We start from the raw sequence: 60,948 nt of genomic DNA on the forward strand, positions 1-60,948 counted from the left end.
AGAACCGACCTCCCTCCTCTCCTGCACACCTGCCATCCTGCTTCCCCCGTCATAGACTGAGCATCTTGAGAGAGGTTCCCACTGTTGGTGGGCAGAGTAAAAAGTATGCAAAAGCCACAAACAGAGCTTATTCTACGAACCAAGGTGCTGTTTTTGTCCTCATTTCCTGGCGCCCCTGGCTCTCTGTCGGCCAGCAGTGCCCTGTGAAACCCCATCCTTCAAACCCAAAGCCGCTGTTCGCTGACCAAACTCCCTCTGGTGAAACTCTTCTAGAACCAACCTCCCCGCTCCCTGGATGTTCGTGGGAGGAGGCAGGCATCCTTCCTTTTTCTGATGAGAAAATTCTGAGTCTGCCAGGAATAGCATGTGGCCTCAGGGTCACCCTGGAAAAACAGAAATATTTGTCCCCGTGTCCTGTCCCTGATGGGCTCCCTTCCTGACAGTGATACTCCCAGAGCCTGCTCACTCCAGAGGAAAGATAGCTTCGGTTTATTTTTTGAGGCAATGGAGTGGCAAATCCATTTATGACAGAATGTTTGAACATGTGTTCATTAAATCTTTAGCTGACTTCGTATAATTGAGAAAAATAGTGGGTGTTTACGCGTTGGGCGTATGGATCAGCCCGCCTCTGCGGGTGGGAGGCCGGCCCAGATCCCAGCCCAGATCCCGGCCCCACCTCTGCCGCTCAGTGGGCCCTGAACCGAGGCTGGAGTCTAAGGCCTTACAGGGGTCCGTGTGTGCTCAGCAGCCCCAAAGGGCAGGAACTGGTCCACCGTCCTTCCTCCTTCCTGCCAGCTTTCTGGGAACGGCCTCCACCACCAGGGAAGCCATGAGCCTGGGGCCTCAGCCTCCAGCTCTGCCCAGAGGCCATCCTGGCTCTTCCCTCAACGGCCTGCCATCTGAGTTTGAGAAGAGCTGTGAACACAAACTAGAAACTCGCAAGCAGAAGGCAGAGATGAGCGGTTACAGCTGACCGGCATGGTGGTTGAGATGCTGGTCCTGAAACGTGTGGCTTGAAATCACGGCCCGGCTGCGTCCTAACTGCTTTGTCCTGTGTGGAGGTGTCGCACTGCTCCGAGCCTCCGTTCCCTCTTCTCAAAATGGGGGTGATGACGACGTGACGACAGTGATGCTGATGACGGGGGTACCGACCTCACGGAGCTGGCGGGAGGGTTACGTGAACCAGGGCACATCAAGCGCTCAGTACGCTGCACGCAGCCAGGGGCATTTGAGTGTTTGCTCCCCTCAACATCAACCCTGATACTGAGTTCAGGCTGAGGATAGAAGCCAGTTCACTTTTACAACTATGATTTCACTTTCTGAGGAATGAACCTTGACAGCGTTGCTCGGGGTCCTATGGAAGCATTTGAGGGCGACAAGGCAGCACACACACCTGGGTTCAGTTCCTCTGCTATAGCCTTAGGGCATCTCCCCATCCCTCTGAGCCTCAGTCTTCTTATCTGTCAAGTGGGGATAAATAATTCCTATCTGCTAAGGTTAGAATATGCTTCAATGAGCTTATTATGTGAAGGGCCCCACTCATCTCTCATCGTCTTCCTCCTCCTGCTGTTGGCTAACAGCCAAATGTATTCTGTCAATGGCACCCTCAGACTCTTCTGCCAAGGTCTGTTTCCACGTCTGACTCCACCTCCAGGCTTCAGGGAGTGACTGTGTGTCGTTCATGGCTGAATGCCCCGTGCCCAGCACAGCCTGGCCCCCAGTAGGTGCCCAGCAGATACTCATGGGATGAAGGATGTTGGGATGCAAGACAAATAGCCAGGTGCCTCTTTTGGTCCTTTCCTCTGACCTCAGCATCATTTCAGACCCCACTGGCTGAGGATGGAGGTTCCCCCACAGTCCAGTACCAGCCCCAGCCTAACAGGACACTCTGCCCCCAGCGCTCACCCTGTCTTCGGGGAACACCACTGTCCAGCATCTCCCCCCTCCCACCCAAGCTCATTAAGCAGAAGATAAGAGAAAATTGCAAGGGAGGGTCAAGGCTCTCAGACACATCTATCTTTATTTGTTTCCTGTCAGAAAAGTTCAAGAATTACACCAAAAAATATTTCAGCCTCTGCTACCTACTGACAAAAATACACCACGAAATTAGAAAGCGCTCAGCAGTTTTGCTAGGGACAATTTGTTATTCCGCTTGGGATGACAAATGAATTTACAGGTGACTCGAGGTGACTGGAGGGTGGGGCGGGGGAGGGAGGAAAAGTCAGATGATTGCTTTTAGCAGAACAGTTTGAGCTATGCTAGCCTTATTACCCAGCTGCTGTGTGCGATGATGTCAGCAACATAGCAAGCCACGGAAAAAATGTCCTTTGAATGGCCTGTTCCAGCTTCACGAGGAAGCAGTACCATATCTCAAATAGTCAGTCAACTCTTCCAGCCAGCTCTGGCCCTGCTGAGCCTGGGGCCGACGCTCCATGGGGTGGGCCTCCCCAAAATGTTTTCGGGAGGACGGCATGGGAGTGCCTGATGTGGGTCCAGGCCAGTGGGAGGCCTGGACAATGCCCGATGCCACCTCCTGGTCAAGTGCTCCTAGAACCAGACTGGGGTGTCCCCTGTCAACACGATGCAGTGGGCAGAGGACGGCCACAGTCCTCAGTTTCCTTTAGAAATGACTCGCATTGTTGCGGCCCCGATCTAAAGCCCTCCCTGGCTGTCACCAGAGGTTCCCGGTCATGGCCTTACTCTCCATCCTGGTGTCATCAGCGCTCTGGGAAACAGCAAATAGATGAAATTTTTAAAGTTGGGTGCCCCTGCTTATAGCTGGGCCAAACGTCACAGGCCTGTGCTGTGACCCCCTTCTTCCTGCAGCCTTTCCTTCCTTCCCTTTCTACCCCTGCCGTCTCCTAACCATGGGCAGTTCCCAGGCGTAGGGCAAGAAGCACACGGAAAAGAAAGCAAGCCTGCCCGTTGCGCGATGTTTGCTAAGAGTGCACATCCCCGGGCCCTGTGCGTCGGCCCCGGCCCCAGCTCTGACGCCCAGGCGGACAGGTGTGGGCTAACCTTGCACGACACACCGTGGTGGGGGCTCTTCACTCTGGGTGGTTTGCATCCTGGGGTGACAGACGCCAAAACCAGTCCTCTCCGACTCGGCAGCGCCCACCTTCCGGTGCTCCTCCCCTGCAGACCCGGGGCCAGGCGAGCAGCCCGGCCCGCATCACTCACCAGGTCTGTCCCGTCCGAAGCCCACACTGCGGCTACCGTTTCTCATCCGAGAAGCCAAGCCCAGAGAGCGTCTGTGGCCTTAACCTCCCTTCAACATCTTCCAGATACGGCCAGTCTAACCCTTTGTTTCCTTCCTTTTCTGTTTTTAGATTTTCCTAACAAATGAAAAGCAGTGGCTTTGAAAATATCTTACATGGGAACAGTCAACACGAAACATGCCTTTGTACATGAGCCTGACTCGGGGACGGATCAACAATACCGAAGGACGAAAAGAAATACCGATTCGGACAACTCCAGTGCGCGATATTTTCGGTGAGCTCCCCCCCAACCCACCCCCGGCCCCCGCCCCCGCCCCCAAATCCCAGGAGTACAGTGTTGTCTTGTAACTGGAGCTTGGCTTAGCCAGCGGGGGTCCCTCTCTCCGCCCCCCCCACTTCTGGCTGGGGGTGAGCCTCTAATGGCCCTGGGTCTTGGGCGGCTTGGGCTCGTGGATGACAGCAGCGGCTGACAGCCACGGCCCAATGGCCCTGGCAGTGCTCTGCTTGGCCACACTGTAGTGGCTGATGACTGTGTAGAAGCGGCTTCTGGAGCTAGGGTCCTGAGATGAGTAGTAAGCATCCAGGGAGGCCGGGATACAGCGCTTGTGCTGGGGAAGGAAGAGACAAGGGTCAGCCGGAGCTCAGTGGATAGCTTCCAATCAGCCCTGCAACCCAGCCACCCCACCTGGGGGGACCTAGCCACATGGGGCTGTCACCCAGAGGGCAGGTGATGGCACCTGGCGCTCAGCAGGCTTTCCCCAACACCACCGCCATCCCCACCATCAAAGCTGCCACCTCCTTGAAGCCAGGAGAAATAAACTTGATGTGACTAGAATGACGGTTCCCAGGGGCGGGGAGTGAGGGTGGGAGAAATGAGTGAAGGGGATGTCAAAAGGTACAGACTTCCAGTTACAAAATAAGCAAGTCAGGGGGTGGAATGTACAGCAGGGTGACTAGAGTGACTAAAACTGAGTTGCATATTTGAAAGCTGCCAATAGAGTAGATCTTAAAAGTTCTCATCACAAGAAAAAAAATTTGTTAACTATGTAGGGTGATGGATGTTAACTAGACTTACGGTGGTGGTCATTCTGCAATATATACAAATAGCAAATCATTACATTGTACACCTGAAACTAATATAAGGTTATATGTCAGCTATACCTCAATAGAAAGGAAAGGTAGGAAGGGAGGGAGGGAGGAAGGAGGGAAGGAACGAACGAACGAACGAAGGAAAGAGAGAGAGAGAAAGAGAAAGAAAGAAAGAAAGAAAGAAAGAAAGAAAGAAAGAAAGAAAGAAAGAAAGGAAGGAAGGAAGGAAGGAAGGAAGGAAGGAAGGAAGGAAGGAAGGAAGGAAGGAAAAGAAAGAAAGGAAAGAAGGACGACAGAAAGAGAAAAAAAGAGAAAGAGAAAGAAAGAAAAAGGAAGGGAGGGAGGGAGAAAGAAAGAAAGAGAAAAAAGAAAGAAAGAGAAAGAAAAAGAAAGAGAAAAAGAAACTGGTGCTAATTCTAATTCAAAATGGACAGCTTCTGCTCACTGATGGTGCAGCTACAGCGGACACAGCATTGTGAGGGATTTAGCTGGCTGCTTCACTCATCTCCCAGTTGCTTCTCTGTGCTTGGAGACAATTTCTATTTTATTCCCTTAATTTTCTACTTGTAACTCTTTTATATCAAAAGCCTTGGTTCCTAACAACATTGATATAATTGTACAGTATCTATCAATTATCAAAATAACAGCAGTATCATAAGTAACAGTCAGAGGAAATGAACACAATTTCTCCGCAGCTCTCTGTGCCCTAAGAATATATTGCAGTTTGCTTGTGCAGTTAATACCCTGTGTTCTCTAGTCTTTTGGAATATTTACTTTTTTGGTAAGTTTATGTCCCCAACTTGACATACAGCTAGATTTGAGCTTGTTTTTAGTTTCAGGAATTACTTTTTATTTATCTATTTAAAAAAAAATATGTCACACAGTGGCATACATCCAGGACAGATGTATAGCAAGCTATACCAGGAGGAGCCCTTCTCCTCATCCTTGTCCCCTCCTTTCCTCCCTGATGCTCCCCCGACCCAAGTCACTATTTTTCTTAGTTTTTAAATTTATCCTTCCAGAATATCTTTCTGAAAATATAAGCAAATATCCTTCACCACCCCTCTTCACACACAAAGGTCGCACTTTTGCTTCTTCCTTATTATCCGGGAGGGGATTCTGCATCCATGTCTGGAGACCATCCCCCTTCACTCATTTTCACAGTTGCTGGGAATTCCACCGTATGGATACATCATAGTTTATTCCACTGTCCCCTGTTGATAGCTGTTGACAAGTTTTCAGAACCTCAACGTCTAACAATGAAGAATGTCGTCTTAGGAAGTCGTGTGGCAGAACCAAAAGACATGTGGTTTTAAGGCAGAACATCCCCTATTTGAGTCCCTCACTTTGAAAGGTAACAGCTTGTGATGTCTTGGAAAAAGTCTCTTAAGAAAACACTCTTAATCTCTGTTTCCTCAGATATAAAATGGGGGCAATAAAAACTATTTTTCAGGGGGTGGACAGCTCAACTGAGGTACTGTTTATGCAAATGTCTAGGAAAGAGCATGACATACAACGGGTGCTCAGTAAATGGTCACGTGTAAGTGTTCGCATCAGCTGTGCTGGCTCTGAACCAGAGTCTGTCTTTATTACCACTAACACTGACAGCCCTGAGCTAGAGGCCCTTGGCTGGCTGATTTTACTTAAATTCTCTCCTTAAGGCTTCACAAGAATCCTGTGTGCAGACATTATTAGCATCCATTACAGGCGAGAAACTGAGGTTCAGAGGTGCGAGGGGATGCCCAGGGGGCATGCAGCCAGTTCAGGGGGAGGAGCCCAGTCAGGGAGTCGGGAAGGGGCTGGCTGCAGGTCCGGGGGTGGGGGGACCTCAGAAGCACCACACCCTGTCTTCACGTGTCTGCAGGGATGAGGAACCAGCCATCAAACCAGGGAGACCCACACCAAGGCAGAGCGCTCTGATCATGGGACAGTCTATCTGGAGCGGGAGCGAGCGCTCCCTGACTGTGGATGTGTGGTCCAAAGCCAGCCCACCCCCTGACGCCAGCACTCTGGTGGGCGCTGTCTGGGAGGAGACCCTCGACAGCCTACTGGAGACCAAGTTCTTCATGCAAGCCTGAAAACTCCTTGCCAGACACATTTGACTTTTTTTATTGTAAATTTTTAAACTGCATATCAAAATTTATTTTGAGTATACAACTTTTTAGAAAGAACGAAAATAATTTTAGACCGCCACCATCAATTTCTTTTTGGTGTTACTTACACATTTCTTTATACTGATTTTTTTACATCATTCAATGCCTTTATTGAGTGCATAAAGTATTTTTAATTGAGGTATAGTTGACTTACCATATTATGTAAGTTTTAGGTATGTAACCGTAATTCACAATTTCTAAAGGTTATACTCCACGTATAGTTATTATAAAATGTTGGCTATGTTCCATGTGTTGTACAATATATCATTGTAGCTTATTTATTTTATATATAGTAATTTGTACCTCTTAATCCCCTACCCCTGCCTTCCCACCCCCTTTCCTCTTCCCACTGGGAACCACGTCTGTTCTCCATATCTGTGGTTTTTTCTCTTCTGTTATGTTCATTAGTTTGCTGTATTTTTTAGATTCCACATATAAGTGATATCATACAGAATTTGTCTTTCTCTGTCTGACTTATTTCATTTAGCATAATACCCTCTAAGTCCATCCATGCTGCTGCAAATGGCAAAATTTCATTCTTTTTTATGGCCGAGTGGTATTCCATTGGATACGTATACCACATCACCTTTGTCCACTCATCATCGGTGGACACTTAGTTTGCTCCCATATCTTGGCTATTGTAAATAATACTGCTATGAATATTGGGGCACACGTGTCTTTCTGAGTTAGTGTTTTTACTTTCTCCAGACATCTATTACATTTTAAACAGTCTGTAAGGGAGCTTGCCATACCTAGAATTTGAATGCCAATGACAAGAAGACATGGGTAAACCCTCTAGTTGAAGTTGACAGTCACCCAGAGCCAGTCCCCTGCCAGAAGCCCCTTACCTTATAGACAAACCCTTCTGGGCAGCTGTGGTCATAGGTGAAGGCTTTATAAACCACCAGGAACACGATGCAGGCGAGGAAGGCTAGGGCCAGGCTGACGAGGATGGTGACCTGGAGGAAAACAAAACTGAGAATCACCCAGCCTCAGCTGGCCTGCCTTCGGTCCGTACGTGCAGTCTCTGAAACCCGGATGGATATGGGAGATGTCTGTCTGAATCCTATGGACAGATGCTGTCCGTGAGAAAAGTCCTGTGCACGTGCGTGTGTGTGAAGCTTTAGGATGGTGTGCTATCGTGATATAAGGAATATATAAATATATATTTAGTCTGGTTCCTGGTCCCTGGCACAGAGCTAAAACCCTTGTAATTTCCTCAGTGGTAAGAGCCCTTCCCTGTGCTAATAAAGGACTGTGGCTGGTGCTGAGGATGCAATTCAGGGAGAGATGAGCCTGGGGCAATGGGTAGGTGGGAGGAGGATAGTTAAGGAAGGACCAGGCTAAAACTTGGGTTTTACCTCCAGGGTGACAGAGAGCCCTTGAAGTTTTAAGCAGAAGGTTAAAGGTTAAGGTTTTATTTTATTATTATTTTTTTTAATGAAGGTACTGGGGATTGAACCCAGGACCTCAAACATGCTAAGCATGTGCTGTGTCACTGAGCTCTACCCATCCCCAAATGTTAAGGTTTTAAGTGACAGGATCAAAATTGTTTGGAAAGATGTCTCTGGGGGCAGCAGGGATGCAGGTTTGCAGGGGCAAGGCTGGAGGCAGGGAGGCCAGTGGGGAGGTTGATGCACTAGGGCATGCCCCAGACGCCAAGGTCAGACCTGGGGCAGTGGGGGTGGAAGGGGTCGATGGCTTAAGGAGGCCTGGGAGGTGAGCAGAGTGACATGAAAGGGAAGGAGAAAAAAGCTGTCTCTGGGGAGGAAGGGCGACGTTTGAGCTGGGTCTGGACTCCTATTCTTAATGACTGAGTCAGTATTGGCTATTGGGTGGGTGGGATGGGGAGACTGAGGCTTCTGATTGGTTCCAGGGTGAGATTTTTCTTGACGGCGGATCTCCAGGGGCATCCTGCAGCTAGCCTCCTCCCTTTCTGACAGATTAGATTTCGTGGAAGTCAGAAGTCCTAGTGCTTGGTCACAGCCCCAAAGCTCCCAGTGTGGTGGGGCAGCCTCAGAGGACCCGGGAGAGAGCCCTCACTTCCGCACTGAGCACCCCTGAACGTGAGAGCCGGCCGCACATCAAGGCTGATTGACGGGGTTTATGTAACCTGGTTGCTTGGAGACGTTCTAAAGCTCTTGGCTCTGCCTCCTGAATGTAACAGCCCGGGACTAGAAATAAACCAGCTCTCGGCGCTGGATTTGAGTGTTTCCTTAGAGATGTGGTTCTCCCTGCTGCCTGCCTCCCTGCTCATCCGTTCATTCACTCAGCACGTTTATTAAAGGGCCCACTGTGAGCCAGACGCCACCACACAGCCATCGCCTGGGGAGCTTACAGCAGGGTGAGGGTCAGACGCCGAACAAGCAGATCACCAAATAAATATTACAAAATGAGACCTGAGCGGGATCTGGAACAGCGCATGTGAGGGGAGCCTCAGATCGGGTGAGTGGTGGGGGGACAAGGAGCCCCACAGAAGCAGCTATACCCTAGACTGAGGTGCAGCCCCAAAGACCCTAAAAAGAAAGGAGCTCGGGGTCCCAGTGGGCCAGGAAGGAGCAGTCTGCCTGAGATGAATGGGACAAGGGGGAGAGAGCACTGGGGCAAGGCCCTGTAGGACTTTAGAGACCAAGATCACCCTTGTCCTGCCCAGGAGAGGGGCTTCCTCCAGCGAACAGCCCAGTGCTTTCCGGGGAACGTCCAGCTCGGCCTGACCTCCACCGCCACCCTCTAGCCTCTCAGGCCAGTGCTCCCCAGCTCACAGGTTCCCCTCCTCCCACCCCAGCTCTCTGAGAGCTCCTGCTGTCATGCTTCTCTGGGCCTTGGCCCAGGCCTGGGACACCTCCCCGCCTTCCTCATCAGCCTCCTGGTCCAGCCCAGAGGCCCGTTCCCCAAACACCTGATCCCGCCCTGCTCTGTACCCAGGCCTGCTTGCGCCTCCCCGATGCCTCTTCACATCCCTGATCCCTGCCTGCACTGGGAGCGCCTCAGGCAGCCCCCAGTCTCATCCTCTCCTCTGTGCCCGGCTCCGTACCTCCCCCAGGGGGGGCCCGTAAACACTTCCTGAACTGAAGTGCTGAAGTGAATTAAGACTGGGGCACATTCACATACACACACACACACTTTCTTCCCAGACACACAGACAGACATGCAACATGGCCCAAACCACGCTGCGTTCATGAGGGATGGGCCACTGAAGCCTCTGTTCTTTTCCACCCCTAGTCTCTCTCTCTTTTTTTTTTTTTTTTTTTTGGTTAATTTATTTTTTAATGGAGGTACTGGGGATTGAACCCAGGACCTCGTGCATGCTAAGCACACACTCTACCACTGAGCTGTACCCTCCCCCACCACCCTTAGTCTCTTATCCCCATTTTATTGATGGAGAAACTGAGGCTCTGAGAGGTTAACTGACTTGCCTAAGGTCCCTCATTTAGTAAAAGATAAATGTAGACAATGCGTCGAGATGCCTCCAGGCCACCTTGGATTCACCAAGCCAGAACCAGCCTGGTGTCTTCCCCTCAGCCGTGGTGGGAGGCAGTTCTGCCCACCCATCTTTGTAGCTTGATCTCCCGCAGACATCCCTACCATCCCTCGCTTCTCCCCCCAAGCCCCACCCCAGTCAGCCCCTAGCGCCTGGAGCTTCTGCCTCTAGCGTGGTTTGTTGATCTCTCTCCACCATCCTCATCATAATTCCCTGGGTCAGACCAGCATCACCCACCCCTGCCTGCAGTGGCCTCCTCGTTGCTCCCCTGAGCTCCAGTCTCCCAGCTTCCAGACCACTCCAGACTTTCTAACAAGCCACCCTGGTCACGCTGCTTCCCAGGTGAATGAGCTGTCACACCTACGGGGTCAAGTCTGAACTCCTTCCAGAGCAGACAAGGTTCTTCCCGATGGAACCTCGATTTGCCCCTTCCGTCCAACCCCATCTCTCCGCTGTCTGACTGCACCCTCGTCTCCCCCACCTCCAAGTTCTTGCACCCGCTGGTCCCTCTGCCCGGAAGGCCAGCTTCCCCTTCCCAGTCCATCAAGTCCCTGCTCATCCCAGATCCAGTACAAGCTCTTCTCTTCCCCAGCATCTTCAGGTGATATTTGGCCACTGCCCTGTCTGCTCACAGCTCCCAGAGACACTTGTCCCAGAGTGTCTCGTTATTATCCCCACTTCACAGCTGTGCACACTAAGGCACACAGGCGCAGCGTAACTTATCTGAGGCCAAGTGGTTATTGAAGTAACAGGGCCTGATCAGAACTCTGGAATACCTGATTCTGAAGCCCTCAGTCCCAAAAACTACCTTAACCAGCCTTTTGATAAGTGTTTCTCAGCCCTGCATCTGCATTTGCTTGCAAAAATGCAACGAAGCAAAGCGAAGTGTGCTGTAAACTTCTTCTGGGAGGACATGTCACCATGGACATGAAACCCCGGGAGTTAGAAAGAGGGAAGAGAAAAACAAAAACCCTCCCACCATCTGCCAAGTCAGGACGCTGATCTAGGACCCTCCTTACGCCAGGAAACATCAACTCCATTAACATCCATGCACTGTAGCATCTCGGCCCCACAACACCCAATAAACCACCCTTCTTTAGGAAGAATGCAAACCCTGGAAACCTCAAAGCAATAGAACCACTCACATCGGGGAAATTAAACTTTGTGGGGAGAGAAAAACAGAGCCGCCCGACAGACATTCGTCTTTTGTATGTGACAGCTGGAACCTCCAGAGACAGAATGAGGCCGCCTGGCGCCTGGCGCCTGGCTCGGCCCCAGAGATCCTGACAATGGGGCTTGAGCGGAAAGTGCGAGGGGTCTCGGAATCCATAAATTCTGCCCACATGACACCCGGGTTCCCTGGGCCTCTCCCCAGGACCGGGCAGTGAAGGGAGCGGAGTTTTTGGAACCTGACTGTCTACCCTGGAAGCCCAGCTCTGTCACTTATTTGCTGTGTCCCTGGACAAGCTGCTCGCCCTTCAGAATCCTCCGCTTACTTCTCTCCAAAATGGAGGTGACCGTGGCCACCTCACACCAGCTGTTGTTAAAGCAGAATGTGGTAGCGCCCGGGGATCCTCAAGGAGAGGCCCGGCCCGAGGTAAGGACCTTAGTCAGCATCCAGGGGCAGCACCCACGCAGTGCATCACTTTGTGTCCTCACAATTCTGTGGGGAAGGTACTATCACTGGGCCCATTTTACAGATGCCTCTACCAGAGGCAGGTGGAATGACCTTACCTATATGAGGCAAGTGCGAGGATTTGAACTCAGGTCTGTCTGAGTCAGAAGTCTGCCCACTAACCATGTGTTCTACTGCCAATAAATCTATTACCACATTAGAGTTTATTTTTATTAAAAATGTACTGAACCATTCTGTGAACAAATCCATGAGAATCCAGCCACCATCTCGAGTCCATTTTCACACTCTTGCTCCTTGCACGGCCACGTGCATCCCTGCCTAAACCTGGGGCCCTCTGTCCCTCCCCATTTCAGCCATTGGTGGCCCATCCAACTTTCTCTGATCACGTGGAACGTCGTCACACGCCTCGTCCAGACCACCCCAGAGCAAGGCAGGTTTTAGCAACACGATGCAAAATGGCCCCAAGTCATTACGCTAATCCACACAAAACTGTCAGGAGGTACAACCAAGATGAGTAACGCAAATGGCAAACTGCCGTGTAAATGCAAAAGTGATAAACTGACACTTCTCACTGCTGCCACTGTCATCCTCACAACGGCGCATCATTAGAGCTGAACTGGGTTGTTATTTCCTCAGCACGAGGACCATCAGGTGTCACGCTGTGTTACCATCATCTGCAACCTGTCCTCCCCGACCCACTAATAGTCCCTCGGGGACAGGGCAATGGCTTCTGTCTTTGGGCTTCCGAGGGCCTGAGGGTCCTACTATTTAAAGCATTTGCTGGTGACTCATGTCGATGGGGCAGAAAACCACCTCAGCCGTGGGCCACCTGCCTCCCCCTTCCAAGCCATCATCCCCATCGGCCACCAGCGGGACCTTCCTAAATTATTCCTCTGAACCTTTCATCGTGCGGCTGAAGATCCCTTGTGAGCCCGCTGGGTCCGGGACCTTACTGAGCATCAGAGCCACCTAAGGAGACTGATCAGATGCAGAGCCCCGCGCCCGCCACTCAGAGAGCCAAGTCCCCTTGGTTTGCACGGCTCCCACAAGTCAGCATTTGCACCCACGTCCAGGAGGTTCGGATGCAAGTGACCTGGAGCTTGCAGTTAGATCAAGACAAGAGCCAAAATCCTATTCTGGCTTCTGAAGAGAAGACAGCAAGGAATTCCCGTCTTTGATGGTGGGACACTCAGCGCTTTACAGAGATGACGTCACTCCGTCCTACCCGGTGTCCCATAAAGTTGGTACTGTCCGTATTCCTGTTTCTCAGACGATGAAACTGAGGATCGCAGGGGTTGGGGAGTTGTCAGGATTTCCCACGCCATCAGTGGTCGAGCCAGACCTAGAAACCAGGCCTGTCTGGATCCAACACACATCTTCTCCCCTCGGTGCTTCCCTGTCCTCATGCTCTGCCCCTGCTTACCTGTCCCACAGTACCAGCTGCTACAGCCCTGGGCAGCCTCACACAGACACAGAGACACACGCAGATGCACAGAGACACAGGGAGACACACACCCATGAGCAGATACACACACACAGACTCACACACAGACATACATAGACATACACACATACACTTGCACACAGATGCATACAACACAACGGACATATGTAGACACAAACACACACAGATTCACAGAGACACACACAAAGACATACAGACACACAATCACACAGACATACACACACATAGACACACACACACGGTTAGAGTCCCAGTTCCGGAAAGTTCTAGGCTCTCTGCTACTGGCATGACTTTCCACGTCCTCCCCCTGGAGGGCGTGTCCCACACACACCAGGAAGCCTTCCCAGATCTTTCCCTCAGGAGTGAGGACTGCCTCGGTTCCCCTGCACTCCATCCTGGCCACAGTCCCCTCTTGCTCTGTGTTATCATGACATCTTGACCCATCAGCCCACCCCACCCCACCCTGGGCTCCTCCAGGGCAGGGACTGGACATCACCAATCCTCCTGCCCAGCTCTTGGCCGGGGCTCAGCCCTAAGAGTACATGAGTGGGCTTTAAAGGGCTCACACCCATTTCTGCCCTCCCGGAGCCAGGCCCCAGAGCAGGGCCGGTGGTGTCCGCCACCTGGGGGGTCATCCACACTCGTGCCGCCACAGTCCAAGACGCAGTGCTGCCTCACTGCATCCCAGCCCAGCCTTGTTTAGACGCAGCCTGCATCCGCATCTCCATGGAGACGCCAGCCCTGCGGCCCAAACAGCCCGTTCCATTAAGCTACTTTCATTCCTCAATCCCCTTTCTTGGCAGAAGAGTTGATCAAAAAAAAAAAAGAATCAGGTCAGCAAAATTGGTTTGGAAAATTAGAAATCATCTCCAAGTTCCAATGTGTGGCACTGCTAGGCGTGCCGGCGGGGGGCTTCTGAGCCAGATAAGCCACTCGGCGTCTGCCTGTAATTCCTGCAAGGGCGAGAAGCAACGGCTGCCGATAATACAGCCGCGCGCTCAGCGGGGTCCCCCCGGACAGAAGGGGCCGCGCTGGGAGGCGGCAGCATTTCTGCTCCTACTCAATCTGCTGCTTTTGTCCGTGAGGAGGAAGGGCTCTCTCTCCCCAGCCTCCTACCTCCGCATCCGTCCCACCCTCCACACACACACACACACACACACACACACACCCTACCTGAAAGGAGTCTGGGGGCAGTTTTCACAGGATGGAGTGTTAGCACGGTGGACCTGAGTCTGCGGCTCCTGGAAAGGCCTGCTCGCCACGCTGGCCCTCGGCTGGCACCTGCGAACTCGGGTATCAGGAGGGCCCCCACCATTCCCAGAACTAACAAGGGGGCCTGACTGTGCCTTAACTACACAAACAATATGCTTTATGCTGAACACCTGCCCCTTCCTTCCGGAGTCGGGGACCCGGGCACCTGCTAGGCTAGGGGTGCCGATGTGACCAGCCCTCCAGCTGAAACCCCGGGCACTGAGACTCTTACGAGTTCCTCTCCATAAGTGTGCCCCCAGCTCACCACCGGGGGAAGTGAGTGTGCCCCACGCGACTCCACTAGGAGCGGCCCCCGGAAGCTCCTGCCTGGTGTCCTCTGGACTCGACCCCCTGCACCTTTTCCCTTTGCTGTCTATGCTTTGTGTCCCTTCCCCGTAATGAAATATTGTCACGACTACAGCTGTGTGCTGAGCGCTGCGAGCCCTTCCAGTGATGCACCGACCCAGGGTGGCCTCAGCGCCCCACACTCCCCCTTTTGGGTTCCCCTGAAAGGAGAGGATCTTATTTTTCAGAACTGACAGCAATGGCTATGCTTTACCACGAACGCTGTGCCTTAGAGGCAGGTGCCGGGTTCCCATCATTAACCCGTCCCTTCCTGCCCCTGAGCCCTGGCCCCAGGAACATGACTTCTCTGACCCCTCGCCTCCGGGGTCAGGACACGGGTAAAGGTCTCGCTTCTCCCGCACAGGAGGAGCCTGGGCCATCGCTTTCCCGTCCCTGGATGTGAGTGGAGCCTATCACTTGGTCCTAACCAACAGAGCCGAGCAAAGGTGAAAGGATGTCACTTCAATGATTATGTTCCACCACCTAAGACTGCTTTGCCAGCAGACTCGCCCTGGAGACTCCTGTCCACCCCTCCCGTCTCCCTGAGGCATCCTGACCAAGGTTATCCCTGGCTGAGCCCCGCACTGGGAACTGGGAACAGACACTCTCTCCCCTACCTTCCACCTCAATTTGCCCTCCAGGGATGGTGAGAATCCATCACATGAGATTCCTGGGGTGTGTAGGGTGAGAAGCTAGGGAATCACTTAGGCGTCCCATCCTGAGCCTCAGGCTCCCCTGTGCTCTTCTCAGGTTACTGGCCGCCAGGTGAACAGAGCAGCTCTTCATCTGCCATGTGGGGCCCGTCCTTAAGCACAGATCTCCTTGGTTGGCAGGGAGCCTCGGAAGGAGAGAGTGGAAGGATTCTGGCACCAAAACTTCCCCCCGGCTCTTGTCCGTCTACGGGTGCTGGTGTGCAGGCCGATCCCTCAGCCACTTGGCACGGTCAAGGGCTCACCATTCTCACCCTGAATCGCACCCAGCAGCCGAATCTACCCTCCAATTGCGAATGTCCTCAGGTCAGCTGTGTATGTTTCAGGCGGAATAGCTTTCCATCAGTCTGTTCTGTCTCAATAAAGAAACAAAAATGAGGTGGCAGCCAGAGCCTTGGCTTGGAAGCCAGAAACCCGCATGTCTAGATTCTAACCCCACCACCTTCTGGTCCTCTTACTACGTTTCCTGGACCTCGGCTTTCCGAGGATGAAATGAGATCGCTGTGTGAAAACTCTGAGGGCAACACCTGTCTCAGAGCCGGTGCTCAGAGATGCTTGTCCCAAGATCTAGAAAGAATAAACACACCTCAGGATCTAAAATCGTGTGCCCTCTGCCTGCCTCATGGGTCCACATTTTCAATGATTTTTTTTTTTCATACCAAACAGACTGCGTTCACTTAATTCTAATGAGTTCATTCTCTCGTTTGGGGTTCATCAGACTCACGCACATAGCTGTGAATGGCAGTAATCAGACGGACGGAAACAAAGACCCGTGGGGTTAGTGTTGGCTTGTTTGAACTGATTAGAAGAAAAGAAATTGGATTTTTTGGGGGGTGGTGATTTATGAAATATTGGGGTGAAGCTGAAGACAGACGGCCATCACGTGTCCACACGCAGCTCCTCCCCCACGGCCTGTGTGACCTCAGACAAGTTCTGTGACATCGCTGAGGCTCAGATTCTCCATCTGTGAGATGGGAGTTACGATGATCCCTAGCTCCCAAGGCACTGAAAGGCAACACGAGATCGCTCAGATCACCTGCCTGGCTGTGGCCGGAAGCAGTGCGCGTGCTCAGTAAGTAGCTCCTAAGTGAATGTGTCAGAATGATTTCCGCCATGTTATTGTCTCTTGGGTAGAAATGCCAACCCTAAAACGGCAGGACAGGTCTGGAGGCTGAGCATCTGTTCTGTTTACTGCCTGTACCCTGTTTAATTCCTCGGGTAAGGTCAGTTCCAAGGGCAGGAGTTGGCTTTGCTGACGGACTGCGCTCCCATATCCTGGATGGTTTCACTGGAAAGGCTTAAAATGGACTTCAAGAATTATTAAACCTGGGGTAGATGATTTAACTTTATTTCTTATTAACAACTCTTAAGAGCAACCCTATAAGGCATGTCTTATTTTTCCTGTTGTATAAATGAAGAACATAAGACCTGAAGAAGCTAAATCACTTGCCTAAGTAAACTAAAATAACAAATAGAGAAGCAGCATTTGAACCCAGATGTGAGCCCCAAGGCTGCGTGTCCCTTCCACCCGCTCCACTTCCTCCGGAGTGGCTGCTCCCAGAGTGGCTGTTTGGAATACAAAGGTTCGCTCCATCCCAAACCACAAAGATTGTGCATCACACTGTTTGGCCAGCTCCCCGTGGAAGCTCCCCCCAAACCCATTAAAGAAGTCCATCCTCTAGGGCCCCAGTGAATCCCACTGAGTAAAATGCCTTTTGAAAGGGAAGGGAAAATGAAACATCTGTGGCCTCAAACTTTATGTGAGCAATAATTCAAGAGTCTCTCACAACCCAGAAAGGGCACCTCCCCACGGAGGGAGGAACCGAATAGAAGCGTGGTCCCGGCTACAGCCAGCAATTCATTCATATTAGTGGAACCCTTGAAAGAGAAAAAGCACAATTTAAATTGGAACATTCTAAATAAATAAATAAATAAATAAGTAAATAAATAAATAAATAAATAAATAAATAAATTGGAACATTCCAAAGCAATAACTCATTTCCCAATTTAATTTGCTATTGGCATAATCATTAGAAGGAAGAAACGAGGGTCCGCTTATGTAGGAGATAAATCTCTGGCCTCCTGAAGTATTTTTCATTTTGAAAGTGCAAACTGGTGTTCAACTTGGACCAGAGGATGTGAAGACCTTTGAGAGTAAGCCTCTCAGAGGCTGGAGAGGCTGAGAACTTCCTTCACAAGGTTGTGTCTCTATCAGGCGATCAATCAAAGGCAAATGCAGGACTGAGATCTTAACCAGTGTGCTTAGATCTCAACAACCTATCGAAGGGAGGAGCCAACCTTTCTTGATCACCTACTATGTGCAAGCAAGGAGCCAACAAACCACAACCCTGAGGGTGAAGGGCCAGGTGTGGGGACTGGAGGGACCTGGCGGGAACAGGTCCCATCCCCCAGGGACAGCAGCTGCTCAGCTCCAGACAGCTGTTGTCAAGGCGGGGAATGAGGCCCTCCTATGGCTTCTCTTCTGCATTTTCAAGAAAAGACAGAGATTCTGCACATAAGTGAAACTTTCCAGTTCTTAAATTGGAGGCAGAAGAGACAAGGCTATGCTTTCTTTCATCATTCATTCCAAATCTTTCAATGACCCTGTAAAGTCAGTCTTTTTAACCCTCTTTTATAGGAAATAAGGCTCCAAAAAGGGATTGGTCCAGCATCCCAAAGCCAGTAAAGGCCAAAACGAGGACTTGCTCCCAATCTGTTCTGGGAGGGAGGGGACGCAGTCCAGCGTGAGGAGGAGAGTGTGACTGGTCTGGGGCTAAGTGGAGAGCCAGCCCCAGGGGGCACCAAGAGCACTGTGACACTTACTGTCCAGGGCAGCGTGGGGGATTCCAGGCGGGAGCACGTGTCTGCAACACAGCTGCAGAGAGGCCCAGCTCTGTCCTCCCCGGAGCGGGGACATGGGCCTGGAGGAGGAGGACCTAGCATTCACTGAGCACCCGCTACAAGCCAGGCCCAGGACTCTACACGCATTCCTTTACCCCGTCCACACAGCAGCTATCTGATGAAGACGTCATTATCCCTGCCTTACTGAGGGGACTTTTCCCATGGCCACCTTCCCAGTCAGGCCAGGTGGAGCCTTCTCATTCTGGAATTTGCTCGAAACACCCGCACCTTCCTCCCGCCTGGGCTGTCAGGCAAGGAGAGGCCTGGAGCTTCCACTGCGATGTTGTCAGTCACCAGCGTTTTGTAAAAATGGTCCAGACTAGAAGGCCTCACAAATCTTACCAGGGTTATTTTGCGCAAAGTGGAACCCAGTAAATTAAGATGTCACACGAGCCTTGCTGTTTGCACAGGGAGGGACCGCAGCTACAAATCTGTCCCAACGTGCAGGCACCTGGGCTTTGAGCAGATAGGTCATGAAATTTGTTTACTGCTGCTGTGATTATGATTTTTATTATTAAGAAAAGGAGAGGCGTCCAAGGCTTGAGGGCCCAGGCAGTGGGGCATCCACTCTCAGCTACGCAGAGACTGGGACGCAGGCATCTAAAAAGGAGGCAGTGTCAGGTGATGCACGAGGGAGTCAGGCTTTAGCATCGGCCTGGCCTGGGATCCTGTCTCTGCTCCACCACTTACTGGCTGTGTGGCCTTAAGCAGGTGGCGCTACCTCTCTGAGCCTCAGTCTCCTTACCTGCAAAAACGAGATAAAGCATAACACCCAGTACCAGGCATATCGGTAGGACTCCCAGAGACACTGGATTAAAGCTCCCAGCAACGTTGGATATTATCGCTGTCACTGTTATTGAAATGCATTCCTTAAGAAGTTGCCTGTAGAGCCACCTGCTTGATGCCCTGTCACTAAAATAGCAGGACGCCTGGCTGGACCTCTTAATTTCATCAAAACGGTTTGTTGAGTCACAGCCTTAATTAACTTTCCCATGGCTTCACTGGGAAACCATGTTTCAGGCCCTTGCCTTTCGCCCCCGCTCCCTGGCTCCAGATAATGGAAGTTCCCATCTCACAAACTGTTCTGACTCGACCAAGATGAGCAAATCACCCCCAGACACACAAGGATGCACCCACGGCCAGCCCACGACACTGCAGGGACCTCTCCACATGGCATTAAGACCAGGGCTCGGAACCTAGTGAAATCACCTTCCCTCAACCGAGCTCCCTACAGCGGCTGCAATCTGGGTCCCCGCTTTGTGAGCTTATCCAACTGTGACCTCCGGCTGTGTCTTCCCAGCAGCTCTGGCAGAAAGAGCTGGGCATCGTGACCCCGAGTGAAGGGTCAGCGTGTTTCCTATATTCAAAGCTGCTCTTGGCAGGGTTGCGGGAAACCGTGGGGCTGGGGGTGAGGTTCAGGTCAGGGCTGCTTCCTGGGTACAGAAAATAAAGCGGCACAGAAGATACGGAGTGCAGAATGTTCTCAGCTGCAGGCTCCATGGTGGGAAACAGCATGGCAGCTGAGAAAGCCTGGTGGGACTTGAATTTTGACTGAGCTGTTTCCTTCTTGGGGGGCCCTGCTCTTAAGGATTTCTCTTGGTAGCCCCTGCATCTGCCAGGGCTTGACTGCAGTAGGTGCTGGATAAATCTGTGCTAAGTACATAAATGCCATCTAACTAGTTTCATTCATCTTATTTTCATCACACCCCTACCTTTTTTCCAGAAGTGACTTAAGGCAGCTTACAGACTGCGTGATTTAGTAATCACCAACATTCATTAAGCGTTCCCAGTGTGCCGAGTTCTGCCCTGAGCACTTTATATGGTTTGCCTTTTACGTCTTCACGACGATCTTCTGATGTAGGGGTTATTATTATTATTGCCCCCATTTTACAGATGAGGAAAGTAGAAACGGAGTCAATGCAAGGGACAAGGATGGGCGTAGGTCAGAGCAGGTGTTATAACAGTGCCTATACCTGCAGCAGGAGTGGGGGTGATAAATTGGCTCAAGGTTTTCTAGAAGCCTAACCAAAGGCAGGAACAGAATCTGTTATAACATTCAGAGTCCAGGAGAGTTCAGAGCCCAGAAGAGAAAAACAAACTGATTGCTCAGAAGATGCACAAATGGTTTCTATCCAACCATTTGTCCTGGGCGAGCCACTTCTATCTCATCCTCTGTTTTCTTGGCTTTTTTTGGTATTTTTCTGTACAAAGGGAGTGATTGCAGCAATGTTTCCATCACAGAGCAATCACGAAGGTCAAAGGAGACAATAAATGCAGCAAGCCCCGTGCCTGGAACCCACAAGGCGCTCCATCAATAGTCACCCTGTCTTATTTCTGGCCTTTCCTCCACCTCCACTTATTGAAGGAGGCATCTTGGAGCGTGGGTGTTTAACTGTAAAATCATTGGCAAGGCTGCCCAGCCAGCTCATTAATGCCTAAAAAGAAGAAAGGAGCTATGGAGGGCTATTCAAGCATGCCTGCTCCTGAATTTCACGAGCAGTGGGCGGCTGAATGTTTCAGAGAGTTCCAGCCTGGGCCCCGCTTAAATCCACGTTAAAATGAGAAGTGCCTCTAACTTCCCATCACAGTGCCCTGCCCTGGGAGGCGCAGGAAAGTCACTCTTTTCTGTCATCTCCTGCAGCTGAGAAACGCAATTGATTTTTCTGGCCTTATTTTCATATTTTAAAGAACGGTTTCCCTAGGGCTCCTCAAAGAACTGAAATGGAGAAAATCTCATTCATATTTTACCATGTAACCCAGAGACTGATCATGCACTGACAACAGATACTGGTGGAACACCTGGTCCACAGCAGGCTCAGGGCTAGCCACAGGGGAGGCAGAGGTGACATGTACGTGGTCTCTGCCCTTAGGAGAGCCTTTAGGAAGCCTGCACTGTGATGAAGAAAGCACTTGGGTAAGGGTGCCAAGGAGACGGTGGGGAGGGGTGATGCAGGCAGAGAGAACAGTCTGTGCAAAGATACAGAGGGAGGGGTGGTACATGATGGTGAAAGATGAAGCTTGAAAGGTAAAAACAGAGGGCAGCTCAAGAAGGAGCATGGGCGTGACTAAAAGAGTGTATGGTACTGGAGAGCCAACAGGTGTTTAACATCTGGTATTCGCTGGCATGGAAATTGGATGGGTGGAAACTGAATTGGAGGAGATAAAATTGGGACGTAAGAGAACCAGCCAAGGGATCTAAAAATAGTCCAGACCTATATAAGCATTCCATGAGTGTCTTCTTCTCAACCTAGTACTGAGCTAGGTGCTTTGGGAGATACCAAAAAAAAGGAGATAAACTTATGTTCACGGGGTGCCAACTGGATTTTGATGCCTTACATATGTCGTCTCATTTAAATATCAGTAAACAAGATTAGTATCTCCATCTTACAGATTAAGAAGACTAAAGTTCTGGGGGGGTAAAAAGAAGTGAGTCACATGGAGAAAGCCCATGAGTAAGGCAAGGGGCTGATGGGCTCCACGCCCTGCTGGCCAGTGTGGCCCCACCCTGCAGACTAGCGTCAGAAGTGGAGCAGGAAAGGAAAGACACTTTGCTGCATCACTGTGTGCAGCCTGGAGAGAGATGCTGTCCTCTAGATCAAAGGATGACTAATGTGTGCCTAAAGATTTATCTGTAAATACAGGGCCCCGAGCTCTATTAATATTCAATGATAAATGATGTTGCTTTCAAATCACATTCAAATCGTAGCTGTACGCCAGCATCCTGGGAACACTAGATCGTGCGCCATGTGTGGTACTTCCGTGAATCACCTACACCACCTACCTCAGGGCCTGGGACGTGGTGGCTACTCTGTAAATATTTATTAACTGAATGGAGCACTTCAAGAAAAAAAAATCACTGAAGGGAGTCACAATTAAGAGAATGACAACAGGTGCATTCCAAAATGTCATCTTTTAAAGCTTTGGAGAGGTAGCTGGGTATACACGGAATTTGTTTATTAATTCTTCACATATTTACTGAAAACTACCCACACTCTCCTCAAAACACTAAGCCAGATGCTTTTTGGGTTACTTCTGTTTTGTAAAAAACTCAAAGAAACATTTCTCTACTCCTTCAACTTTTCTAGAGCATGGAGAAAGAAAAAAGCATGTACATTCTCTTTACAAATGCAGCATAACACTAATAACCTGACAAAGCACAGAAAACTCAACATAACCTCACAATATTATTAAAGCAACAATTTTAAATAATATATTAGCAAACAGAACTCAGTGGTATACCAAACGAGGGTATGTAAGAATGAATTAACATTTAAAAATCTCTCGGTGTAATTTACCATAATGCTAGGTCAAAGAAGATGAACTATATAATCATCTCCACAAATGCAGAAAGGGCATTTAGAGAGGAAAAGCCATCAAAATCTAAATGGTGAAATGCTAGAAGCAGTAGATCTGAAAGTAACAACCAACGCAATTAGACAAGAAAATGACATTAAGAGTCCAAGAATTTCAAAGAGGAAATAATGTAAGAAGACTAAATATCAGGAAAAAGATGCAATATTAGTATTGATACACACATAGAAAACCCAAAGAACCAAAATTTTAAACAAATTACTAGAAACAACAAGAGAAGTTGGTAACTGCCTGGTGGCAAACAAACTGTACATAATACAAAGGCATTTGTATTAAGTATAAATAATAACTTAAAAATTAAATTAGAAAATATAATAGAAGAAAAGGGCCCTTTTACAATACCAACCAAACATAAGTAAAACACTCTGGAATAAATCTAACAAGAACTGTAAAGGTGATTTTAAAGGTCCATGGAGAACCTCAAAAGAAGACTTCGACAAATGCAAAGTTAAATCTTATTTCTAAACAGACTCAATGCTTTAAAGATGTTGCTTCTCTTCAAGTTAATCTATGAATTCATGTAACCCAAATTAAAAAGTTGACAGGAGTTTTTTGGACCTAAAATATATTAAGATTTATCTGGAAAAGCAAATGTGCAAGAATGGGATAGGAGTTTCTGGAAAGTAAAAGAAATAAGGGAAGAGTGGTCTGCAGATTTTAAGATGTATTATAAAACTATGTAATTGAGACAATTTGGCATTATCTCAGTTTTTAATAGCAAATAATTTTCAGATCCATGGATGAAAAAAGAGCAGAGAAGTAAACTCAAATACATGTGGGAATGCAGTGCCTAAAAAAGGTGGTTTGTCAAGTCAAAGAGAGGAAGGATTAACAAATAATCACAGATCAACCGGCAAGCTGCCATTCAAAGAGAAGTGCAGTTGGACTCCCACCCTACTCTTCACAAATTCCAGATGGATCCAAATTTTAAAATAAAAAAATAAAATCATAAAAGTAGCAGAAGAAAACATGTGTTTAAGGTGGGAGAAAGCCTTGATTTTTATAGAGACGAGTGTACTCATATTTTCCTTCACGCCTTCCGGAGTTTGTGATTAATTTGAGTTAAAGCAAAATTAAGAAATACTGCAGGCTTAAGAAAGAAGTTACGCCATAAACAAAACGAAAAGGCAAAGGACAACTGAGAAAATACCAGATAAATGAGAATGACTAAGTCCTCAGCTTTTGGAAGAGGCCGCGCAAATCAGTAGGAAGGAACAGCAAGGGGTCCAGCCAAGTAGGACGTTTTCCAGGGAGGACTCAGTCAACGGTCAACTGGTACATGGAAAACGGCTGGAGCTCACCAATAATGAAAGACATACAAACTTAAACAAAGCTGAAGCACCGTTTCCTACCTCTCAGAATGGTGACGCTCTTCAAGTTTGCTAAAACAGGTGCTGGCAACGTGGGGAGGAAGGCATTGGTAGGCACGGTGGAGGATATATAGATTGGTGGGAAATTTTTAGAAGATAACTTGGCAAAATCTATCAAAATTGAATATTCACATTCTCTCTCAAGAGGCTTTTTAGACAAAGGTTCTCATATCTTACAAATATACTTGTAAAATACATGAAAGGTGTGTGTGTGTGTGTGTTCACTAAAGCAGAGTTCTTAGCAGCGAAAGACTGAAAGCTAAAACAACAATAGGGCACTGATTGAGAAAGATTTTGAAAATCCTCAGTCTACAGTCATTAACAAGAACAAAAAAATCTCAGTGTGCTGAGTGGAAAGATCTCTGAGGTATATTATTAAGAGAAAAAAAGCAAGATTTAGAAGAATGTATATAAAGTGGCCCTATTTGAGAAAATGAAAAAGAATATCAAATGTGTACACGAATATTATATATACATATGTATACACACACACACACACATATGTGCTGACATGAAGAAGATATCTCTGGATAGAAACATGAGAAGCCATTCCTGTTCTGTTCAACAGAGCTTTCTGCAACATGGAAATGTCCTGTAAATCTGAGCTGCCCAGTACGTAGCCACTAGGCTCACATGGCTATTGAGTACTTGAAATGTGGCTTGTGTGACTGAGGAATTAATACTCTGAATTTTTTTTCTTCATTTTGAGTCATTTAAATGTACATAGCCACGTGTGGCTAAGAACTTCCAATCTGGATGGCACAGACATAGACAATGGATAGTTTGGGTGAGAAGGATTATGAAAGGAGAGGAAGGGAGATTTTTAAGTTTTTGCCTTTCTATCCTGTTGTAGTAACACGTGTTACTCCTTTTTCCTAGTTTAAAGCAGATTTTATTTATCTTCAACCTATTATCTGTATAGAATATACTCTATACAGCAATCTGAATGCTCTTCGAAGGGTATTTGATTAAGCAGTGTCTCCAAAACTTACTTTATTTTTTTTTCCTTCTAGTTTTATTGAGATATAGTTGACATACAACACCGTTTATGCTTCAGGTGTACAGCATAATGACTTGACTTGCAAACATTATCAAATGACTTCCACAGTAAGTTTAGCATACATCCATCATCCCATATAAGTACAAAAGAAAAAGAAAAGGAAAAGAATGTTTTTCCCTGTGATGAATACTCTTAGGATTTTCTGTCTTACCAGCTGTCATATATAATGTGCAGCAGTGTTAATTTCATCGATCATATTGTGCATCACACCCTTAGTAAAACTTACTTATCTGATAAATGGAAGTTCATACCATCTGACTATTTTCATCTAATTCTTACTCTTATTTTAAAAGTTACTGACCACCTCTTGTTTTCAGGGTCCCAGAATAGGATTTAGCCTCTTCTACAATCAAGGGTGGTGTCTGTCCTTGAGAGGCCAGGCTTTCACAGGCCATGGAATAAATACATCTAAGGAAATGACTGCACTGAGGAGGTCAAGTTGACAAACTCTCCCTAACGAGTAAGGTCCCAGAGGAAGCAAGGGTCAGTTTTACATCTGACAGCTGGAAAGAGAGGAGTGGCTACTGGGACAAGCTTCACCCAGGAGGTGTTGGCTGAGCCAGGCTTGCAGTGAAAAGGTGATCACTAGACCACGGGGGAGATAGAAGCATTCAGGGTGGAGGAAACTGTTACGCGGAGGAGTGGAGGCAAGAAAGGGCAGAGTGTGTCCAGGATTCCAGGAGTGATTTAGGTTGGTGAGAGGGGAGTGAAGGCAGGAAGGAGGGGGGGTTCTGAGGACCAGACACAGTAGACCAGGGAGTCCAGATGTCACCCTGAAAGACGGGGGAAGCCCCGGAATGGTTTTAAGCAGGAGAAAGAAGTGATCACATATTTCCAACTATCTCATATTTTATTAAGTCCTTTAGGACCGTGAGAGGTCCTCTGTCTTCACCTTTACTAATTCTTCTAGGGCTCCAAATCTCCGGGAGACAGCTAGGATAAGAAACTGAATACTCGACAGATCTGACATGTCGTGGGGGGCAACAGTGGCATAATTCCTGTTTTCAGAACCAATAAACATGGTGGAAAACCCAAAGCCAAGGTGTCTCAGCCTCGGCACCGCTGACATTTTAGGCAGGATAATTCTTCGTCGTGGGGGGCTGTCCTGTGCCTCACAGGACATTCAACAGCATCCTGGCCCTCAGCCCACTAGGTACCAGTAGCGTAGATACACACGTCCACAGAATGGTGACAATCGTAAATGTCTCCAGACATTGCCAACTGTCCCTTGGGAGCAAAATCATCCCTAGTTGAGAGCCACTGTCTTAGAACATCTCAGACAGAAGAGCCTTTGGGGGGACCATCCCACCCAACTTCCTCATTTTACAGATGAGAAATGTGAGGCCCAGAGACTAAGGCCAGAAACCAGGTTTCCTTACTCAGTTTAGAAACCTTTTTTTAGAGTTTAGATCTCTTTTTCTTAGCCTCAGAGAAATGCAGTTAAAAAAAAAAAAAAAGTTGGAGGAATTTTAAATCAAGTCCGTTTCCTCTAGCTGAATATTCATTTATTTTCTCTCTCTCTTCTCTTTCCATCTCTCTTCTCTCCCTGATACACACGATTCAGTCTAGAATTCTATTTACTAAGTTGTTTTTCTAGTTACAAATGCTACCAAAATTAATAATAATAATAATAATAATAATAATAATAATAATAAAAGATTATTAAAACATCCGTCCTTCTCTAATTCAGCATTTTTTTTTCATTTCTTCACAGTGAAAAAGCAAAAGGGAAGATGGCTAACATATATCAGGGGCTCCCATGTACCGGGCACTCTGCCAGTCACATCCTGAACACAGTCGTTACAACCCCGCTCTGAAGGGGGCGCTGGCATTCCCGTTTTACTAAGGAGGAAACTGAGGCTCATGGAAGTGGGGGGACTTGCCGGAGATCATACATCCAGGGGGTTCTAGAACCAGCATTCGAACCCAGGTCTGTCCGAGCGCGTAGTAAAACTGAGTTCGGGTGGTGGAGACTTGGAACGGGCTTCACGATTGTCGCCCAGGTGAGAGCCGACTGCCCTCGGAGAACCGAATGCCCTCACAAGGGCTGGGATCGCAGGGCTGAGCTGCTTGCCAGCATCTCCAGGAGGAAGCCGGGCCTGTGCGGCAGTTGCTATGACGACTAGCATTCTTACAATTATAGAACATGGTGGTGACATGAGAAGCCGCACAGACAGTCACTTTGTTGGGACCTGTCTTCCTCTGACAGTTTCAGAAGCTTAAACATCATAAAAATTTTTTTTTCTCTTAAATCCCATTTGAAATAATCACATACTGCAGCAGCAGAGGCCCAGAGAGCAAGAAAGTCAGGCGATTAACCCTCCCGCCGACGGTCGGGACCATGAGGCCAGCCACACAGCAAGCCAGAGGAAAATGGCATTTCCCCCTTGGGCAATTCTTGCTTCTCTTCTTCCTTTTGGATCAGTGCATTCAGGACTTGGCCAAACAGTGTATTTAAAGAGGAGAAAGAAGACAAGAGCCAAAGGAAAGCTGGCCAAAGCTGGCCTAATGTTTGGCAAATAGCAGGGAGAGGAGGCAACAATCTTGTATTCTAGCAACCGCTTTGCAGTTCCGTTTAATGTAGCCAGTTGCCCATATGTGCAGGGTTTCCTGCTGTCACCTAATCAAGCTACCATGGGATGGTGTTAACTTACCCCATTTTGTCCTCACGCCAGGCCTATGATGTAGATCGCATTAGCCCATTTTACAGATTGAGAAACACAGATTCAGAGGGATGAAATGACTTGCTTTAATTCACACAAACCCACGGTGTCAAATCCCCACCCCATGTATTACCCCTCTTCTGTATTGCCCTTCACTCGGAAGTGTGCTGGTCAACCGCCGCAGGCCAGGATGGGGGCGATGCACACTTTGTAGCATTTGCTCAGGACTCTGGTGTAAATTCTACCGCCATGGTTGCATACAGACTTCCCACAGTTTAACAACTGCTGTGTAAACTTTGAGTCGGCCAACGCCTACTGGAGACCCATACGAAATAATAATATTCACTAAACTCTAGAAATCTTCTGCACTAAACCTAATAACAAGTGACTTGCTTTATTGCAGCATTCATTTTTTGAATCCATGAGTGTTGATCAGTGTTTGAATCAATGACAATGAGAAGCCGGCCATAAAACAGCCCAGTCATCAGGCCCTTCAGTGACTGGAGTGGACACTGTGACCCAGCCCCCCATCCAAACCCTGAGCACTTCCCTCCTGAGACAGATGTTTTGTTTTCTCTCCCAGGGAAATGTTTTGTTTAAAAAAAAATGAAAAACAAAAACAATGTTTTGTTAAAAAAATTGCTTTTCAATTCTCAATAACAATATATGTTTTTGAAGGTCACTGTAATAGTATAATTCCATCAGGGCAGGAGAAAGCACACAGCCATAAACATAAATTCGCACGTTAATCTGATTTTCAATAAAACTCTAGCTAGGAGTGCAATAATGAACATCAAATACCATTGCAGCCTTTCTCCACCAAACACTCACATGCAAATTTTTTCCACACCAGATAATGACTCTGCTCCTAACCCAGCAGGCAGTGTTTTTAATAACTTACCTAAAATGTTCCTCAAAATTAAAAAAAAAAAAAGGAGAGCAATAAAAACCAAGACAACAGATAATAAAGTAAAATTTCTTATCTCCATTTGCGGCTGTCAGCAAATATTAGAGTCCCACCAATGGGAGGCAGCCCCTGGGGTTTTGATGAAAAATTGGTAGGAGCAAATGGCAAAGCTGTAAATGAGGTCTCCCCTCCTGGGGAATGTGACATCAGGAAGGAGACATTTATGAGAGTATGTCATTGCAAGAAGACAGGGCCCCGATTTTAAATAAAGATACTGAAAATGAGGCAGCCAGGGTTTTGGTGTTGATCAATGTGGAGTTTCTCCATCAGCCAAGAGGGTTATTTTGTTTGCTCATTCACCTGTTTAATTTATTTATTAAAGACATCATTTGGTGCCTCAGGCGGCCAGGCACTGGCTAGGCTCTTGGGGTGCAAAGATGCAAAAGACGCCATCCCACCCCAAGTCAGTGCGAGACACAGCAGGTAAGTTGCCGCTGCCAGCACTGGAACTGGAGGGTTGTGCAGCAGGGGTGGGAATCCCGAGGAGGAAGGACAGGCTGCACTCGGGCGGACAGACAAGACCACACAGACCAGAGATATTTGAGTTGGGTGCAGAGGGATGAATAGGGAACTTGCCCAGGGGTGAAGGTGGAAGAGACATTCCAGCTGGAAGGGACAGTGTGAACAAAGACAGGGAGGCAGGCAATGTATGGTGTGGAGAGGGGAGGACCAGGGCTTTGGGCAGGTCAGGGCATCTGTGGGAGGAGGCAGGTGAGCAGCAGAAGCCGTGGCAGGGTGAGAAGGTTGGCACTGCCTTGCAGGGACATGCGCATCAGGGAGGGTCCTCCTTCGGGGAGATGAGAAGGCGGGGCAGGAGGGGAAAGGAGAAAAGGGACAGACAGACCCAGAAGGAGGCTGGACCCGGAGAAGATGAGTGAAAACAGAGATGAGGGAGGAAAGCACAGTTACCAGAGACTTTCAGGAGGGAGAGGGGCCTGGACGCTGCCGGCTGTTATCTGTGGCCACCCACCCTGGGGAGACGGGTTCTGGCGTTTCACCGCGTCCCTTCCGTGTTGTTGCCAAGTGCAAGGGAGCAGAGTGCAGGCCTGAGACAGAGTGCCAACACTCCCACCCTTGGCCGGGTGAAGAGGAAGAGGAGAAGGAAAAGAAACAGCTGTCAGGTAGGCTGGCTCAGGGCATCCCCCGGGAGCTGCTCACGTGCAGCCGGACACCCCCTCCCCCTGCGGCAGCTTCCCTAACACCTTACACCCAGCCACAGCACCCTGCTTAGGGGCTGGGGGTACACCTTGGCCCCACAGCCTTCTGGGCGAGGAACTTAGGAAAATCCTCAGCCTCCCTGAGCCTGTTTGCCTCACCTGCAAGCGGGGTGACAGTCTCTCCAGCCCGCTTTTCTGGAATCATTCAGTGGGATAACTTACAGAAGGTCCCAATCACAGGTCAGATCAGGAGCAGAGCAGAAGCCCAAAGAGTTGAGTGGATCAGCGAATGGATGAAACAGTGAAAAGTCAACACCCCATGCTAGTAGGCCTGGCAGCTTCAGCTGGGTTTTCATTTTTGTTTTGTGGGTTTGCTGTTGTTGCCTGTTTTGGGTAATAGCCCACAGACTCCAGTCCTTTGAAAATTCCTAGCTTCTGACTTCCAATTCTCCCCCACCTGCTTTATTTTCTGGTGTCCGTTTGCTTGACGGGAATGGTGAGTTTCAGTCCCTTTGCACTAATGCATCCCTTCCATTCTGGACTCTCTTCCCTGGCTGCTGTCAGGGTCTAGTCTGCAGGTACCCCCAGGATCTTTCCCCATGCGCCTCTGTACCCTCCCACCTGAGCTTGCCCAAGCCATAGCCACTAGAGTCAGATTTTCTGAACCCTGACTCAGGATGAACACTGAGGCGGTGCCAAAAGATGGGGGCCCTCTGCTCTATGCCAGGCACTCTGCTGAGAACTGGGAACATGTAGGTGGGCCAGTGTGACCATACCCTCCAGGGACCAGTGGCTGGAGGGGGCTGAAGATGCAGGAGTAGCCAGTGACAGCAGCATTCAAGAACCCGTATGAGCTGCAGAGCCCCGAGGAGGCACCAAACCCAGCTCAGGAGATCAGGGGCAGCGTCCCAGGGGAGGTGACCCTGCGGGGACAGTATAGCCAAGAAACTGGCTGGGAATTCCTTGTCTAACCCACACTTTTTCAAGCGCCTCCAGAACAAGGATTTTGTCTTATGCATCTGTGTGTCTCCCAGCAACAGGCATTCAGCCCAGCCCAGAGCCAATCTGATAAAGATGAAGAAGAAAGGGCACAAAGAGCAGGAAGGGACGAAGTCAGGCAGGCCACAGCCTGGCAAGGACCACAGCAGGGTGGTATCGAGGTGTGGCAGAGGGAGTGATGTGGGGCCGCAGGGCTGGGTTCTTGTTTGGTTCTGACATATCCTCGCTGCGTGGCCTCAGCAGACAGCTCACTTCTTTGAGCATCCGTAAAATGGGATAATAGTACTGAGTACACAAGCTTGCTGTTAGCCCGAAAAGTGGATATAAAGGCGTTTTTTAACAGGTACTAGGATTACTTATGTTAAAACTGATGTGTTGAGAGGTAGCCTGCCAGAAAAACATTGCGTGCACTCCCCAGGAGGCAAAGAGATGGTTCCCACCATGACTGCAGAGGCCACCCGTGGACCGTGACATCGAACTGGCTACACTTTGCACAGTTCCTCCCGGTTTTCCCAGTCACATTCCAGGGGGAGGAAAGCCAGAAAAGGGAGGACCAAGTCTTTCTCAACCAACAGACAAAATACAGCTAATTAGGCAGGAAGCTAAGAACCCAGGACTAAGAACAGGAAGAGAAAAAAATGCTTGTTCACTGAGACCTACAGTGCGCCGTGGGGCGCTATGTGTCATCTCAAGACTATGTCCCGGTTCATCGATGAGGAATCAGGAGGTCAGAGGGGTGACAGGCTGTGACCTGAGCTGCCCAGGCGCCTCTAGCCCCAAAGTCCAGCTGTTCCCTGGAACACCTTTCATCAGCGTGGCCCAAACCACCTCCAAATGCGAGACTCAGTTCCTTCTCACAGGTGAGCCTGGGGACATCCCGGTGTGACAGCATGGCCGGACGCACCAGCAGCTTCCAAAACACCTGTGCCCTCTGTGGCGCCACCACCTTCCACAGCAAATCAGCTTTGGGAGAACCTCCAGCTCCCGGCACTAAGAGAGAAGGAGGAGGCATCTGTCTTCGTGCTCCCATCTTCTCAGAGAAGCCTAAGGGATGGTCTCTCAATTCTGAGGCCCTTGGCAATGACTGCAGGAGCTTTCATGGTTGAAAACAACAAAAACAAAAATTCCACGCAATTCTCTCATTCTTTCTCAGTTCATCTCTCCTGGCCCTGCTCTCTCCTCTCATTCTCCCTCACAGTATAATTGTTATGAGCCGATCTCCCCGGGTCAGATTTGAGACGCGAGGTCACAAGCTGTTCCTCCCCCCGCGAAGGTGTGGGAATGAGGGAGGGAGCCCGGGGTGACTTCTGCCGTGGGCAGGATCCCGGAGGGGCAGCCCGGCCACTGTTGACCGGCGTCAGGCTCTGTAAGATGAGCTGGGAGTCCTCTGACTTCTAGTTCTGATTCTCTAGCCCAAATTTCCATCCTTTGCTCCAGAACACTTACATCCAAAGGTGACCAGACTGCCTTCTCCCCTATCTGCCCCCATGGTCCCCAGGCACCTAGCACTCAATGCGTCTCCTGCAGCCCAGTCCCCCTGCCCCCTACCTCAGTGAACGGCATCCCCGTGGCTCAGTCAGCCAAGCCGAACACCGAGGAGCCCCCTGACGCCACCTCCTCCAACCAGGAACCAGTCCTGTAAATTCCACCTTGGTGCCAGCCCACCTGGACCACTGAGTCCAGCTGCAGCTGACGGCTCAGACCCTCGGGCTCGTCTTAATCGCCATCGCCGCCTCTTGCCTACGCGGCTACATCCACCTTCTCCCCCGTGCATCCTCCACGCGGCCCAGGGGGAGCTCTCTTTAAGGAAATGAAAAGCCAGGCTAATGAACGCTCACAGCTCTACAAAAGCAAACACATTTGCTGCATTCCTCCCTTTCTGCTCCAAGTAGCAGGGCCCTCCGCCCACACCTGACAGTCAGGGCTGACAGACGGCTGCCCCCGAACCCCAAGACCCTTTCTTCCCAACACCCAGAACTGAGTCAGCCTGTGTGGGGGCGGGAGGGTTCCACAGTCCCCGCACCCTGACTCACTTCTGTTCTAACCGCTAGTTACCTACTGCAGGCAGCGTGGATGAACAGAAAGGCGGGGGCCGCCTCTCAGCCTGGCTCTGCCACTTGCTAGCTGGGTGAGCAGGTCACATCACTGCTCTGGGCCATAATTGCCCCTGAAAAAATTAGGGGATTAGCTTAGCTTCTCAGGGGCTCATTAAATATGATAAAATAGCCATGTCACCAAAAGTTGCCAAAGAAGAGAGAGAGGAAAAAAAAAAAACAAACATAAGCCAACACCACCGCTGATAGCACAGCCACAGATGACATTCTGAGACATTTCTTTCCATATCCTTTTTCCCCTGTAAACCTGTGGCTTTTTTCCATAGTTCCAGTCACACAAAACATACAATTTTCAGCTCTGCTTTTTTCACTCAACCTCCTCTGTGAAGCATTTGCCCAAATTATTGCATGTCTTTCATAACCATCATTTAAAATGACTGCCAACTATGCAATAATACTGTCAAAAACCGTAACACTCTATTTGATAAATAAAAAGAGCAAATTTTTAAAATAGTTCTCATTGTTTTCCGATTATTGGAACAATTCATGCTCGTGTAAAATTGGGAAAGTAATAAGGAAGATGCAAATACCTCTTAAACCCAAAATTTGAAGTAAACTAAATACTCTTCCCCAATAAGTGCTTCTTAAAAAAACTGTTAAATGCATGTGGTCTGATTTGTGGAATCATGAGAAAGTTGTTGAAAATCTAGCACTGTTTCCAATACTTTGATCTTATAAACCACACTGCAATAGACATTCTTGTGTGTGAATTTGGGCATATTTCTGACGGTCTCTGCTGGCAGGAGGGCAGGTCAGCTTTACTCCCTGGCCTGGAGCCCATCCACACCTTATGCACCAAGATACTCCCGCCCTCCCCTCGCAGCTCCCTGCTGGTCCTTGCAGATCTCTGCATCCAGTTCAGCCCAGGTCCACGCTCACAGGGCCCATGCTGTGTGTCAGACACTGAAGCTATGGCCAAAAATAAAAGCCATCCTTGCCCTCAAAGAGAGGGTCAGCATCCAGGGAAATCCCACGTTCTGGGGGATGTACACAGAGATGCCGTATTCCGTCCCAGGCTCACACAGCCAGCTGCTCTAACACAGATTTAGCAGAGAGAAACATAGAGACAGAAACAGACCAATATATTTATCCATGTACATACTCTGTTTCTCAGTAACCAGCCAAGGGCTGTTTTCACTTCCAAAGCCCCCAGCCGCAGCTGACACAAAATAGCTACACGATCTAAGTCATGCACTTATCATGTACAGATCCAAGTGCGTTGCATGTACTCTGCACTTCATCCTGACAGTAACCTTCTATTATCTCCACTTGATACATGAGGTTTACTGACTTGCTTGTGGTCACATGGCTGGTTCAAGATGGAAACAGGACTCAAACCCAGCCAGACTGCTCCCCCAGTATTCATCCACAGAACCACTGCCTCCCTGGTTGATTTTGCCTCCTAAATATCTTTCAGGTTGCTATCCACTCACCATCCTCCTCTAAGCCACTACTGTCGTTTGTTTGTTTTTAACTTGGATAATTGCAATAGCCCAACAGTCTCCCCATACCCCTCTTGCCGACTACACTCAGTCATGTAAAAACAAGTGTGCTGTTTTCAAAAACCAAATTTAATCGTGTCCTTCCTCTTCTTGAAGCCCTTAGCGGTTTCTTTCATGCTTCTAACATAAAACCCAATTACCCCAAAAAGCCTACAGGGCCTGGAACTGTCTGCCCTCTGCCCACTTCTCTTGCTTCATCTCTGCCTGCTCCCCACGCCCCTCCTAGAGCTCAGCCTCACTGCCCTTATACTTATTCCATGTTGAGTCCAAGCTCCCTCCAGCCCCAGGGCCTTTGCACAAGCTGTGCTCACCTCATCCACCTAAAGTCCCAAGTGACCTCCCCCAGGTACCTCCCTGAGGTTCCTCCTTACTTCCTCACAGAGCAGGCTTCATGGCTCCTCATGCAGCTTACACAGTGATATACATTCACCAGTTCTCCTAGTGACCCCTCCGGCAAGAAACAGAAAGCCAACCGTCTGGTTTTTACTACTAAAAAGTCGACCTCTCTTTCCTTTTGTCTTTTTTGTATTTGTTGCAACATCTGCTGTCTAAAATGTGAGTTTGTTTATACACTTCCATCCCTTTTCCTGGAGCTGGTGATGGAAAGGCAGAGAGACAGGGACAGGAGGAAAAAGGAGACAGGAGAGACACTTATCAACGATCAAATTGTCCAAACATCTCGGAGCAGGAGAGAGAGCAATACTCAACCTCAAGAGGCAGAGCTGTTGTTATTGGATTAGACTCAGGGACCCAGACCCAGTCTTCCTGTTACATCATCAAGACACTGACCGTGAACTCGGCGATTTTCGGCACGCGGAACTTCCCTTTGTTCTTCTGCTCGGGCTGATACTCCGTTCTTGTCTTCACAATCACCTGAAAAGTTCAACCAGCACTGTTAGCACAGGCAGAGGCTTGAAACGCTTCTCTGTTCCTTCTTTCTTCTGTAGAAACTAAAAGTTACTATGCATCGCATAAAAGATCAGAAAATAAAGAGCCTCATATTTAAACACACACAAGAAAACAGAAAATTCAGATTACCCGTAATACTTCCCTATTCTAACAGAGACAACCACCATAGGTGATGGTTTTGATCACACCTTTCCAGATGTTTTTATATGCATGTATTATGTATATATATATTTGCTATTTATGCAAATACAGATTTTTATGAAAGGGATTCGTATTTCATTCTTCCTTTATCACACAACACTACACTAACATTTTTTCCATGTAGACAAATATATGATTTCATCTTGCCTTTTGATGTAGCATATTTCATTTTGTGCACACACCACAGTTAATCTAACCAGTCTCAACTGCTGAACGTTTAGTTGGGGTTATATAAACGGGTTATAATGAACATCTTGTTCATGCTTAATTCCAATTTGCTTTAGGGACTTCTGCAAAGAAAAACCTAAAGATCTATTGAAACTACTGTATCATCTTATTTTTCTGAAGTCTGAATATTTTGCAGAGGTGGTTAATATCTTTTCAAGATAAGCTGTCAACCTGCCAAGACATTTATGGAACTCCATCCCACTGTGTAGGCAAAGTGGAAGAAAGAAGAAACTTGACAGACAACAACTGCTTCTGAGTGCAAAGTGTCACGGGGAACACAGAGGCTGTCTGAGCCTCAGGGCCTCACCTGTAAAACACGGACAGTAATCATAACCCCTATTCAACAAGGTTGTTTTGAGAGTTAAATGAGATGATAATGGGTAATATTTGGGGAATAATTTTTTATGTGTCAGAGCTAGATCAAGCTCTCCATGCACTTCATCTACATACCACTACTATTTCCATTCTCCTGAAAGGGAAACTGAAGCACAGAGATGCCAAGTTACTTGTCCAACGTCACACAGCTAAAAGAAAGCAAACTTCTAACCATGATCATCCGTCTCATTAGAGCTCACATTAACCAAATTTTCACTGAAAAACTCATCATGTTTTCCTAGAGACAATAGTCAAGTATATTGACTCCTGTAAGAATTCTTCTATGAAGAATGTTCTTTAAAGTCTGTGAGGCACGCCATTGACAAAATACAGCTCAAAAAAGGGAAGGGTAGGGAAGGAACTACTACTGTTGAAAATCTACTGTGTGCCACTTCCATATGCTGGCCAGGGAGGCCCAGCCCACATAGAACACCTCTCCCCCTCTGACATCTAAACTCAGCTGCAGGTGTAAATTCGCTGTTGCGCTCCACCCACCTTTGTAGTCTGCTCCCCTAAACAGCAAAAAGTGAGCCAAACAAAGAAATGATACAGCCAAACGAGGATGAGGGCTTTTGGGAGGAGTGCAGTAGGAGAATGTTCTGGTCTTCTTACTTTTTTCCTACCTCCTGTCCCAAAGAATAGGAAAGCAGATGTCCCTTTGCCACAAGAAATCAAAATGACCCTCATGCTTTGAAAATTTGCTATACAGCAGACACTGAGCACTCGACATGCATTATCTCACTTAATTCTGTGCTGTGGGGCAGATACCAATACTGTCCGTATCGTAGGGAGATAAAGGAATGTGCTCCAGCACTAAGCCTTCCGTGTCTCGGTTTTCTCATCTATTAAATGGGTAAATAACTATAACTCCCTGGTTGGGTTGTTGGCAGGCTTAAACGCGTTAATTCAAGTTAAGCACTCAAGATTCATTCAATAGCAACTGCTTTTTTGAACGTTGCCTCTGGGTGCTGCCAGATGTTCCTGCATAGATGTCTGAGCAGATGTGGAACTGGGCCTGGCTTGCACCTGTCAGCCTGCGGGTTCTCCCTACCCAGCCCTTCAAGAGCAACACATGGACTTCTCAAGAATAAAGCTGTTCAAGCTTGGTCTGAAAAAAGTGGGGAAGGGATTTGAAGAGTGAATAGAAGTTTCCTGGGTGAACAAGCCAAGGTAAGACACTTTCTATAAAGTGAACCACATGGTTAAAGAAACAAAAGTGTGAAACAGCATATAGTCTACGTGCTTTGCTGTTTTGGTGTCACATGAACTTCAATGTGTAAGTGAGAAATGAAAGCATATAAATATAAGAGCAAAGGCTAAAAAAAGCACAGCTCGTAGGCTAGGTGTTCCTATTATTAGGAACTCACAATGTTCTCGGAAGGGCCAAATGAAATAACATATGTGCAGGTGCTTTGTGAACTCAAAATACATTCTGCAACTTCTAATGATTAAGAATATTTGGAAGAAGAAATTTTTTAAAATCTATTTTTATATATAGCAGCTAACATTTGTAAATCTCAAACCCCCAAATTTATCCCTTCCTACCAAAAAACAAAAGTTCCTTCTGAATAGCACAGGGAACTATGTTTAGTGTATTGCAATAACCTTTAATAAAAAAAAATATGAAAACAAATATATGTATGTATATGCATGACTGGGACATTGGGCTGCACACCAGAAATTGACACACTGTAACTGACTGTACTTCAATTAAAAAAAAATTGGGGATATTACTAGATCAACTGGCAGGTTATGAAGCATATAGAAAACTTCAATGTCTGATCATTTCCCTGAATCCATATTTTTAGAAATATTCACAAACTGGAAATTATAATTTCTTCTCCTAATTCCCCGTGTTGTATGTGCGCATATATCTGATGTGTATGTGTAAATGTAAGTACATTATAATATATCTCAGAATCTATTTCTAATCTAAGTAGTGAATTCCCTGATCATGGGCCTTGTGACCCATAAGCCTTGGGGCAATAATTCCCTTTGCCTTTTATGGCAGACAGCATTCTATGATGGTCCCCAAGCTTCCCACACCATCCCCACCCCCCTGTACATGCACTGTGTCATCTCCTCCATCAAGGCTGTGAACAGGACCTGTGACTATGAAGGCACAGTCACTCCCCTGAGTACATTACGCTATATAACACTCCATCACAGCAGACGGGAGAGAGATTCTCCTGCTAGCCTTGAAGAAGTAAGTCAACATATTGTGGGAGGGCCATGAAGCTGAGGGTGGCCTCTGGGAGCTGAAAATGACCCTGGTCAACAACCCCGATCACTCCAAAAAACAAAAAAGGTGGGGGGGGACGGGACTTCAGTCCTACAACCACAAGGAACTGAATTCTGCCAAGAACATGAACGCGCTTGGAGAAGGACCCCAAGCACCAGATGAGAATACAGCCCAGCTGACACCTTGATTTCAGACCCGTGAGACCCTGAGCCGAGAACCCATTTAAACTGCGCTTGGACTTCTGACCTATAAAACTGTGAGATAATAAAATTGTGCTGTTTTGAGCCACTAAAATTTTGGTAATTTGTTACAAAGCAACAGAAAACGAATGTGCCTTCCACCACGCCACGTCCTTCTCAACCACCTCTTAGCCTGATCGCCTCGTTTCTAGGTCCTTAGCCATCAGACTGGTCTCAGGCATTCCCACATTGAATGTTAAGAAACATTTGCTTCTTAGCCTTTCCCTCTGCCCCTCTATGTTTACAAACATCTTTCCCAAAGCTTCTCAAAGAGCTCTAAACTATGAACACCACTCCACGTAGATTTAAAAGGCCCCACGCAGTAGCCAACATGCTGAGGCAGGAGACAGAACTAAGCAAACGTTACTGTTGGGACGAGACAATGAATGACCACTACAGGTAATAGCATTCTCATTGTCATAATAAATATTTTGTTGTTGCTTCTCTAGCAGCTACTTCCTTTTTCAATCAAAAGCCCCCCAGTATTCCTTTCAGGAACTCGCCCCTGTCCCAGGTGGCAGCCGCGTCGTTTGGCAGAAGTGATGCCTCCCTGGATGGCAGGGCTGGTCCCTAATTAGGTGCGAGCCCATCAGAGCGTGCTCTTCTATTGGTCACAGAACTTGACTGGCTCTGAGATGGGCAAGTTACCCAATTTGGATCAATGAGATATGAGGCAATACTGACCGGGGACTTTGGGGAAGAAGCCTCTTTGCTCTTTCTGAGGGTTCCCCAAAGAGCGTGCCCGTCCTCTGGATGGGGTGGTGAGGACTTAGTTCTGAAACTGCTGGAGAGATTGCTGCTACTATGAGGAGGAGCCAGGATGAGGTCAGAGGTGGTGTACAAAAGGGGGCAGAGCCAGGAGGAACTCAGAGAAACGGAGATGAGACATCTTGATGACATCCTACCCTCTGGATCACGCCTTGCCTGAAGCCAGGCCCACGCTGGACCCTGCAGTCATGGGGGCAAATATATACTCTTTGGGCCTTAATCCAATTTGGGTTGGGTTTTCTGGTACTTGAGGTGAAAAGCTTTCTATCTGATACAAATGTGTTCCAAAAAAATGAACTGAAAAGCTCTTAGAATTTAGCAAGATGGCCAAAAACTAAATAACAAAACCAATAGCTTTTCTTGGCATCGGCAAAAAAATCACCTCAAAAAGTGATGGGTCCACCAAAAGACACACACAAAAATGTTCAAGGCCACTTTTTCCATAATAGCCCCAAACTGAGAACAATCTGAATATCCGTTACCAGGAGAACGGACAAACTGTGATTTATTCGCAAAATGGAACGCTACATAGCAACACCACACGGGCATGGGTGAGTCCCACAGACTTCACACTGAACTAAAGAAATCTGACTCAAAAAAGATTTCTTTTAATATCTTGTGTGACTTCACTTGTGTCAACATATGACGTATATGTAATTTATACGTTATAGATACATCTCTTTTTTAACATCCCATTTACCGTTCACAGTAACAGAAGGGGCACTGAGTTCAGGCAGAGCTGTGGTCAGAGCCCTTCTTCAGATCCATGTCCTGCTTCGCCCTGAACCCCTCTGAGATGTCACTTACGCCCTGAGTGACTTTCTAATGAAAACCCTTCTTTGGGCTTCCGCACACACCCCCAACCACCGAGTTCTAACACAGGCCAGCAGACAGGTGGGTACCTGACCCCTTGTCCGTCCTCTGTCCTCTGCTTCCCTCTTTAGCTAAGTGACATTTTCTCCCAAGGCAACCCGGGTAACAGTTTACCTTTGCCCCTAAGGAAGTATTAGCTTGTTAGAACCCCATCTCCACGTCAAAAGCAGGTCTCTGCCCATCTGCCTTGTCTCCTTTGACCTCTGAGTAGCATCTGACAGGTGTGCTCCTCACTCACTCCTCCTTAAAGGTCCTCCTCCCGGGTCCACGGTCCTCTCCCTGCTCACTGACCAGGCGGCCTCCGTTTCCTCTTCCTCCCCCTCTGCCTGACCTCTCGGTGTTAGAATCCCTCAGGGCTAGGTCATGGGCACTCTTCCTTCCTACAGGTCCCACCTGAGTGTTCTCAGCCCCATCACTTCCAATTTTTATTCTCATAGCTCTCAAGTTTACATCTCCCATTTTGGACCCCGCTCTGCACTCAGATTACCTCCCTGGACTTTTGCCCTTGGATGGACACACCTAAATTTACCATGGCCACAGCGAAGCTCTTGGGTTTTCCAACCACCTTTCCCATGTAATCCCCAGCTAAGAAAACGTTAGCATGATCCATGCCATGGCTCATGTCAAGTCATACACAGGAATCTCCCATGATCCCTCCCTTCCCTTCTGTCTCCAAATCCATTCCATCACCAGTTCCTGTTTCCTCAAAAATGTATCTCAAATAAACCCATTTGTTACACTACCACCAGCCTAATCCACAGCACTGTGTGCACTTTGGCTCTGACCAGCTTCCTTGTCTCCACTCTTGCCTCCCCAAATACACAGACAAGAGCCTTCTGGACTGAGAGAGCTTCATATAAAAGCAAACATTCAGAAGACACCCAGGAGGCTGGACCTGGGAGAACCACAGAGAGGTGGTTTTCAGCAACCAGAGAAGAGAGCAGGTGAAGTGAGGGGCAGACAGAAGCTCTGAATGCCACAGCTAGCATCCTGAAGGTGAACTTGAGGGCAGTGAGGAGCTGAGGAAGGATTATAAGCCAGAGAATGGCTTTCCAGGCATGCATTACAGGCAGAGGAGAAGCCTCTGCCACCGTGACGATACAAGGCAGAGATGGGAGAGAGCAGGAAAGATCCAGCCCTCCAGTTACTGGAATCTACCAGCTATTGGGCATGCCATGACGAATGGTGTGCTGTTCCTGAGGACTGGAGCCAGAAACAGTTCCCTTCTATAAAGGGAGATAGAGTAACAGTCACTTTTTTCAGTATTATGAATGGGAAAGCATAAGAAATGTTAGCCAATCATTATTAACTGTACCTTGGAGGAATCAAGTCTAATCAAGCTTGCATAAGCAAAGCAAGAGAGAGAAGAGAAAACACATTTGCAAAGAAAGGCTTTATTTTCTACAGTTGAAAAAAAAAAAAGGAGCCCTGAGCAACTTGATTAATAACAGAAATGGGAGGACAAGGAGGAGAGAGGGGAGGAAAAATTCTTTCTACTCTTGTCATTATTAAAAGTGGGGTTTCAGAGGTACTTAGAAGGATGAAATTCCAGGCTTTCAAATATCATTGTAGATTTGGGCAAAGAAATTAATTTGTTTTCTTTTCATATTTATATGTCAGTCCCCATTGTCCTGCTGGCCGCTGATATGAAGAACACAATTTAACATAATTGGCATTGTGAAAATGAGATAAATTATTCATCCTGAAAGGACCCCTCGTCTGGATATATTTCCCCCTTCGCCGGCAAGGCCAGATAATACATGGTGGTTCAGATGGCGCAAAGTACAGATCATAAAAATTTAAAATACTACTTCCCAGGATTATCAATAATGAAGAGGTTCCCACATGGAGAGGCCCCAGGATTGGCAGAAACAATAAATAAAAGTCCAGAAGCGCTGACGGGGAGCATGACTGTATTTTTATGAGCTGGACCTACACAGGCCGAAAATAGATAGAAGCTGCACCCTCCAGCTCACGCCTGCAGCAGAGAGAGAATTTCCGAGCAGGAATAATGAACAGCAAACCACTGAGCACCTACTGTGTGCCAGACACTGTGCTATGGGCCCTACTGAGGCGCACTCAGTTGATTCTCATAACCCCCCTGGCAGCATTCTCACCAACCTTCACATCTCTCTTGTAAAATCTTTATTTTTCCCACTTTTCAGACAAGGAAATTTCGCCCCAGAGAGTTCAGTCACTTGCCGATGATCACGTGACTAGTAGGTGGTCAAGCTGGTTATCAAACTCAAGAACAACATGCTCTTTTCCATCCATCACATTTTTTTTTACAAGTACCCTCTGTGGGCCTGGCACTGTGCTGAAAGCTTTACATCCTCTATCTCAGCAAATCCTCTCAGCACTCTGAGGGAGGGCTGATTGTCCCCATTTTACAGATGAGGAACCTGAGTCTCGGGGAGCAGAAATGCCCTTCGCAACCTCATATAACCACTAAGAGGCAGAGGCAAGGCTTGGACCTGGGCTTCCGGCTCAGATCCAGGTGCCACTGGAAAGGTTGTCATCATTCAAGGACTGCAGGGCTCAAGCTCTGATCCTGTGGCACCTGAGGCTGCGTAAATGTGACTGGATGAACAAACGGGTGAATCCCACGTCTAAAGTGACCAGGTGAGGCTGGCCTGAGAACCCAGCTGGGAGCCTTCTCCCATTTTCTCCCTCACTCCTCAACCCATGCACCAACTCTTTGAGTCTGAGTCTTTCCCTGGGCCCTCAAAGTTTAAAACAGGGCCCAGAACACAAGGTAAAATGTCGGTGCTCAAAGCACGTTAGTGGCAGTGTTGTCCAATCGCAGCAGTTCATAGATGGGGGCGGGGAACCCCAGAAAGGGGAAGGGGTTTGCTGCGGGCCACACAGCAAGGCTGCATCAGAAGCAGGACTGTAGTGTAGACCTGCTGACTCCGAGTGCGGGGCTCTGCCTGTGGGATCAAGTCTCTTTTCCTTGCTGGGCCTCTGTTTTCTCGGGGCAGAACAGAAGGTTGGCCAGTATGGCCTTAAATGACCAGCCAGCCCACTAAGTCTGTGCCTCTCCAACTCTGCGGCAAGGCACAGACCTGGGCAAGATGAGGGGCTCTCCACAGGGTTCTTCAGGGACTTCCCGGGCCTTCCACTCCCAGCAGAGGCTAGCTGCCCCGGCTGGAGTCACCACAGTGAGGCCCACAGCTCGGCCACTCAGCCCTGTCCTCTCCAGTGCAGGGACCCAGGCCAGCGCACTGCCCAACCCTTCTTGCGGCCTGGGGCCAGCCCCTGTGCATCCCACAGGAAAAAAAATCCTGATTCTGGGACTGAATTGATAATGATAACAACCACCACCATAATAACAACCTCACATTAAACATCTCTGTGCCGGGCGCGGTGATAAACAGTCGGCGTGTATTTTCTCATATCATCCCTGAAACAATTCTTAGAGGAAGATGTTATTGTCCTCTTAACAACAAGAAGACAAAGGGACAGAGTGGTTAATAAACTGGCCCAGGATCACACAGCAAGTAGGTGGCAGAGTTAGGATTCGAAGTCAAACTGCATTGCTCCAATGCATGTGCGTCTCCCCAGGCCCCCCTCCACCTGCAGGGGCACTGGCTCGCTCCACAGCGGTCCCTCCGCATGTGAACGTGAGCCAGTAAGTCATTTCAGCTCCCCGAGGCTGTTTTACCATCGGGGAAATGGAGGTGATTTTTTTTAAAAAATAGGAAATTTGATTCATGCTCATGTGAAAAAAAAAAAAAAGTATGAAAACTTTAGAGTAAAAGTCTTCAAACGGGCCCCAACCACCCCATCTATACTCCCTAACCATTGAACCGTTTCTTGTGTGTCTTTTCAAACCTGTCTTATGAATTATAGTGAAGCATACACACGTTTCCACACGTGGGGTCACTCCATATCATGCTCTTTAAAGCTGTTTTAACGGAGTAATGTGTCTGTTGCTTTTCCCACATTAGCACAGGCACAAAGAAGTCTGCCCCGTCCTCGTAATAATCACTTACTGTTCCACAACCATGCACCAGCGTTTACTTAACCACTCCAATCTCACGGAATATTCCAGTTGTTCCCACTATATACCTGTATATACACATATATACATATGTATATGCCTTTGCATACTTGAAAAAAATATACTCAGAGGATAAACTCCTGCCAGTAGCAAGCATACCAATCAAATGGGATACACAGCTTAAATTTTATAAACCATGTCCAAATGCCCTCTTAAAAAACAAATCAAATCATGTAACCAACCAGAGTGTAATGAGATCTGCTTTTTCCTCAGTATTAGCAACACTAGGCATTATCAAAAAAAATTTTTGCCAATCCGATAGGTAAAAAATTATGTTTCATTTAAAATTATATTTTTAAACTATAAAGAAATTGTAATATGCTTATTGGTAATTTTCTGTCTATTTTGCTGGAATCACCTAGAGCCTTTGCCCCAGTTCAGGGTGATTTATAATCTGTCTCTCGAGAGTTTCTGGAGAGCAGAACAAGGGGGCCCTGAGAGCCTGGAATCCGCAGAGATGTGCATTGTGTCCTCCCCGGGGAAAGGCTGACGGCTCTCTGATCTTGGGTATCCGGGAGAAAGAGAAACCCTCTGGCGAAGCCACAAGAAAAACCAAGAAGGCAACAGGACTCAGTGACAGGAGAAGCATCTCCTTTGCCCAGCATCCTTCGAGGTCCTTCCTGGTGGACCCCTACACCCCCACCCTTGAAACCCCATCCTTCTCAGTATGTTTCACATTTACAGTCATCCTCCAAAAACATCACCTTTGGGAGAAATATTCTGAATGTCCTTTGAAAGAAAGGAAACTCTATCAGTGAGCATTGTCTTGGTGCTGTTAGACAATTCTCATTTTTTCCTCACAGTAACCCTGTTAGGTAGATATTATGCACACATTACAAAAAAAAAAAAGCTCAGTGATGCCAAGCAACTTGCCTAAAGCCACACAGTAAGTAAATAGCCGCAATTTGAACCCAAGTCTCTAGGACTACAAAGTGCATGTAGTCTATTACAAAAAAATTCAAAGTGTGCCAATCATCAATAATTGATCTCTTAGTGTCTGCATTCCTTTCCTCCCACGAGCAGGTGAGCCAACCTCCCCTAGGACGTGCAAAGACTTAGTCATCAGTAGGGAGGGAAAGAACGGTTGCCCAGGACCTGGCAGCTGGCTCGCTGAATACGTGATTCGTCTGGGGCTTTGCCAAGGTGGGGCCGTGCCTGTCTGTGGCTTGTTTTCTGCGGGCCGGCCGTCCCTTAGCTGGCACTTCCCAGCACATGTACATGCAGATCTCGGCTGCACTGTTCTCTTTTGGTGTGTCCCAGGACAGCACTTCACTTCTCTGAGCCTGTTTCTGCATGGAGATAGTGCCAGCACCCTCACAGAGGGTTGTGGGGACATCTGGGTTATCATGGTTACTTAGATAAACCAAAGGCACATGCTGGAATTTGGTATCTATAGACTAATGTTCCAGCTTCTCAAGAGCTTGTTCCCATGGCCTGGAGAGAGCTACCAGACTGCTCAGGTTCAAGTATATCTCCCTGCCCGTCAGGCAGAGAGACTAAGCCCAGCTTTGTGCCAGGCAAGGGACAGGGTGGCTCGTTCAGCCAGCGTTTCCTGCTGCCCGCTGTGTGCCGGGACTAAGGCTACAAAGATGAGACGGAGCCAGGACTCTCAGGCCTGGTGGGAAAAGCTCCCAGCCCCACCCCAGCACCGAGCCCACATCAGTCCAGCCGCCTCCCCATTTCTGCTGCCACCGCCCCGGTGCCCACCACCCCGTCCCCTTCATGAGTGTGGCAGTGGCCTGCTAGCTCATCTCCTGCCCTGCACTCTCCTCTTTCACCACTCACAGGGGGAGGGTGGTGCTGCAGGAGACTCAGTAGCCTCTGTTTGGGGGAAACCTAATCTGGAAGATGCACTGGAAGGAAAGAGGAAGAAGGGACCAGGAGACCAAGCATGAATCTCTTGTCCCTAGGGTGGCCCACAGCAGCCAGAAGGATCTTCTGAAAATAGATCTGCTCCTGGCACTCAACCTTCTCTAAACCCCTTTTGAAAAAATGCACCAGGCCCCACATGAACTGGTGCCCATCACCCCTCATCTCCCAAGTCTCTCCCGCTCACCCCATGTGCCCAGCCAGCCTGACCTTCTGACTGTTCCTCCAGCTCCCTCAATGCCTGTCCACACGCTGGGCCCGCTGCCCCACTCTCCTTACCAACCTATCCTCCGGCTCCCAGCCAGGGCTCCTTCCTCAGAAGGACCTCCCCTGGCCACCCTTCCACGGTAGGTCCCTTTGAGTCTTACCCTCTGTTACAATGTAGCATCTTAGTTTCTCCTTAATAGCCCTTCTTGCAACTTGCATCTCTGAACCCCTACACCTGCGCTGGCTTGTTTGAAGTCCCTCTTCCCCATTGCTCCATGAAAGCAGTGGCCACGCCTGACTCTTCATGGCTGCACACGCACAGCCTCACGCAGCGCCTGGCACACAGAAGGTGCCCAACGAGACACGCTGGATGAGTGAGTGAGTGATTGAGGGAGGGAGTCCCTTCCCAGGGGAATAAGTGTAAACTTAGCTGTAATTACAGATGGTCAGGGAAGGAGTCCAGGAGAGCAGCCAGCTGAGTTGGGTTGAGGAAGATGGGCACTGGCTTATCAAGCAGGCAAAGGAGCAGGAAGGGCATTTGGGGCGGAAAGAATGGCGTGGGCGAGGAGGAAGAGCACGAAACAGCCTGGGGAGCGGGGAAAACACCAGGGCAGAGCTTCTCAGCCTCAGCACTGCTGACATTTTGGGAGAGATAATTCTCTTTTTGAGGGGGGGGGCAACTTTTGTGTATTGTAGGGTATTTAGCAGTGTTCCTGGCCAATAACAGCTAATTGTCACACTTGTCACAGCCAAAACACGTCTCCAGACATTGCCAAGCATCCCTCTGGGGGAGAAAAATCACCCCTGGTTGAGAACCACGGCTCTAGGTAGTCCTGACATGCTGGAGTTCAAGGTGCAAAGTGGGGAGTGGTAGGAATGGAAGCCAGTGGGGCAGGTAACAGAGGGCCTGGAATGCCAAGGTCAGGACTTGAGGATTGCACCCGGTGGGGATGACGGGAAAGACCAGTCATCCGCGGGAGAAGGACCTGGTCGCGACTTTGGGGGCGCTACACAGGTGCAGTGCAGAGGACTGCTCAGAGTGACAGGAGATGGGGGAGGACAGGCAGGAGGCCGGCCAGCCTCCCCTCCTGAGGCAGGCGCCAGGCCCTCTAAGCCCCGGGGAGGGAGGCAGCCCTGCGGGCCGTGACATTCTCTCTGGGGGGGTCGCCCCAGGCCCCAGCTGCAGATCCAGGAGCGCTGGAGGAGGAGAAGCAGCCATGGATGGATGAGGGAATGCAGTTTGAGGAAGCACTGCCTGGGGGAGGGAGGCTCATGATTGAAGCCAGCACCATGTAGAGGGAAAAGCTGGGGTGTTGGGTGCACCAGGGTTCCAACCCCAGCTCTTCCTCTCTGTCTGTGAGGCTTGGGCAAATCACCCCATTGATCTGAGCCTCAGTTTCCCTATCAGTGAAATGGGTACCTCACACCCACCTCACAGGGCTGTTGGGAAGATTAACTGAAACCACAGCTGTGAATGCCCTGCCTGGCCCAGTGCTACCCCAGAGCAAGGACTTCAGACAGGCTCATCCTCTCCACTCCACTAGCCTCCGAAAGCTTTCCCCCAGAAACTCGTATTCCATTCCAAATCATCTTTAGTGAACAGATCTAAAGATGATTGTCAGTATTACACACGAAGCACACTCTGTATTTTACATTTTCAAGAAGAAAACCCATGATGTAACACTGGGGTCAAATACACTTCTTTCTGACAATGGTTTTAGCTTCAAGCCCTCACCGCCGGGCTGGACCTAATCAGAGAGCTGCCAGCTGTGTGAGGACCGGCTGCGCCTCCCCCACAGCGCTGTGAGCCCGGGTCCCCTCATTCTCCTCCCCCTCTACCCACGAGGGGGCTGAGGCTGAGGCAGTCTGAGAACCTCGCTCAAGCCGTCAGCAAGGTCAGCCAATAGAAGGTGGAGCGGTGAGCGCCCCAAGAGAGGTGGCTTCAGAGTCGGTGCTGGCAGCCACAGCACGGTTCTCAGCATTTGGCCTCTTGAGTGGAATTCACTGTTAACACATCTGTTCTAATGTCAGGGGGACGAAAACTTGTTGACGCTTGTAAATATTATGAAATCTACATCCTAGTACAGAAAACTGCTAATACAATTTTCCACCCAGAGAAGAGAAGACAGACAGAGGTCTAAGGGAGGAGAGACAACTCACGGGGGTTCAAGCTGTGGTTGATGACTGAGCTCATGCTAGACCCCAAATCTGGGGACTCCCAGGCCAGCTGGTTCCTTGTTCCTGCTGAGATGGGAGGTTCTAGAACAGCGCTGCCTGGGCTCTGGGTTCTCCAGACACTGCCAGGAGGCTCCCCAACTCTGGGCTTTAGGAAGTTACTTTACCACACCATGCCTGGGTTTTATCATCTTTAAAAATTGTATTAAAGTAGCAACTCCCTTATTAAGTCCTATTAACTATTGAAAGGATGAAAGAAAACTCTGTGTGTGTGTGTGTGTGTGTGTGTATACTTTGACTTACAACAGCATCTAACATTTAGGAAGCACATGACAATGATAATTATTCTCTCACGGCTAGTTTTGTGCCAGGCACTTTACATGTAAGACTACAACTAACTTTTTTCTGACCATTGTGAATCAGCTGTGACTCTCCCCACTTCACAGAGGAGGACACTGAGGTCCACCTGGTACCAAGACTTTGACATGAACATCAGAGGGAGTCTGTGATGTGCCCCTGTGGGGATATGTCCCTTTAGGGATTTGCATCTTTCAGGATGCATTGGTTTCCCTTTCCATGCATGCAGGTCTGCAAAGCCTTCCTGCACATCTGGACGGGATGCTCAGTGGTTATCAGGTGTGTCTCCTCTCTCAAGGAGAGAAGGAAGCCCTTGGAGGCGGGAGGATGGAGTGGGTGAGTAAGGACAGACAGAGGCCAGCTGTCTGGATATCTCTGGATGACCCACAGATGTGTGCAGAGTTAAGGGGAGAGGTTATCTCACCACATTCCCTTTTCTTTGCATGCCTCCCCAGAACGTTCAGATCTTCAAGGCTGAGAGATAAAGATTCTTCCTGAAACCTCTCAGAACCTTGAGAGAATATCCCCGCTTCTTCTCCCCAATTTCCATTACGCCTGCGATCAAATTCCAGCATTGCTGCTTACTCCCTCTGCGAGCTTAGGTAACTAACCACATTTCTCTGAAGATTGTTGCCTGCAAATGTGAATGTATAAGTCCCAGGTAATGTGCATCCAGCACTGTGGCCCTCAACTTTGGCTGCACACAGGAGTCACCTGAGAAGATTTAATTAATACTGACGCCTGGGTCTCACCCCCCAGAGAGTCCGATATAATTGTTCTGGGGTGTAGCCTAGATATTAGAATTTTCAAAAGCTCCCCAGGAGATCCTAACACGCAGTCAAAAATTGAGAACCTCTGCTATACAGGTAGCTGATGCCCAATTAATTGTCCCTTCACATTTCTTTAGTGCTAACTGCCTATTCAAATATTATTTTTAAGAGATCTCATCCGATTCCCAGGATGGCCCAGGATTCTTTATTTCTGCCACCCCTTATGAACATTTTTTGTATTGACAAACTCTGCACTTTCAAAAGACATGACTCAGCCTTCAGCCAATCAGCCAGCCCCTTTATCTAGCTTTGGCTCCTCTTCCGTTCATTGGATAGAGCCAATTGGTTAAGACACACAATGCCCTCCTGGAGATGCCAATGAGAAAATCAGACAGATGGAATGATCCATTGTTCACTCTTCAGCCAGGGAACTCCATCATTTGCCTCCAAATCTATCGCCTATGGTGTGCAAAAGCTCACACTGTAAAACCCCAAGTCTTCTCAGTTGGGTCTTAAGCAATAACGCTTCTCCCACCTGTGTCCGTGGGACAACCACCCCCGACTTTTGCATACATGCTCACCTCCATTCTTCATGGACTACTCCCATATCAGGAGATGTGCCATCAGCCAGTCACTCATTTCCAGCCACGCCTCCCCCAAAGACACTCTACTCCAGCCATGCTATTTCCCCAAAAGCTCTCCATGCTTTGCACATGTGTGCCCTTTGCCTTAAATGCCTTTTCCTCCAATGGTCTACCCGGGAGGTTTTTACTCACCTTAAAAAGCCAAATTCAAATGTTTTCCTCTGCAGCTTACCCAACATGCCCTCCCAGTCCCCTCTCTGCCACAACAGAATTTAATTGTTTCCACCCTTGTGCTCTCACAAACCTTGTAATGCTCAGGCATAGCATTTAGTGTGAGGCTTTATATTAATTTAAGTGTTATACTGGATAGGGATTTTGTAATGTGCCTTTTTATAATCAACTTCTAGCATAGGGAGAGGGCCTTAGCAGGTGCAAACTAAATGCTTGTTGGACTGCAGCCAATTCTCTGTCCTCAAATCTGTACAAGTCAATGTTTTAAACACCTCCCCAAAATAATCAAGGCAATTTTCTCTTTCATCATCTAGAAGCTCATTAGTATTCAGCTACTATGATAAAACTTTAAAAAGGAGAGATTAATTTTCTTGCCCGTGTATGTAAATGTGAACCAGAAAAATGAATAAACACTTACCATAAATCTGAAACAACACAAGAGGTGTCATGTCTCTGGAAGGAATAACTACATTTTACAAGAAAGGGAACATGTTTGACCGATGAGGGAATGAAAGGGTTTGGAGAGGTGGAAATTTTTTGCTGTTTTATTTCCTGAGATGGGGGGAGCACGAGGGGGGCTGATGAGGAGAGGAGCACCTGTTTTACCTTTTCCGGAGCAGGCAGCTGTAAGTGATTAACCTCCAAGGGAGTGATGAGAGGGACGGTCTGGAAGCCATCCTCAACTGAAGGCGGCTTGGTTCCCTTCTCACTGGGGTTACTGTTCAGTTTCACCATCCTTACGCCTTTCTTCCCAGACCTAAGGCAAGCAGAGGGATTCTAGTTACAGCGGGAAGTGAGGCAGGAAAAGAGAGGGCTGGCGACGGAGCAAATGACGCTGTCCTCAACAGCTCCACTCCGGTGGCTTCAGTGTACAGATCAGTCATCGATCTTCCACTAGATTCCCTGACATGATTCCCATTATCCAGTAAAACTTCTTTAATCATCAAAATATGCCACCTGCACTCAACAGCCTTCGAATTTGAGAAACTCAAGGAAAATCCCAGACTTACACACAAAATATACAATCTTAAATATATATATATCTCCAAGATCCTAGAGCTAATATAAATCATATAATCACAGTGAAAAGCTTATTCTTAGTGCAAAATTAAGCCCTATTATTCTGGGTCACCCTGCAGTATGACAAATTTCACCTTACCATCTTGGTTGCTATTTTATTATGTTTTTTCCCCCATTAATCTCCCCAAAAGACAATAAATATATTCAATGCCTTTATGTGTAGTGTACCCTTTTACATGATATGTAGGTTGTACAGGAGATACAATTTCCTAAAACAAAATAAAAGGGCTGGCTTGAACCTGATCCTGTTGTTCGGCCACGGAATGCCTCCATTTCCTCAATAGCAAAGGGCCATTTTTTTTTTTTTTTTTTTGTTCCATGGAAAGTTAACAACCCCCATATTGCAAGATTGCCAGCTAAATAAACAAATCACATTTATTCCTCTCCTGCACTCTTGGAAGTCAAACGGTGCTCCCCCCACCCCCACCCCACACCTCACCTCCCCCCCACCACCACCACCACCAGAAGCCCGGCACAACTGAATTTCTCTTGTCAGCGCTGCGGATGGAATGCTATTAGACAAAACAGGGTTGTTGTGGGGGTGAAAGGGATGGTAAAGGGTTGGAGGATATTGGGGAGTGGTTATAGCAAAAACAAATGCCTACTTACTGTGCAGCACTCTTGGGGGTCAGAGCAGATTCAAACCAATTTGAAGAGGAGGAGGACGGCCGGGAGTCCTCCCTCCTCAGCCCGAGCTTGTGGTGCTGAAAGGACAGCGCCTTGCGTGCGTCTGGATTGGGAGCTTCTGAGAGCGAGGCGCAAGCAAGCGAGAGCGAGAGCGGGCTCTTGGCAGCTGCCTGATAGCTCTCTCGCGCCCCCTCCCACCGGGGAAACGGGTTCCCACACCATCTGTCATCTGGCACCACCTGCTGTTTCTCATGCATGGCCACAACCCCAGCATGGGACAAAACGGTTTCATGAAAATGGGAGGGATTCTGGCCATTAAAAAAAAAATTAATGTGCACCATATTACAAGGAATCCTTGAGCCTTTAGAAAAACTGGAAAAGGAGGCATATTCGTTAGAAGAAGGGACTACCTCCTAAGATCTTCCAGAGCGATATTATGAAACACAGAATTGTTCAGGACCTGTACTGTGCTCATGTTCTGATCTGTGTAAAGAGAGAAGGGGAACTAATATTTATTGAATATCTCTCATGCAGTGGGCACTTTTCCAGGCTCTTTCAGACTATTTCCCTCACTTGCAAATTGTGATTTCTAATAGCACCTACGTGACGGAGTTAGTGTGAGATGTGAGTGTGATAACTTGGGGAAAGCACTTAGCTCAGAGCAGGGTACGTGGCAAACAGTGCATAAGCCTAAGGTCCTATTCTCACAATGCTACTGTGATCATGCAGGTCAGCTAAGCTCACGAAGCTGATATAGCATCAGGAACTGGGATTTGAGCCCTGACCCATTGCTGTCGAAGCCTGTATGCAGTCCACAACGTTATGGGGCTTCCGGTTGGCATCTGGAATCAGAGAGGGCAAAGTCCTATGTGTCAGCTCTATGAAGTTCTGGCTGTGGAGATCTTGGACATTTCGCATTCACTCTCCAAGCCTTCATTTCTTTATCTCTGATGTGAGAATAATAAAATGGGACTTTGAATCCACCTCCAACATGGTTCCAGGTCTTGAAAAAGTCACTACCCATTAAAAGAGAGAATCCCACTAACAGACAAAAACATAATCCTCCCTGTGTGCCAGGCACTGTGATGAAGTGTATGCATTGTCTCTGACCCTTCACAAGAAACTTCTGAAATAATAATAATATTTAACAGTTACTGAGTACTTACTACGAGCCAAGCACTAGTCTAAGCACTTACCTGTATAATACCATTGAATTCTCAAAATTACCTCATAGCTTAGGTACTGTTGTTACCCCCATTTTACAAAAGAAAAAAAAATCAAGATTCATAAAAGTGACTGCCCGATGTCAAACAGCTAGTAAGTCACAATATTGGGAGTCTCTCTAAATTCAGACACTGATAAGACCACTATGATAAACAGAGGCACAGACCAGAAGACGAGTACTGAGAATCCATCACCCAGTCCTAGCCTAGGGACAGGAAGGATTTCCTAGAGGAAGTGTTAGCTTAGATCCGAGGATAAATAAGAGTCAGGAAGGCAAAGAGGGTAAAGACATGTACAAAGGCTTGGACAATTCCCAGGAATGCTGAATATTTCGGTCCGGCTGGAGTACAGAGTTCAGAGTTTGGAGTTTAAGCAAGAGAAGAAACAGAAGAAGCAAGCAAAGATCAGGTGAGCAAAAGCTTTCCTGCATATTGTTATTAATCAGCACTCTTGTGGTTTCAAATGACAAGTTTGTGGAGCTATGTTAGATTGACACAAAAATACATTGGCTCAAGCAGTCCAACAGTAGGAACCGCAGACACAGATCAACTGATTAATTTGTCTCTCTTTTTCTCTATTTCTCTCTTTGTTGGCTTTATTTTCTCAGATCATTTTGCTCCATAAGACAAAAGTTAAGGTTAACAATAGCCTTCAGGATCACCTCTCCTTAATGGCCACTGAGATTCTCTTTCTCTCAAGTGTACTGTTTAATTCTAAAACATTTGGAGATTTTTCTAGATATCTCTTTTGTCATTAATTAATGCCTTATTGCACTGTGGTCAGAGAACATGTTATTTATGATTTTATTTCCTTGAACTTTGTTAAAACAGACTCTATGGCTCAGCCTACAGCCAGTTTTGGCAAACGTTTCATCTGCACTTAAGAGGAATGATTCGTCTTGAATTGTTAGGTGCAGGGTTTGAAGTCAGTGTGGTTAGAGTTACCGTATTGTTCAAATCTGCACACTGATTTTTTTTCATCTGTTTGTTCTATCAGTGACTACAATAAGTGTGCTAAGATTTCTTACTATAACTGTGGACATACCTTCTTCTTTCTGATAGCTTTTGCTTTACATATTTGAGCATATGAAATCAAGCGTTACAAATTTAGAATTGTTTCTCCTGGATTAATCATTTTTTACATTATGAAATATCCTGTATCTCTACAACTTCTTCTTGTCTTAACATCTTTATATGGTATCAGCATAGCTGTACCAGCTTCCTTTCATAAGTGTTTGTATGGGAAATACTTTTTCATCTTTTGATGAAATCTTCAATCTCTCTGTACTCTTATATTTGAGGTATGTCCCATGCAAGCAGCATATACCTGGGTTTTGAGTTTTATCTAGTCTGAAAATCTTTTATCTTTTGACTGAATTATATACAGTGAATATAATTATTAATATACCTGAGTTTAGTCTGTTGTCTTACTATTTTTTTTCTATGTGTCCCATATTAAGGTTTTTAATTCCTTTCTTCTTCCTTTCTTACTTTCTTTTGTTTTATTCAGATATTTTGTTAGTTTTACTTACATTTGTTTTTATTCCTTTCTTATTACTTCAGTCATTAACTTAGAGATTGCAATCTACAACTTTGATTTATTATGGAACTAATAGAAACTAATATTTTTACTTCTCAGACAGTGCAGAGACTTTAGACCAATTCAACCACACTCTTCTACTTCTGCGATCCTGTTGTTATAAATTTTATATTATACGTATATGGAAAACCCATTATAAATTATGTTTCAATTATTTTATTATCAGTATTCATTTAGACTTACCCAGATATTTATCCTTTATATCAGTTTTTATTGCTGTCTGCATTTCTGGGCTTCCGTCTAAGATTATTTTTAAACTAAAATTTATTCTAAAAGAGAATGCTCTTTAGTATTTACTTTAATATAGACTTGTTGCAATAAAAGCTCTTTAGTTGTCTCATTTCTGATCTTAGTAGTTTGTTTCTTTCCTCTTTTTTTTTTTTTTTTTCTTTGTTACCTTGGTGAGAGGCTTATTAATTTTATTGACCTTTTAAAAGAATCAGCTTCTGGTTTCATTGTCTCTGTTGATTTTACTTTATTTCTTCAGATATTTACTGGCCTCATTTTCTCTCCTTTTTCTGGTTTGCTAATTACCTGTATGTCACACCTTGTCCAATGTCTCTTACGGCCGTTCCTGTATTGTCCATCTGTTTTTATTTTTCCTCTCCATACTAAATATTTTCTATCTGATCTGTCTTCCACTTCACTAATCTGCTCACCTCTGTAATCTTTATGCAGTTTTTTTTTCATTTGACTTAATCCAATTTACTGTTAGATCATTTGCTGAGTTCTTGATTTTGGTTATTACTTTTTTTTCTAAATAGTCTTTATAGTTCTTTTTTTTTAAATCAATTTCAGGTCTTTGGTGACACTCTGCATCTTGTCTTTTTTTTTTATATATACATTACCCACATAGATTTTAAATCCATGTTTGATCATTTTAGTACCTGTATCACATGTGAATCCCCACTTATTACCTTTTTATTTCTCCCTTGTCTTTTAGTAATTAGCCTCTGGCATGCCTATTAATTTGTTACTGAATGTTCTGCACTGTATGTGAAGGCTCTGGATACTGCTGACTTCCAACAACAATAACTTACTGACAGGAAGTTACACAGGGGTAAATTCACCTTGATCCAATTAGGGCTTGAGATCATTAGAGGCGGGTTTCAGTTCCTGGAAGGTCTGGTCTATTTTGGGTTTGACCAGTCCCTTGGGGCTTTCAAACAGAGGCCTAGGGCATTTACCAAGACTCCTCCTCCAAGGCAGGCAGTGAACTCCAGTTACTGTTTCTGCGGCACCAGGGGCCTCGGATGTTCTGCATAAGTCCTTTAACCTCTTCACATCCACTTCACATTTGGGCCCTCCATCTCAGGTACACGTTAGGAATCAGAAAACATCTTGAGGGAAAAAATTTGTAGGGAAAGTTGGGCTCTCGTCTCAGCAGCTCCCTCCTCCCCGGATCTTGTCCCTTCCAGTCCTGGGTATCTTGGCAGCAATGAACTCCAACGTCTGACTCCTCAGCCCCAAGAGTGGAAAGTACAGGGTTCCCATAAAGCCTCTCTGCTGCCACCACACCCCGACTCCCACACACAATTTCTCCTATTATTAACATCTGCCATTAACATGCTAATTTGTTATAACTGATGAGCCAATATCGATACATTATTATTAACTAAAATAGGGTTTACTTCGTGTTGCACATTCTATGAGTTCTGGCAAATGTACAATGTATCCACTCTTACACGTGTGTAATATATCCATCATCACGGTACCATACAGAGGACTTTCACTTATGCTCTATCTACTCATTCCTCCCTTCCTCCATCCAAACCCCTGGCAAGCAATGACTACAAATTTCCCTTTTTCAGAATGTCACAGAGTTGGAATTTTACAATATGTTACCCTTTCAATTTTTTTTTCAGCTTTCTAACTTATTAACTTATTTTTAAAATTATTTTCTTATTCCTCACTCCCTTATTTTTAATCCCATTTTTCTCTGTTTGAACTCTTTTGGACAAATATCTAGTTTATTGATTGCTTTTTTTCCTGTTTGATAATGAGAGAAATTAATGCTATTATTTTAATGTACCTCTGATTAGTGCTATTATTTTATTGTCCCCCTTCAAATATTATGTAACTGAGGATTTGCTTCTCTGACTCAAGAGTTATTCAGCAAAATAGTTTTGTTTCATTTTAATTTCGAAATGTTTGGTTTTCATTGCTGCTAATTTATATCTCTTGAGACTAGTTTCTGGTTTTATTGCATGTAGTCCAAGAGTGTTTTCTGTATATATTTCTGCTTTGAAAAATGTATTAAATTTTCTTTGTTACCTAACATATGAACCATTTCTGTTAAAACTCACTGAGCATGAGGAAAGAAGTCGTATTCTATATAAATTTTTACACATAACTATTAAGTCAAGTCTGTTTCTTAAGTTATTTAAATCTTCTATACCTTCACTGATTTTTTTCACTTCCTTGATCTGGCAAGAAATGAAAGTATTTCCCATAACTATCATGATATTTCTTTTCGCATTAAAGCTCCATTATTTGGCACACAGTTTCATGATGCCACATCTTCTTATGAGTTTTGCTTATGGATGTAAAATAACCTATTAGTCCCAGTTTAATGTTGCATGATTGAATTCCTTTCTGTGTAAAATATAATTGCAAACCCTTCCTTCTATGGTTTCTATTTGCTCCTCCTCGCCTTTTGTAATTGGGCTTTACATCTTGACTAGGTCACTTTAAGTGACCTTTTTTAATACGAGAATTTAACTCTTTACAATTACCTTTCACCGTGACATGTATTGTCTCATTCTTGCTTTAACTTCTATGGTTCCTTGCACTTCCTTCATTGTATTCCTGTAATACCCTTTATCTACAGCAACCATACGTGAACTGTTCCCCCCACTCAGTAATTTGGAAGGCACAAATGAAGTTTAAAATTATGTCTTCAGTTATTTTTTTAATACATCAAAACCAGATTTCAATAGACATTCATCTCCCAGCCTTAAAAATAAAATGAATTATTTTGATCCCCACTACATTTAAAACGAGGTAATTTGCTCACATTTATTCCTTCTCCTTTCCTGCTTATCATTTCCCCCATATTTGTCAGATGTGAAGCACAAGTTTTTATTTTCACTGACGCACATTTTCCCATTTTATTTCCATTTCCTGAGACACTCTTGTCAGAATTGGGAGTGGGAGAAAAGTGAATACAATGTGATTCTTTTTTCCAAAGGGCTCAATCATGTTTTATCCGAAAACAATTATTTTACATACGGAAGTTTCAAAGGATCTGTGAGGCTTCTGTGATCAGTTTTCATTACATCTTAGCATTTAGTGTTTTGTTTTGTTGCCACGTATAGATACACTTCCAATGAAAGAGACGGTAAAGGCACTTTAGATGTCTCATTATAAATCTTGTTAAGTTGTCAGTTTAAGAATGTTATTCAAAATTTAATGGTATGATAGGAATATAAGCTTTTGAGAAGTCTATTCTAAGAATCTCCCAGAGGCAAGCATAAAAGGAAGCTATGCTCATATTATTGCTAGGAGCTCTATATTTAAATTTCAAATAACAGCAGTCAGAAAGCTATGAAAAGCTTGAGATGCTCTTTCTTCTTAAAAAGGAAAGGGGACGTTGCCTACTTTTGATTTAAAGGAAAAAGGACAATAGAGAGGCAGAAAGGCAAATGGCAGAAAGGCCAGTCCAAATTTCTCCTCTGATTGGCTAGAAATAGATGAAGAAGGAGACTCTCTAAGCAAAGGAGGCGGGCCCTGTGGGTCAAAACTGACGTCAGTTTAGTACAAGAAGGATGGCTTACAAAGAACCATTCCAGTTATGGTCTGGAGATCCACTTAGGAAGAAATAACTTTCTAAGAATACAGGCTTTTTGAGGAAGTTTTTGCATTTTGTCTAGAAATGTATGGCTTTGAAAGGTACTCCAAGGGACTCTTCCCCTGTTAAGTGATCGATCTACTCATCTGTCTCTTCTAACGAAAGGCTTCCCACTCTATGCTGTAAAGTAAGTGTCCCGATTCAGTAGAAAGCTCGGGTTGTGGGATAGGTTCCTCCAAAATCCAATGCTGAGAGCTCTGAACGCAGGAAGTTTATTCAGGAGTGCTCTCGGGATAAAGAAGGGAAGGAAGAGGGGAGGTGAGAGGAAGAAACTGAATGGTGATAACCGTCTCAACAGAGCCCCCAGCCCATCTCACAAGGGCCTACAAAGCTGGAATGGCCCTTCGCAGTTGTCCTCAGTTGAGATGCAGGTGAGCGCTCTTCCCCAAGAGGGCAAGACCTTGGGCAAGGTGGAGCTCTTCAGCCAAGGGCAATCCTGGAGAGGGCTGGTAGCCAAGGCTGTCAGCCAGCAGTCCAGGGACAAAAGACTTTCGGCCTGAAGGAGGATCGATCTGGGAGCACAGTGCCCACCACAGGCCCTGTGCTAGGCTGTCTTCATACCACACTCCTTCACTTCACAACCATACCCCGAGACTTCAAATACCTCTTACTGTTATATTGATAATGCCTACTTTCATATCTCCAGCAGTTAGAGTTCTTCTAGACTTTAGACCGCTGTATACCACTGTTTCCTTGACGTCTTTGAATGGTTCACGGGCACCTCAATCTCAACGTGTCCAAAGCTGAACTCCTGGTCTCTCCCCTCAGACCTGCTCCCCAGCCTTGGTCGTCTTTCAGTGAATCACCCCATCGTCCATCCATTGCTCCGGGCAGAAAACTGAGAGGAATTCCTGACATCTTTCTCACTCCTATATTCAATCACCAAGTCCTGATAGTTCTCCCTCCCAAGCATCCCTCACATCAGTCCATCCATCTCTATCTCCACGACTCCCCTTGAGTCCACTCAGTCTGCAGACCTATCAAGTCTCCTCCTGACAACTGTGCTTTCCTCCCCACCAGTCTATTCTTTGCACTGTTGTCTAAGCAATTTTTATAAAATAAATTCTGGTCGTGTTATTTCCTTGCTTAGAACTCTGCATGTCTAGCTTCTTCACTTCAGGTTTTTATCTAAATATCAATGAGGTCTATGTGAGGTCTTCTGTCACCTCCCTACTTAACACTGCATCCCTTGACACATCCTCATTGCCTTTATCTTTCTCCATAGTATTTTTTTTATCATACTGTATATTTTAATCATTTATTATTTCTTCCCCTGAAGACGGGGGGTTTTGCCTATTTTGTTCTCCTCTGTTGTCACAGGCCCAGAACAGAATCAGGAACATAGTATGTAATTAACAAACATCACGTAAATAAATGAATGAGTGAGTGAATGAATGTCCCACTAGAACCTGAGTCACATAAGGTAGACTGGATGTCACCATTCTCCAGTCTCTGCCCGTTAGACCATCATATGATTGAAGACTGCCAACTTCAGGCAGCAGTGGGCAACACATGTTTGGTAACTACTTGGTAATGCCTTTTGTTGAGGTAGTGTCAGTCTTCAGTTGGTCTCTATCTCTTGGTGTCCAGAATATTCCACTTCACGGTGATTTTTTAAAAAGAAAATAGAAGGTCTGGCTCAGAGAGGCTATTTCCTCTCTGACATACACTAAATTACATAATTCGTATACTAAAATCCTGGGACTAATGGAGTCATCCACCATCAACTAGGCTGTTTCCAGTTATCTGAAAAACTTCTCTAAACTTCACCAGATTCCTGAAATAATAGGGTCCAATGAGGACACATTAGCATCTCAGCAAGACCAACATGACAACTGACAATTAAATGAGTCATCTGAGATCATACTGGAGAACTTTCAGAAAGTTGAAAAATCTCCCTCTTACTCAGATTCTTAGAAAGTATCAAATAGACAGGGTAAGCGAGGATCTTTCATGAAGCACTGAGCCAGGTCCTTCAACTGGGAGTCTACAGATGAATTTTATTTTATACTGTAACTTTCTAGG

At 46.9% G+C, this 60,948-nt stretch overlaps 1 protein-coding gene across 1 annotated transcript; it reads right to left on the reverse strand.

Moving 5' to 3' along the window:
• Nucleotides 1-3,546: 3,546 nt before the first annotated feature.
• Nucleotides 3,547-52,619, reverse strand: NSG2 (neuronal vesicle trafficking associated 2). The gene is made up of 5 exons (XM_010972277.3): nt 52,233-52,619; nt 51,150-51,300; nt 35,242-35,325; nt 7,309-7,419; nt 3,547-3,826 (listed from the first exon to the last, which is right to left on the reverse strand). Exons 1-5 carry the CDS (start codon nt 52,589-52,591, stop codon nt 3,635-3,637), a joined length of 897 nt encoding a protein of 298 aa, XP_010970579.2. The 5' UTR covers nt 52,592-52,619; the 3' UTR covers nt 3,547-3,634.
• Between the last annotated feature and the right edge of the window lie 8,329 nt (nt 52,620-60,948).

This window comes from Camelus bactrianus, chromosome 22 (genome assembly GCF_048773025.1).
Source record: "Camelus bactrianus isolate YW-2024 breed Bactrian camel chromosome 22, ASM4877302v1, whole genome shotgun sequence".
In the NCBI taxonomy this organism is placed as follows: Eukaryota; Metazoa; Chordata; class Mammalia; order Artiodactyla; family Camelidae; genus Camelus; species Camelus bactrianus.

What these genes read in the sequence shown, in the direction of transcription:
- NSG2 (XM_010972277.3), bottom strand. Translation starts at nt 52,591, where the DNA reads ATGGTGCACATTAATTTTTTTTTTAATGGCCAGAATCCCTCCCATTTT. An exon ending in AGCTGCCTGCTCCGGAAAAG is followed by an intron (nt 35,326 to 51,149) that starts GTAAAACAGGTG and finishes TGAACTTTTCAG; the next exon opens with GTGATTGTGAAGACAAGAAC. An exon ending in CAGAAGGGTTTGTCTATAAG is followed by an intron (nt 3,827 to 7,308) that starts GTAAGGGGCTTC and finishes TTCCTTCCCCAG; the next exon opens with CACAAGCGCTGTATCCCGGC.